The sequence below is a fragment of the Halichoerus grypus genome, chromosome 9 (genome assembly GCF_964656455.1).
Source record: "Halichoerus grypus chromosome 9, mHalGry1.hap1.1, whole genome shotgun sequence".
In the NCBI taxonomy this organism is placed as follows: domain Eukaryota; kingdom Metazoa; phylum Chordata; class Mammalia; order Carnivora; family Phocidae; genus Halichoerus; species Halichoerus grypus.
This window is the reverse complement of record NC_135720.1, coordinates 98,914,117-98,986,052: the sequence shown is the minus strand read 5'-3', so window position 1 is coordinate 98,986,052 and position 71,936 is coordinate 98,914,117. Positions and strand designations below refer to the sequence as shown.

The 71,936-nt window shown below is 42.1% G+C and overlaps 1 protein-coding gene across 9 annotated transcripts; it reads left to right on the top strand.

The window, feature by feature from the left end:
* Positions 1–16,205: 16,205 nt before the first annotated feature.
* Positions 16,206–44,297, top strand: TFAP2B (transcription factor AP-2 beta). 9 transcript variants are annotated; one of them, XM_078055251.1, is made up of 10 exons: positions 16,206–16,221; positions 16,440–16,576; positions 19,745–19,771; positions 21,006–21,464; positions 26,270–26,330; positions 33,836–34,055; positions 35,702–35,820; positions 37,992–38,133; positions 41,038–41,297; positions 42,347–44,297. In XM_078055251.1, exons 2-10 carry the CDS (start codon positions 16,496–16,498, stop codon positions 42,406–42,408), a joined length of 1,431 nt encoding a protein of 476 aa, XP_077911377.1. In that variant the 5' UTR covers positions 16,206–16,221; positions 16,440–16,495; the 3' UTR covers positions 42,409–44,297. The 9 variants fall into 9 exon arrangements, with proteins under 9 accessions (XP_077911377.1, XP_077911376.1, XP_077911375.1 ...); XM_078055250.1 differs by having other exon boundaries at positions 16,207–16,239; XM_078055249.1 differs by lacking the exon at positions 16,206–16,221 and having other exon boundaries at positions 16,246–16,576; positions 42,347–42,409; positions 43,605–44,297.
* The last annotated feature ends 27,639 nt before the right edge of the window (positions 44,298–71,936 follow it).

The window sequence follows — 71,936 nt, the reverse complement described above, 5'->3', positions numbered from 1 at the left end:
CTCCTCATAAGGGAAAAAGAGTGACTTACAGCGGGGACACCCAGCAGACACCATTAGAGACAAATGATCAACATTAATATCACCAGCCATAGCACAGATTGACATCATTTGCTTTCTGATATGATGCAATAAGAACACATAATTTCTGTGCTATTCCTGCCAAAAATGCATAAACTGAATCTAATGTCATTCTTTTATTTCTTGTAATATGCCAAAACCATTCAAGCACAATGACTTCTTTTCCATGCTTCCCTTGTCTCTCTGTTGTAATTGCATGATGAGCCATGTGAAATTATATCATGAGTACTGAGTTCAACTACCTTATTTGCTTTAAGATCTAGATCATTTGCAAGAGAGGGGTGAGTGCTACAAAAAGAATGCCAAGTATGTTTTCTTGCTCATGGTCACGTATGGGTTTCTGAGTTTCCATAATGTGCTCCACCCTTTGTGTCCAACCAATTACGTTCTCACTATTTCTTTGTATATAAATATGTAGACCCAGAATCCGGGCAGTTGAAGGGAAAATTTAGTTCCCATCCAATGTTTCAGAATTAGAAAGACACAATATTGTTCATTGTCTGATTTTTGAACCAATTCCGAAATTAGTTTAGGCTTCTCACTCAGATCAAAATATTTTAAGAAAATCTTTAAGTATTTGTTAAAATGAAATTTCTGTCTCTTTTTCCCATGAATGCCCAAGTATACTATTGCTATTTTTTGCATAGAGAATGAAAGCTATATTTTTTCCCATTGTCTAATGGCAAAGTATGCCAAAATTCAAATTTTCAGAGCCATATGAAGTTTCATTCCTCATGAAACCCAAGCTACATGGAAATGAAAAGAAACATGTTTTCTTTATCAGCATTTGTTATTTATCTTCCTTCACCATATTTCATTCATTTTATTCCTTCCATTTTGTATGAGGGATTAATCTGGAATGTCTGATTTTAATTATAAATCCCTTTTATACAGAACTTTTTAAATATGATTTTTCATATAATTTATTCCTCACTTCAAATCCTGTGGACAGGGAATGTCAACAGCTTCTAATAACTTCCTTTTAAAGATTACATGAGTAATGATCTAGGGAATGGGGCAAATGAGAACCACTAGAAAAAAAATCAAAGAAGGTAAAAGCAAACACTAAATCAATTAGTAAAAATAGAGCCAGATTTGCTTTCAAAACAGAATGGTCTCCCTAATGACACAAGTGATGCTTCTCGCTCACTGCATGGGCCCAGGATTGTCCCTTAACTTTGCCATTCTTCGTGTTTTCCCTACAGAATAAGATGATAACCAGACCTCTCTTGTATTAGGTCAACTTTAGGTAGCCCTCCCCCCACAATTATTATGGTAAATTAGTAGAATGTAGTTTTTAACATATTTCTAATGAACCACATAATGAAATTTCATACCTAGGCTTTAGTATTTTGTTACAATTTCTCTAGAATATTGTTTTAAACTAATTAAGTAGGGTTATTAAAACAAAGATGGTGTTGTTGCTGCTCTTTTTTTTTTTTTTTTATCAATTCACTATACATAATATTTGAGTTACTCTGCAGACCAAAAATATTTGACTACATCATTGAGCCAATTATGCCTTCATCCTATGCACATTTCTGGTCACCAAGAAAATGGAATTGTGGGTTTGTTTGTTTGTTTGTTTTTCTCCCACTGAGTGAGATGGTTGGCTAGATGAAGAAACAGATGATTAAATGCACTTTGGAGGTGTGGACTATCTCCATAGCACAATCCTGTTAAGAAGATTCCATCATTTCTTTGGATGCCTGGGTGGCTCAGTCAGTTAAGCGTCTGCCTTCGGCTCAGGTCATGATCCCAAGGTCCTGGGATCGAGCCCCACATCGGGCTCCTTGCTCAGGAGGGAGCCTCCTTCTCCCTCTCCTTCTTCCTGTTGCTCCCCCTGCTTGTGCTCCTTCTCTGTCAAATAAATAAATAAATAAAATTAAAAAAAAAAAATTCCATCATTTCCACATCCCTGAGGATCTCAGTCTCTCTGCTCAGAACCCCTCCTAGCTCTGGCCAGCTTCCCTCTGGCCTTGCACACAAAGGCTTCAGGACCCAAGTTCGGGTTGGGGGGTGTCTAGTGGAATCCAATTCACCTTGAGTCACTTCATTAGCTTTAGAACTCCACCTTCAACTACAACCATAAAAAATATCAGTCCATCAAATGCACATTGCAATATCACTAGCATGGTTTCTCGCCTGCCGTTTGGAGGGTTGTTTTTTGTTTGTTTGCTAATTTTCACAATGACTGGCACCCGTTCCTCCTGTGTCTCTGTGTTTTTCCTTCTCCCCTGCTTCCCTCAGGTTTTAGCTGTACATCCACCTTTTCATAGCAATTCTCTCTGCTTAAAATCGTGTCCTGACTAGTACCAGCTTTCCCTCCTGTCCATTTTCCTTTTAGACTGGGTCCAGCATTTGACGTCAGTGCACAGTTCATTCATGTATTTGATTTTAATTTTTGAGCTCCATTCTCCCACAGTTAAGTTACACTCATGAACAAGTTGTACGCATTTGAAAAGTTCATTAAATGAAGAGCAGGAAGGAATTAGTAGTGTTTTCATCAGTTATTCACAAACTACCGGGGCACCTGGGTGGCTCAGTTGGTTAAGCGTCCGACTTTGGCTCAGGGCATGATCTCTGGGTGGTGAGACTGAGCCCTGCATTGGGCTCCCCGTTCAGCAGGGAGTCTGTGTCCCCTGTCCCTCTGCCTCTTGCCTCTCACCCCCCTACTCGTGCACGCTCTCTCTCTCTCTCTGAAATAAATAAATAAATCTTTCCCCAAAAATTTCACAAACAACCATCATCGCAAAACCATAACCTGGTTCAATCAAAAACAGTCCAGTACTTCATCATTATTACATTTCTCAGAGGAAAGAGCAAATATTTTATCAACCATCACAAAACTTTCAAGAGAGTCTATAAATGTTCATGTGTGTGTTAGAGATGTGCTTGTGTCCTTGTGTGCTTTTTTTTTTTAATTTTATTATGTTATGTTAGTCACCATACAATACATCATTAGTTTTTGATGTGGTGATCCATGATCCATTGTTTTTGTATAACACCCAGTGCTCCATGCAGTATGTGCCTTCCTTAATACCCATCACCGGGCTAACCAATTCCCCCCTCCCCCCTCCCCTCTAAAACCCTGTTTGTTTTGCAGAGTCACAGATGAATGGATAAAGAAGATGTGGTCCATATATACAATGGAATATTACTCAGCCATCATAAAGGATGAATACCCAACTTTTACATCAACATGGATGGGACTGGAGGAGATTATGCTAAGTGAAATAAGTCCTTGTGTGCTTTTAACTAACAGACCTGAGGAATCATAAGGACAGACACTTAAGTGTTTCCAGGGTACGTGTTAGTAATGAATTGCAGGAGAAAATTTGCTGGAGGGGAAGAACTAAGAATCGGAAGGTAGAAGAACTGGAGATTCACCCCAGCCCAGCCACTTATGACCTTAGGCAAGTGATTCACCTTTCTGAGCCCTAACTTCCTCCTCTGTAAAATGATGGGCATGGCATAATGGTTTCTTATGTTCCTCCCAGTTCTAACACCAGGCTTTAAAGTCTCCATGCAGAACAGTTAGAACATTGTTCAGTCCAGTTCTGCTTCCTTAGAGTTGACTGCATTTAGTTGAATTGCAACTTCTATTAAAAAACATTATATAGGATGCCTGGGTGGCTCAGTTAGTTAAACAACTGTCTTCGGCTCAGGTCGTGATCCCGGGATTCCGGGATCGAGCCCCGCATCAGGCTCCCTTGCTCAGTGGGGAGTCTGCTTCTCCCTCTGACCCTCCCCCTCTCATGCTCTCTCTCTCAAATAAATAAAATCTTTAAAAAAACATTATATAGATTCAATTTATAGTAAGGATATAAAATGTATCACTCCAAAGCTACATTATAGAATTTTTTTCTCTCTTAGACCTTCAGGGAAAGAAAGAAGTTAACAGTACTAAGGCTTCTCTCAGGTCTTTGTGTACCCCAGACTTGTTTGAGGATTATGATGTAAGATCTCTTAGAGAATTACAGTTATTCCAAAATGTCCCATCTTAATGGTTGGATCATCAAACCCTAGACCAGGGTTTCTCAACCTCAGCACTATTGACATTTTGCTAATTCTTTGTTCTGGAAGCTGTCGTATGTGTTGTGGGGTTTTTTAAAAATTTATTTATTTATTTATTTATTTATTTATTTATTTATTTATTTTAGAGTGAGAGAGAGAGTGCCAGTGAGCTCGGGGAGGGACAGAGGGAGGGAAAGGAAGGACTCCACACAGAGCGCTGAGGGCTGAGTGCAGAGCCCAACTCGGGGCTCCATCTCACCACCCTAAAATTGTGCCCTGAGTGGAAACCAAGAGTCCGACACTGAACCGACTGAGCCCCGCCAAGGCACCTGTCCTATGTGTTGTTTAATGTTTAGCAGCGTTCATGGTCTCTACCCACTAAAGCAGCAGCACCCCCACACCCCGAATTATGACAATTAGAACATATCTCCAGATGGGGGCACCTGGGTGGCTCAGTTGGCTAAGCATTCGACTCTTGGTTTTGGCTTAGGTCATGATCTTGGGGTCCTGGGATGGAGCCCTAACTTGGGCTCCTCGCTCAGCATGGAGTCTGCTTGGGATTCTCTCTCCCTCTCCCTCTGCCCCTCCTATACATGCTGTCTCTCTCTCTCAAATAAATAATAAATAAAATATAAAAAAAAGAAAAGAAAAGAAAATGTCTCCAGATGTTTCCAAATGTCTCCTGGGGGTGAAGGTCATCCCCACACTATGCTCACTGCCTGGACAGAAAGCCAACAGCCTACTACGCGTGTACCTGTTTTCTTTCCTTTCTGTTCATTTTCTCTCTTTTTCCATTCATCTTTCTTTCCTTTCCTCCATTTGACTCCTTTTTACTCCTCCTTTTATTCTTCTCCTTTTCTCTTTTCTGTCTCTAATACATGTGACCTAGTTTTGCCATCATCTACACCACTGGCCCTTGGAAGTCAGAGAAAAGCTTACTCTGGGCCTCAATGAACACCCATAGACCAGCTGTCAGGCTAAAGAGACAGTTCTGAAGTCAAAGTGGGACTCAAAGCCTACTTCTGTCATTTACCCATTTTATGACAGTTTGGGAAGGTTGCTAAATCTCTTTGGGCTTTGGTTTCCTCATCTGAAAACTGGAGTAATAATGCCTTTTTCATAGGGCTTGGTAAGAGTAAATTAAGTTAGCTCAAGTGCTTAGTGTGCTTAGCTCAAGGCAGGGGACACGGTGAGGTTTCAATCGGTGGCAGCTATTATTGAGTAATACTAGGTTACTAGAAGGAGGCTGTGCTTTGATCACAGTGAAGAAATTTAAGAGTGGAGAGGTCATAATAGAAATTGAAACATTATTATTGTCAGCCATCAAATACATAGAATCTAATCAGTCTAAAGAAAATAAATGTTAAGGGCAAAGTTAATGATGGTTATCCTTTGAGTCTTTCTGCCCAGTTAAATCCACAAATTGATAATTTAATTGAAGTGTCTGTAATGTGACCATTTCATAGAGGAAAAAGCTGCATTTATTCTCAAATGTAAGCTGGTGTTACTTGAATTTATTAATACTAATCCTTCCAAAAGCAATTGTTCTCTTCTTCTTTTGAAGAAAAAAATAAGCGTTGTCTGGGAACAATAGTTGAACTAACCAAATTATGTTCAGAGAAAATTTTTGAAACACCCAGATTCCAAAAGCCTAGAGCTAGTATGCTTCTACCCTTCAGATAGATCTAATATGGCTGGGAAGGCCTTAGACCTCTTGTGTCTGTAGCTGGTCAGTTTGTTCTTTGGAGTCGCTTGAGCAAAAGGCCACTTTGCATCATCACATTCTATAAAATTGTGTTTCTCATTTTCTGGTACTGTCCTCATAACTAGATCTGAAATGAAAGGTATTTGCAAAAATAACATCAAGCTCTCTGATTTAAAAAAAAAAAAAAAAGAGCCATTGCCCCATGATACCACATTAAGAATAAACAATGGTCAGACTCGTATTACAGTTGTGAAAATCAGAAGGGTGACTGCCAGGTAAAGCTGTAAGTCCTGAGACAGATCCTTTTTAGCATTTCCACGTATCTGACTAGTTGCTGCCTCATCCGGCTGGTTCCAGGAGCTGTCATTCAACCTGCCATCACACTCACAGAATCTCACTCCAAGATGCTGAGACCCGGGGAGGGAAGAAGACCAACCAAAGCCAGAGGATACATTGGTGTCCAGACCAAGACTTGCCCCCTCATCGGTACACAATCCAATGCTTTTTGTTTTCCAAGGGTCAAGGGCTAAAAGCTATGAAGGTAATAGAGATGTGGCCCTAAAGATAGGCTTCCTCAGGTGAGTGCATTAATCAAGACCTGGAGACACTCAGGATGAAGCTTTATGGGACAAAGTCACCCCCTGGTAGAATACGGAAGTTGCTCCTATTAAGAAATGGAAAAGGGGCACTTGTGTGGCTCAGTCGGTAAAGCGTCTGCTTTCCGCTCGGATCAAGATCCCGGGGTCCTGGGATGGAGCCCCGCATCGAGCTCCCGGCTCAGTGGGAAACCTGCTTCTCCCTCTCCCTCTGCTGCTCCCCCTGCTTATGCTCTCTCTCTCTCGCTCGCTGTCAAATAAATAAATAAATAAAATCTTTAAAAAAAAAAAGATATGGAAGAGTTTGGGATCTTAGCACCTGATAGGGAACAAATAGACACTCCCCCACACACATACACACACATGCATTTCATTTACTAATCACTAATCATGATTTTTGTTTAAAATTAAACAAAACTCTTAAGCAAAAAAGTAAAATTTGTCAAAAATAGGGCACCTAAATACTAGATAGAATGTGATAAGTTTGGGGTGCCTGGGTGGCTCAGTTGGTTAAATGTCTGCCTTCAGCTCAGGTCATGATCCCAGGGTCCTGGGATCAAGCCCCATGTTGGGCTTCCTGCTTTGCGGGAGTCTGCTTCTCCCTCCCCCTGCCACTCCCCCTGCTCATGCTCTCTCTCTCCGTGTCAAATAAATAAATAAAATCTTTTAAAAAAAAAAAAAAAAGAATGTGATAAGTTACTTAGAAACTTTAACTTAGAAACAAAATACCACTAAATACATGTAGTTTCATAGTCAAGATCACAAACTCCTCATCCCATAATATTTCGTTTTCTTTACTAAGACAGAAAACGTTCTAAGCTATTTCCTTCTTTGATGTATGTTCATATCTACTTAATGCATTGCAAAGAAAATAGGCCCTGAATACATATTTTTTGAAAGGATGAGCCCTAGAAAGTCATCAAATGGCTTCAGAAGCTGCAAATATGACCTCACTAGAGTCCCCATTTCAATTCCCTGGAAGATTTCAGGTAGTTTTCATGATGAAAAGTCCATATTTCACATTTTGACCAAAATTCTGAAGGAAATCAGAGAAAGAGGACTAAAACCTGCCCGTTCTTGGGGCGCCTGGGTGGCCCAGTCAGTTAAGCACCTGCCTTCGCTCAGGTCATGATCTCAGGGTCCTGGGATCAAGCCCCACCTCAGGCTCACCAATCCATGGGGAATCTACTTCTCCCTCTCCTCTGACCCTCCCCTCCCAATGCTCTCTCTCTCTTCTCTCAAATAAATAAATAAAGTTAAATAAACAAATAAATAAATAAAATAGAAACTGCCCATTCTTAATTAGGTCTTAAAACATTTTTTTTATTCTTTGTTTAGTTCATAATGCTGGAGTTAATAAAAATATTTTACAATACAGCAGGAAAAGAACATGCTTCATAATTTCTTCATAAGTAATAGTGAAAGTTTTATTAAGAATCTTCACATTCCCAAAAAAAAAAAAAAAAAAAAAGAATCTTCACATTCCTCTACAGTTAAGGAAAGTCTTGGAAAGGATTGCTTTTCTATTTGTTGTGTGCTTATTAAATCACCTAAAGATTTTTTGTTTTTATTGTTGTTTTTAAATTATTTACTCTTTTAATATACCTTTCTGTGAATTAAGATGACACAGTGTTCCTGTTATACGGAGAGCAAAAAGATTTGCTTATACAAAAAAACCCAGAAATAAAAGTTACTGTACATTGTTTAGAACAACAAACCTATAATACCTTAAAGATTTTTGAAAATTGCTCAAAGGAAGTCTGGCTTGGAGTGTGATCATTGGATAAATCTTCTGCAAAGGATTTATTTCTTTTAGGGATCAAATAAATGTTCGCAAAAATGATTGCAAACAAATGCCTAAAAGGCCCTTTATCCATACTCCAAATAAATAAATTTCTTTTTTTTCATTCTATAAAACTACCCACAGAAATTCTATTAAATATGGGGGAAAAGTGATAATGACAGAAGCAAAACAATCAGAGACTGACAGACCAATAAGGCTATTGAGTATAATTACTGTGATGTTATTCCTACTAATAGAAATCAGATAACATATGCAGTACATGGAAACATGGGCTCAGTAAATGTGTCCAATTCCCCAATCAGATAATACTTATATAGATGCAGAAACAATGAGATCTTCCACATATACATCTCAATGCTAGTCCTTTACAATTATTAATCTGCTAAACTCAAAATTCAGCATCCAGCTGAGCACGTGGAGTAGAATCACAATATGGTGGCCTTGTAAAGGACCTCCCGCCCAGACTTAAGCAGGCAGACCTCCTGCCCAGCGCTACCGCATCCCTGACAGAGGTCATCCGGCCTCTGTTCAAATTCTGTAGGGATTGGCAGTTCAAAACAATCAAAGCTGTTTTGTCCAGTACATCCAATTTTTAGAAAAATGTTTTTTTCTCACACTGAGGTAAATCAACCTCCTGGGGTAACATCCCTCTACTGATCTTTGTTCTGTATCTTTAGAGGAAGAGAATTATTTCACCTAAAATGTGTTGAGCACGTTAGGGCCAGCCACTTTGCTATATGCTGGCTACAGGGCGATGAACAAAACAAATACCAACTTTTTTCTCCATCCACTCCTTCTTCCCCAAGACCAACCCCAGATATTGGAAGACAGAGTTCACATCCCTACATTTTCTCTGGTCTAGGATGACTATCCCAGTTTTCTCAACTCTTTGTCCTTTGACATGGCTTCCGAGACTTTTAAAAATCTGATTGCTTTCTTTTAGAGAGCTTTCGGTTTATCAATGACAATCTCAAGGCAGGCCACTTGAGCTGAACACAGTGCCTAAAAATGCAGTTTGTCCAGTATATAGGACTATGGGATTGCAACTTCTCCAGAACTGAACACAGGAACTTTATTAACATAACCTGGGAGGTCACTCACTATCCACGTTCACCAGTCTCAATACATTGTTGGATAGAATCCTGAAGTGATTATTGTGTTCCAGATACCATAAAGACCCTGAGCAGTGGAAAACTATAGGTGTTTTCCTTTTCCTTCCATTCTTTCTTCTTTCTTTCTTTCGTCTTTCTTTCTTTCTTCTTTCTTCTTTCTTCCTTCCTTTCTTTGTATTTTGTTGTTGTTGTTGTTGTTGTTGTTGTTGTTTCGAGGTTGGGAAGGAGCAGGGAAAAAGGAAGAGAGAGAGTCTCAAGCAGCCTCCATGCCCAACGGCCTGTGTGGAGTCTGATGCAGGACTCAATTTCACAACCCTGAAACCATGACCTGAGCTGGGATCAAGAGTCGGACACTTAACCGACTGAGCCACCCAGGTGCCCCAACTGTAGGTATTTTATTATCTTCCTCTGTCAGTCTCTGATTCTCCCCTTCACACTTACATATTTGGTACTTTTGTGTTTGTTAAAATTATAGATTTGGGGATTTGTTCCAGAGTATTATCTTGTTGAAATGTTTTAATTCCTTATCCCATAATCCAGTGTATTGACTGTTCTCCCCAATGTTTAATACCTGAAAAATAAAGAACACATCTTCTGTTTCATCTTCTGATTCACCAATTTAAAAAAAATATATTAGAATAAGACTAAGGACAAAGTCCCACAGAAACTATTGAAACTACTGCCTCAATTTGGTTTCCATCAATCAATCAATCACTTTGGGAGAGAATTATTCAAATAGCTGTAAATCTATGATGATAACAGTAGATAGAACATACCAAGTGGTTTCCTTAAGCTGGAGGCCATGATACATATTTTATACGTATTATCTCATTTAATCATCATGACAACCTCATACATTGGTTATTGCTATGTACAAGTTTCACATAATTATAAGTCTCCTAATTGTAAATATGTTTCAAATGTTTCATATAAGGAAATTGAGGCTGAGGGAGGTTAAGTAATTTTCCTACTATCCAAGAAAGTAAGTGGCAGATCTGGAATTCACACACATCTGTCCCACTCCAAAAGCTCATGTCTGTAGTCAAAAGACAGAACTGCTTCCAAATACCATGTCATCACTCAACTCAGATGTGGGAGCCAATGAGAAATTCTTGACATGTCTCTGTGAGCTCCAGATACATTATGTTCCTGATATTTATATAACAAAAGGCAATGGGACAATCTGTTCTTCCTGAATCTATGTTGATTCCTAGGGATTTCCTCTTTCCCTTCCAGAGTATGTGACTAACCACTCTGAGAGCCTAAACTATCATTTTTCTGGCTAAACAATAGCACGAGTCCCTACCTGTGGTTTTCTCTCTTTCTGAAAAATGAAGTGTTTTCCAGCCTCTGCTATTAGCCATTGCTTCCCTTTTGCATATTTTATCAAATGTTACTGGCCATAATTTCAAGATCAAAACCACAAACTCTTTTAGTACATTAGGATGTAATTCTTCTACACTTAGATGCTTGACCTCTTTCAAAGTGCCAATTAGGTACTATTAAAATTACATCCTCTTCCTAGAGCTGTATTCTTATCCTTTCTTTGTCTGCTTTCTTCTCAGATGATATTCCTAAAAACTGTGTGTGTGTGTGTGTGTGTGTGTGTGTGTGTGTGTGTGTGATTAGTATTTATCAAAAGATCGGGGTCAATTCTCTTAAACTTTCCCCTAGAGAGTCCCAGAGAGTTGAGATTTTGCTGTAACATGTTCAAAAAGGAACACTTTCATTTTAAACTTTTCTTTAATTACTATTTGATGTTTTCATAAATCTCATAAAGTCCATTCCTAAGGAAGAAAATTGGGTTATCACCCAGTAAATCTGCTTCTTTTATAGATAAGAAAACTGAGATCTGGAAAGGTCAAAGGACATGCCCATGGTGGCATATCTGATAAGTGGAAGAAACATCTTATGTTAAGGGAGTAAAAAGTCATAAAATGAATATCATTTTTTATTTTTATCAAAATGCATAAATGTGAATTTTAGCCAGTAGTTCCATGGTAATGTTAATTTCTCCCAAATGTCCCTTGTACTTAAGAGACATTTCAGTCCTGATGTTATACATTGTATGTGTTTATTCATGCTTTAAAGGTTATATTTCTGCTCTACATCTTCCCACGTCTTTATTTGCAAATTTTTACTTACAGATATGTATTGGTCTATTGGTTGCATTTTGAAACCAAATTGTTTAGTGTTCTCACCCTTTGAGATTGTTCCTTCTTAAAGCAATAATATGGAAAATGTCCACAATGATGGAAATACCTGTCCTCCCGCATTAGTCACGCCAGGGAAAGCGCACACCTCTCACATTTTGTATATGAAATATCCCTTAGTCTTGGGAACAACTGTGCTGTGGCTGTTTGCATCATTTACTCCAACTCCGCATCTTCCATTTCTTAACCTCTTTATCTCCAGGAGATAGAAATTTGAAAATTGTCCCGTTGGCAACTTCATACCCCCGTAATTAAACAGAAAAGCCTAAGGACTTCAGAGCATCTAAAATATGTGATAAAATTACTACTGCTCCTCAAAAGTCCAAAAGAAAGTAGGAATTTCTACAGTCACAGTGATTTTCATTCTTACAAGTGATTTCAACTAAATATCACTTTACAAATTCACAAGTGCACAACAGTTTTAATATTGCAGTTAAAATAATAAATGCTATTTCCTTTCCAATGTTTGCCTCACTCTATATAATCACGAAGAGTCAATAGTCACTTTGTATAGTCACGAAGAGATAATATTGTCTTCGTTTAATTTTTTTAAATGCTCCTGTGGAAGAACTAGCTCCTCCTATTTTGCTTCCTCAAACCTAGACCACTGCAACCTATGTGGTAGCAAAGCCTTGTATATCCAAGGACAGGTGCTTGAACTGTGTTTTCACACATTTGACAGTAATTTTTCCAAATTGATGTTAAAAATATATGATCAAGGGGCACCTGGGTGGCTCAGTCGGTTAAGCGTCTGCCTTTGGCTCAGGTCATGATCCCAGGGTCCTGGGATGGAGCCCCACATTGGGCTCCTTGCTCAGCAGGGGTCTGCTTCTCCCTCTCCCTCTGCTGCTCCCCCTGCTTGTGCTCTCTCTCTCTGTCAAATAAATAAAATATTTAATATATATATATATATATACATAGGTGATCAAGATTCTCAAAAAAATATGATCATGAGAAAGCTTCAAGATAGAAACGTGTTAGAAAAATAGAGTCAGGCTGTCACCAATAAAAACTGCAGCTGTCATGTCTTATTAACCAACTTGGTGGAGAATTAATGGTTCTGATGGGTGAGAGGTGAGAGTGGAATCTGCGCATGTCAGAGTAAGTCAGTGCTCCTTTTCTCTCCTCCTTTGCCTGTTTGTAAATCCAGGACAACAACAACTCTGGAAAAACTTAATCCAAAAATACTATCATCTTAATTTCAGAAGGAAGGGAGGAACGAAGGAAGACAGCCTCATGGTGCTGTGAGGAAAGTGCTCAGTACATAGAGGACGTAAATTGGTATTTCCACCCCCAATTTCCAACCGGGACCTTACCCGAGGCCCTGGCACCTAGACTGAGAAGGGTCAGGGTCTTGACTTGGCACAATAATCCTAAGTCTTGGCTTTTTCCATTTTATTATTCTTGTGTTAGTGGATGATTAAAAAAAAAAAAGGAAACCCAGGTGGTCCATGTAATGTGTAAAAGAAAAGGTAGTCCATCAGGCAGTTAGCTTCAAAGCGAGATAGTTTATAAACCTGAAATCCTAGGTGCTAAGGTGAAGAATAGGAGAAAGAAGGAAGTCTGAGAAAATTAGTTAATTCATAATTAGATTTTTAGAAAAAAGGAGACATGAGAGTGCTAGTAGTTGATCTTGAATTAATATAATGTTATTTTTCAGTAACACTTTTTATGAGACATTATAAACCTACTCGAAAACCACCAGCAGAGGGCTCTATCCTAGGTGCATTAGCTTTCAATTACTGCCGCCTACGTTTACCAGAAAATACTCCCTCCATTTGAGACTGAGAAAAGGAGGGCATTATTAAATCTCCTCTCCGCTCTTATAAACTGAACTAAATATAAGTGAAAGGGGGAAATACGAATATAACTATCTTGAATGTCTCCAGCAAGCTTTTTACCTAGGCGACTGGGTGCGTGCCCTGAAATAGAAATATAGGCACAAGGCAGGACGAAACGAAAAGTGAAATGGTGAAAATGCATATTTTACTCGTTTATCTTCCTTTTCAAACCAAAGTTTGTTTAGCCTTTACGTTTGCTTTGTTTTGCATTTATTAAGTGCTCCCGGGGATCTTTTCCTACATCATGTGATTGGAGGTTAAAGCGAAATGCCTAAGAGCAAAGCAAAGCAGGCTCAAGTAAGGAAAATTTTCTCAGTAGAGATTGAGTTTTTATTTGTACATTTTTGAGACTTTTGAACCTTTTAGATCTTGAAATAATCGCTTCAAAAATTAGTAGATATAATAAGAATTGAACTTTTAAAACGCTTTTAGCGATAACAGGTTTTCAAGAGTGGAAAGAAATCGCTAAAAAATAAATAGAGCGGCCGTGCAGGATTTGCTTGCATAAAATCCCGACAGAGGGCGCTGTTGCCCGTTCGATGACTGAGCGTAGGCCTCCCAAGGAAAGATTTCCCTTGCAATTTCTAGGATTTTTTTGAATAATGCCCATGTTGAAAAACTGACGCGGGTTTTAATTATCGTTATGTACTTCTTTGCATATCTCTTTATATATGTGTATATATTTTTAAATTTATACTTCGTTCTTAATAAAACCAGATTGTTTTTTTCAGTTTTCCTAAATAATTTATATAAATTTTAACCAAATATTTCAACATGTTTCTAATCTTAAAAATACCTGATATTAGAAAAAAATTCAATTACATATGCAAATTTTTAAATTATACATATACAATGCTATAAAATAGCTATGCTAATAATATATTTTAAATAGTTTTACATATAAAAGTATCTTCATGGGTTTTTTTTCTTGCTTTAAGCTTTAGAGTTTATTTATTTTAGACTAATCAATGATATACCAGAACGATTTAAAAGATTTTAGAGGAAAAAAATTTTTTCAAATGCTTTTTATTTGGGTTGGAGTGATCTTTAGATTTAAAAAGATAATGGAGTTATTGACTTGAAAGGAAGAAGACAATTATTCTCATTAATAAATTTGTGTCTAGAGCATCTGAATTTCCAAGCCTATAATATCTGCCACTGATTTTAATTCTGGAAAGGGTGGGAAGGAATGGTAAAACCGGTACCAAGTCCTACCACACAATGAAATTAGAAAGAATGCCTTCCTATGTCCAAACAAGCTCTGGGGGCAAAGAAGAAATCTTTGCTCACGCTCCCAGTGGGAAATCTGTATAGATTTTGTATGGTTTAAGATGTTAATATTTAAAGTAGAGGAAAAGAAGGAAGGAGGGATAACAGGATGGAAGGAAGAAAAGAAGGAGGGAGAGAGGAAGGGCAGCAGGGAGGGAGAAAAGGAAAGGTGAAACATGAAAATTACAAATGGAAATGAAGAAAAAAGGGTTTATTCCTGAAGTTCTTTCTGAAGCACCTTTGCACCTTTTTTTGTATTCCTTTTATTGGACTTATCGTTAAGAAATCAAATCAAAAGCCTGCAGAATTTTTCGGTCTGCATTATATGAAGCTTCTCCTTGGTTTTTATCGAGTCCACCGCGGTTGTCCGGAGCCCTCTCCTGGAAGAGCGTCCGTCGCGGCGCGCACAAGGCAGCGCTCAGCAGTCGTGAGATTCACAGACAATCGCCCTTTGCAGATTCACTCTTATCAGGTTTAATAACTTCCACCCCAAATTGCCCCGGTCACTCCTCATTCCCTCCTGTCATTTATTTTCTGCCCCAGGGGCAGAGATCCTCCACTGGATTTCCCTTCTGGCTGTGGGAATCCTCCCGTACCCTGAAAGGGAGTAGAAAAATAGAGGGGGTGGGAAAAAGAGGAATGAGGTTGAGTATTCACTTTGTGATGAAATTCAGAAACCCTGTGCCTTAAAGGGCGCCCATTTTCAAGGTTTGGTTAACTTTGTTATTGTTGTTGTTTATGTGTTCCTTTTTGGAAAAAAAAAAAACCTACACAATTCACCTCCCTAAGGAAAAAAAAAATACACTAAAAACAAAAAAAAATCCGTACATACTAAAATATTTTTCACTATCTCTTTGAAGAACATTTTGCTTAAATCTTCCAAAGGTTCAGGTGAACATTTCTTGACTGTCCATGATTAAAACCACTTAAAAGTTATAGACAACAGATGCAAATATAATGTCCTATGCCTCTGCAAAGAATTAACAGTGTGCGAATGTGTGCTCCCAACATCTGAAAAAAAAAAAAAACCACTTCATAATATGGAGCCTCTAGCCAAGGCACAAGGAATTCGTTGAAAATGCACACAAACAACCCTTAAAACGACAAACAAGACAGACTGAGGTGCTCATACAGTATTTAAGTTTCCAAATGTGTAGGGCAAAATGACCAAAAAATATTAGAAATGGTCACTGTGGTGAGCTGGCTTTTGTTGTTGTTGTTCTACACTGATAGAGGTACAGTTAAAAAAAAAAAAAAAGTTTGTAGACACTGATACAGAGAGATTGCCCTAAAAAATCCCCAAATCCGGCTTTCAAAATACCCTCCTGCTGAACACACATGAATAGAAGCTTTTGTGTATAAAAATCTCAGTAATGGTCCCCCTTTTAAAATCTACATAGAAAATGGGGGACTGTTGGCCCCCTGGTTTCTCATTATGAATTGTGAAGACTTTAGTCAGTGGCTACAATGATTCATCATTTTCCATACAGAGGTTTTTAAATGTGTATATTTATATTAATCACACTGAACAACTATCTCTCCTTTAAATGGATGTTTAGAGCCTGTAGACTCTGCGTGACCCAGGGGTGCTTATATAACTCAATGTGGGTGTCTGGGTGTAAATACGTGTTTATGATTTTTATAATATATATGTCTGTGGGTTGCATCTAACTCCTGTGTGTGTAATAATGTTTTTCTCTCTGCTGAGGCTTACTTCTCCAGCCTATTGTTTGAGACAACAGATATAAGTTGCGATGGGAGAGGAGCGTCGGATTTGGTGTGTATCCCCCATTTCCAATTATAGATGGATCATTACAGACAGCGGAGTCCTGAGAAGCCAGACATCTGCTCCTCACATGAATGCACTCACCTCCTAGAGACCAGGCTGCCATCATGCTCTGGAAGCTCGTGGAGAATGTCAAGTACGAAGATATCTATGAGGTGAGCCGACACCCCCAGATGCATCTTAGAGCTTTGCAGATAGAGAATTTGAGCTTCTTGACACCCCAACTGATATATATTTTTCAGCTATTTAGTCGTAGATTTCAGGCCGGTTTTCTCAGCTTTCTCTAACTTTTAGAAAAGCTGGCTGGGGGGAGACGTCGCGATTCGGAAAAAGAACTTTAAGGTTGAAATCTGGCTACTTTAAGTTAGGAGATTTTTTCTCTCTCTCTTTCTCTCTTTTTCTTTTATTTTTCTTTCTCTCTTCCTCGCCCCCACCCCCCCTTAAGGTTCTGATGGGAAATGTGGTGCTACTGAATGTGGGCAGAGAAAATAGAGACTGATAAAGGCAGAGGCTCTCCTCGTTTTGAGTATGGGAGAGAATTAGATTTTCAAGCCTCATTCGTAACAGACTCAGGCTTTTAATTTTTATTTTCAATAATATTTCTGAAATCAATAACAAACGGATCCAAGTAGAGGACGGAAAATTAGGAGGAGGGAAGTAGATAGAGGGCTAGATTGGTGTAGATAGAGCACAAGCCAAGGAGCCCTAGCAGATCTCTTTTTTTCTTTTTTCTTCTTTTTTCTTGTGTTTTGCTTTTTTGAGAGTCAGTGCGTCCAACCACCCCATGTTTGGGCATTTTTAACTCAATGTTCTGCCCTTGTTCAGTGCGCACTGCTCTCCAACGCTGGGGTTAGCGCAACTCTTCCTCGGGCTGGAGAAGTTGCCCGCCGCCCAGCGGGGCCGTAGCCCCGCTCGCCGCTGCCCTCCGCGGTCTGGGGCGCCGACTGATGCGGCGGCGGGGCGGCTCCGGGGCTCGCGGGCGAGGCGGGCGTCCGGGCGGGACACGCGGCGGGACGGGGAGGGGACGGCGGCGGAGGCCCGCGGAACTTCGCTCGGAGCGGAATGGCCTCGCAGACCCGGACTTAGGTGCCAGGGGAAGAGGGAATAGAAGGCTGGAGGAGACGTCGAGGGAGGGAGGACAGAAAGAAAAGCTTCGAGGAAAGGCGCGGCAGAATTATGGCGGGGGGAAGGTCGAAGCTGGCGAGCCGGGCGACGGAGACTGGAAAGCGGAAAAGTTGGAGAGAGGAGGGAGGACGGGAAGCAAAGTCCCGGGCGAGGAGCGCGAGTAGCGCTCTATCGGTCGTACCAAACGGTCGCGGTGGGACGCCCAGAGGCTCCCCCAAACCAGTGGGGGGAGAATATGCGACCCCTCCGCTCCGGGACGACTCCGGAAAGCCCGGCAGGGAGCCGCCTTGAGGATGATGGGCCGCGCACTGAAGCGGTCGGTAAGCCCCGACTGACGCCGCGGGCCCAGGCTTACCGGGCGGACCGGGGCTCCGAGGCCCCGCCGCAGCCGGGCCGCCGCGTCCCGCAGGCAGCTCACTGACCCCAGCTCCCGCCAGCCCGGAACACTAGTTTTAGTGTGTGTGTGTGTGTGTGTGTGTGTGTGTGTGTGTAAGAGAGAGACAGAGGCACAGAGACGGAGAGAGAAAGAGAGATTGAGGAGATTCGTCTTTCTGCGGAATGATGATTAAGGTTTTCCTTTCCTCTTTGTGGCTGTGTATTGACTGTAACGAAGAGCCGCGCCTCCGCCTGGTGCGTTTTGTTTCGGTTCGGCCTCCTTTTCTTTCTTTAACACGCGGGATAATGGTAAAGTCGAAGTCGCTAGAACTATCCTAAAGAATGTGAGCGCCCGAAGTGGGCATGAGAACGGGTGAAGACGGGGGCACGGTGTGTAAATAGATCGGAATATACATAGAGGGATTTTAGTGGGTTCCCAAAAGTAAGCAGGATAAAACTTGTTCTTTGCTTATGAAAAGTAAACTGGCTAAATGGGAAAGGAGGGAGGGAGAGCAGAAAGGACGGAGGGAGAGAGGAAGAGGGAGGGGTGAAGTGGAAGAGGGGCAGAGAGAGGAGAAAAAATAGGAGGGAGGGGGAAGAGAGGGAGAGAAGACAGGGGAGAGGGGGAGGGTGGAGAGGAGGGAGAGGAGAGAGAATATTGCAGGTATCCCTATTTGCCTAAAATTTCTGCTCAAAAATATAGGAGAACCCGCAACCCTGTGGAAGGAACCTTTTTAAGTCGGGAAGAAGGTTGAACTTTAACAGAAATGGCAGTCAGGCCAGTTGAACGGGTTCCTGAAACATCCAAAAAGGTTTTCTGTTGCCCCTGGCTTTGCCTTTCGAAAAGGATAAGTTTAGTGTACTTGAAGATTGATTGCATATATTTTAAATTGAGGTAAAAATCACGGATTGTATGAGCAGTATAAGGAGGGAAAGGCTACACAAGGGATGAAAAGCCCCCATCTTGCCCCTGTCCTTTAATAAGTAAGCATAATTTCCAGTATTCAGTGCAAGTCTCTAAACGTCACTGTAAACAACCAGGCCCACCGGTTTACTTTTCTCTCCCCTCCAAATGATGAGGCAACGCCTTTTTATTTTGTGTTTTAATCTGCACACAAAGCACCTAGGGCAATCAGTTCTTCCCATTAGGAAAGTCCCTCTCCAGGAACAAGGACACCCACGTTCTGTACAAGCCCCCAGCGACGCTCTCCCTCACTGCCTTGTCCAAAGGAGCAGGGGCTGCTTTACGCCTGTCCCCGGCTCAGTTAATTGAAGTTCTGCCTCTTTCCTGCTAAACTTTTTCCCCAGTCTGCCTTTGCCAGCCCCCTCGTCTGATTACATCTAGTAATTCTCCACTGAATGAACGTCATTTACAATAGTAGGGGAGCTCTGCGCTCGCTGCTGCTTCACGCTCCATTTGTCCTCCATTCTCCCTTTAAAGTACTCGTGTAATATTAATAGTCATGAATATCAATTATTATGAGGCGGTGTAGGCAAGCGGAGGGAGGAAGGGGCGCCCGAGCAGTCTGAGCCCAGCTTCGGGTGGAAGAGGACTGCATCTGGAGCCCCGAAGAGCGGCAGAAGAAAAGAGGCCAAAAAGACAGCAAGAGACCGATGAACAGCTCTGTCTGTGTGTGACAGGCATCGCCAATCTTGTTTGGGGGTGGGGGGGGATTTTTTTTTTTTTTTTTTTTTTGATGGCTTGTCCTGGAAACCCCTCAAGCTCGGCTCCTGTGTCCAGCTCGTTTCTCTGCTGGACTCCTTGATTTTTTTTTTTTTAATCATTGTTTGATTTTGAGCAGTAACCAGGCTTTTTTTTCCAGATGTTAGTCCACACCTATTCATCCATGGTGAGTTTGGATTCACGTTGTACCAGAATTGCATGCTCCCTCCTCTCACTGTCTCTCTGTCTCTCCGTCTCTGTGCGTGTGCCTCACTCTCTCTGTCTCTGTCTTCCTTTGAGCGCCTTTGGCTTGGTAATTTAGCACCGTAATTGGACGAGGCTGCAGCTGCTTCTCTCTGCATTGTGTGCTCTCCGTCTGAGCTCCATGAGTCAGCTGGGGAGGGGGGAGGCCGCAGAGAAAAACTTTTTATTTGCCATTGCAGTTTGGAAATTTAGGTGACTATTTCTCCAAAAAGAACCAGAGGGACTTTACCAAGGCATTTCCACAGAGGAGAGGGAGAAACTTAAACACTCCTCTCACACACACACCTCCCCCTTCTCCTTCCACTTAGTTTGCTACTCCAGATAGAACCAACAGTAAGTTGTCTGGGCTTTTTCTTGTTTTACCCTCCCAACCCCAGGTCCTTCATTTTCACACCCTGGAGTATAATAGCATTAGATACAGAAAAGCAACCTTAGAAATAACTCCTCAGAACCACAATTCAACTTAATTTAACGTGGGGTCAGGGTATGATTTCAAATGAGATCCATTTCAATCAAACACTATTTAAATTATTTAATTCCTCTTGGGGAGGGAGGGGTGACTGGGAACTCAGATCAGGCAGATTCCTCAGAGCTCCTGGAATTACCAGGTTTGTGTGGGGAGCTCTTGGTCAGCTGGCTGGGTTGCCACTGAAGGCCAAAGTTGGTTTTGAACAGGAGCAGCACAGCAAAAAGTATGATGTTTAATTTGTTACGCTTTGGACCTCTGAAAGATTAGGAAAAATAGTTTAAAATACCCAGAAGAGGAAATACTCTGTGTAAGCCTCCTATATTTTTAACCAAGGAATTTAGAATCTCTTCCCATACATAGTTACTTTACCCTCACCCCTTTTGCCCGCTTTGCACTCCCAACACAAGGCTCAGATGTTGGTTAAGTGGGTGGTGATTCTCCCCATTTTTCCCCCAAAGCCTGGCGTTTGGAATTGCTGAAATCATGTGCCCTCTGAGTCAACTTGGGAGTATAAGTTTCAGACTCTTGCTTCCCCTGTCCTGGGAAGAATATACGGAAGCCGGGCTTCTCCATTAGTCGCTTGTATTTTTTTTTTTTTCTTTCTCTCTCTCTCTCTCGCTCTCGCTCTCGCTCTCTCTCTGTCTCTGTCACTCTGTTCCTCTCTCTCTCTCCTTCTTTCTGCTCCCAGGACCGGCACGATGGCGTCCCGAGCCACAGCTCCAGGCTCTCCCAGCTGGGCTCGGTATCCCAGGGACCTTACTCCAGCGCCCCGCCGCTGTCCCACACCCCGTCGTCAGACTTCCAGCCGCCCTACTTCCCGCCTCCCTACCAGCCGCTCCCCTACCATCAGAGCCAGGATCCCTACTCCCACGTCAACGACCCCTACTCCCTGAATCCACTGCACCAGCCCCAGCAGCATCCCTGGGGGCAACGGCAGCGGCAAGAAGTGGGTTCGGAAGCCGGCTCTCTCCTGCCCCAGCCACGGGCAGCCTTGCCCCAGCTCTCCGGCCTCGACCCCCGGAGGGACTACCACTCGGTCCGCCGGCCAGACGTGCTGCTGCATTCGGCGCACCACGGCCTGGACGCGGGCATGGGTGACAGCCTCTCGCTGCACGGCCTCGGCCATCCCGGAATGGAAGACGTCCAGGTAACCACAAACAAACAAATGAAAAGGACAATAAATAAATAAATAGTGGATGCCCTGGGAGATGGTAGGGGTGGGGGAGGGGCGGCTCTGTATCCTTTGGGGGAGGTAGTTTCCATCTTTAGAACAGGAATAGCTGGACACCACATATATAACTGTTTCTGTGTTATACATGTATGGCTCTGTAGTGGTGATTTCTGGAGGTCCATTTATGAAAGCTGGAACCACTAGAAATGAAATCATGAAGGAGAAAAATATATGCGTGTGTTGATAGTTTAGCATCACCAGAATTAAGGCTAGATGTTTTTTGTCTTGCCTTAGCTACTTCCTATTCTCCTGCACTTTGTGCTAGCAAGCTGGGTACCCTTCCCAACCCACTCCCCATGAGTGTCCCATAGTGGGCCTGGCCTCCTGACAAGGCAGGTGAAAGACTGGGGCTGCCTAGAGTCTGGAGCTTCAGCAGAGAGGCACAAGGTCCTCTTGGGCTCCAGAGGTTCCTGCTGGATGTTAAGCATGACAATGCACATGGGAAGAAAAACATGTGCTATGATTGTCCAAACCAGGTCCTACTTTGAATGTCTCATAAGCTGCTGAGCCCTTTTTCAAGATAAGTGAGTTCCAGAGTCATCTCCTGAGAAATGGAATAATTGTGGGGAGAGACCCAGAAAGCCATAATTCTGCTTGGGAGTCCAAGAGCACACATACCATTTTGGAGATTGTTTTCACCTTTTGATCCATTAAATGACTGTGGAACAATATTCTCCACATCCCTCCCCAGCCCTCCCCCTCCGTTAATACTCTCCTCTCCCCAAAGCCACTATCCCAGTTAAAGAGGCATCACGTGTTTGTTTCTTAAAACAAAAGGCTCAACACACTCCCCCCACCCACTCCCTAACCCATCTGCAACCTACACAATGGAGCCTGATTTGGTTGAGAATACTTGGTTAAACTAAACAAAGAAACATCAAAGAAACGATTTCTAAAAACTGTCTGGGTGATTCTGAGCAGGTCTCCTTTTGCTCCCTAATTTAAATAGTCTGCAGAAAAGATAAATATGGTTGAAAGGTATTTGACACTTCGGTCTCATTGGCATAGTTGTGTATATTATGCATCATTTTAGACATACCTCTAAAGCAAAGAAAAATGAAATGGGGAAGAAAAAAAAAAGTACTTGAGTCCTTCTTTTTTACCTTACTTGAAAAAAAAAAAGTATTTTGAACAGTTAAAATGTGGTGACAGCATCACATGCTGCCTGTGTGTAGTCTATGATGGCTTATTGTTTTAAAGGAAATTCAGTTATTTATTATGTCCAAAAATGATGGAATCACCTGATTTGTGGCTGGATTTACCTGTAGTAATAAGAATGATCGTTTTGTTGGTTTAATCAAGCTTGATTATCCCTGTCTGGAGGGATTGCTCGTTTCGGAATACCATACAAGAAGGAAATATTTAAGAGCTTTTTAAAAAAATGTACTGGGGTAATGTGTGTGTTGGGGGGGGCGTAAGTTCTGAAATTAACCTTTCTGAGTACGCTCAAAGTGCTAGATAATGAAAGTGGATCAACTCATCACCACTGCTGTTGGCAATGCCAACACACTGGCGGCGTCATCATCACCCTGCAGGCCGAGTGACTCAGTCAACTGAACCCAGGAATTCTCTCAAAAGAGGGAATAGATTTCTTTGGTTTCAGTTTAGTTTAGGTTTAGTTTAGTTTTTAAAGATATAATTGTGAGGGATTTTGAGTGTTTGGCCAAATGCAAAGGACGAGAGAACAGGACCAGTTCAGTGTGTATTGGGGAGAACAGCCTCGTCAAAGCGTCGCTCGGCTGGCTGAGTTGTTGCGTCGGAACGCGGACCGCGAGGCGCAAAGAGCCCAGAGGAGAGAAGGTGCAGGCCCCGGCCCACGCATGCTCCCCACCCACACACCTCTGCCCTGTTCCTCCCCCAGAAGCTTCGCAGCCGCTCCTCTGGCGACGTGGGGTGGCTCGCGGGACTTTATCTGGACGACCCTCAGTGCAGGGGGTTGGGGGGAGACACCCCCCCTCCCGCCTGTCCCAGGCAGCGGGGACGATCTCGGTTTCCGTGGCGATGACAGGCGTCCCAGGCCTGGGTGTGCTTGCCGCGACACGGGGCAGGTGACAAAGAAAGACCGGGGAGGAGATGTACCTAGGACCAGAGCCCCGAATGCAGAGGCTGTGCCTCATCAGCTCCATCCCGGAGGATCCACTTCCGAATTAGGGATCTGGAGCGCAAGAGGCGAGGTGAGAGGGGGGAGCTGAAGTTACGAGCCTGTCGGGATCTCGCCGTTACTTGCAGCTACGGATTGGGTTAGCTGCGCCCGAACAGTCTTTGAGAAGGGACCAGAGAGTGCCTCGGCCTGGACCTCAGTCACTTGTTCGATCTCAAGAACCTATTATGTGTTCCGGATTCCTCCCCCCTCCTTCCAGCCGCGGACCAGACAGATCCCCAGGGCGCTGCTGGGCGGGTGGGCCTCTTAGCTAGGGGTATCACCTGGCCGAGGGTTGGTATGGGGCTATGTTGGGTGACCCAGACACACAGGCGGAGGGCCACCGCCCCGACCGTGAGAGAAGAGGAGGAGAGGAGCTAATTAACCAAATGCTTCTAATATTTTTTTAAATGAAACTATAAAAGCCTGTCAATTTCTATTTCAATTTACTCACAGGGGCTATTAAACTAGCAAATCGCTGTTTGGGTTCTGGGTATGCTACATTTCACCCATTGTGTGTATGTGTGTTGGGGGGATGCAGTGTTAAAAACTCAGAAAAACAGCATCAGAATGGAGTGAGATGACACCTAGTTTGGAGTTTAGTTGTCATGAACACCTCTTCTTCCAATCTTTGCTCTCTAACCTCTCTCACCTCTACTACCCCTGAGTATAAACGTATCAGGATGTTGTCAAATCCACCACACACGCACACACACACACACACACGCGCGCACACACACACACACTCAAACACATCCTAGTGTCTTAAAGCAACCCCTGGTATCACTTTTAACTAAAGAAGTCTAGTAATTACGAGTCTGAGTTGTTTTTCTGCGCTTCCGCATGCAGTCCTAATTAAATCTTTACGATCCTCCCTGTGACGATTAAGCGCCAGCATGCTGCGTGAATATCCTGTACAAAAACCCAGCAGGCGGCCGTAATTAGATAGAAAATCAGACAAGAGCCTTCTCATTAACTACCACAACTACCCCCACGTCGCTGATGAGGCGTATATACATATTTACGTATCGACGTGAGGGTGAGGTGTGGGGGCGCCCGGGTCCTGGCCCCTGAGATCCCGGGCCTGCCCGCCCACAGACACAGGCGATTACTTTTGTCTTGAGTGGACACCTCGCATTGTAGACACGTGAGCATAGCAAGGCGTGAATCTTTGTGTGTGTGTGTGTGTGTGTGTGCGCGCGCGCGCGCGTGTGCGTGGTGGGGTCTCCTGAGGAGTTTTGAACAAGTTATATGAAGTCTTTTTTAAAGAAGCTTTTACTATTTCTTAATATGTACATGGCATGTTGCAACATGGAAAACGGTTCTTACGGAGAATAACAATTTTCCTCACCTTTCCGACAACTGAAGAGTGACTATTAAAAACGAAAAGAAACAAATTAACATGCTCCCTTCGTGATTAGATCATCTCATTTCTAATGCTGCTTGTTTGGGGTAGACAGTCTTTCCTTGTGATGAACACACGCCCTGTCTGGGGATGCATTGTGAGTGGGTGGAAGGTGCTGTGAAAACACAGCCTCACTCTCAAGCCCTTGCTCTTTACTTCTCTGTAGAGTGGGTGACAAATTGGTCCAAACTTGGGTTTCTAAGAATCAGGGAAAGCAGCAGGACATTTCAGAAAGACCTAGCATTTATTTTTCATTGGGGGGTGGAGGAAGGAATACAATGCTTTTGGACGCTCTGGGATGCACAGCCAAAACTCTGTTCTTGTGCATCCTGACAGTAAGAAACTCATCCCAACAGCTCTTTTCCCTCAGAAGTGCTGCCAACACCCAGGGTTGAAACTTTCCTTCTTTAGGATAAGACTGTGGCACAGAAGATGAATGCTCTTTGCCATTACCTAGGTGCTGACTGGGAGGATCTGAGCCTCTGTATCCGTGTGTCTGTAGTTATTACTGCCATCCTAACAGGTGCGCTTCTTGCTGGGAAGTAGCAGCAGCAGGATTGGAGGGGGGGGCGAACTGTGCAGGTTCCTCTCAGGGATTATCACACAGCAAGAAATTCATAGCACACAAGGACATGTATGGACTGCATGGGCGTGCGGTCCTGCCAGCTTGCAAACGTGTTCCTATGTGTTGCTGTTTGCATTCCATTCCAAATTGCTCAGACTTTAATTAAAATCCCATAATGTAAACTATTATGTATTTGTAAAATGACTCTAGGGTTAAGATGCTCTGGGATAAAATTGAAAACAGAAATTATTCTTTCTAATATTGGTGAAAATCTTTCAGCTATTGCCAAATTTTCACAATTCATAAGAGCAAATAATATAAAACTTTATATGTCTGTGTAACATCTATGTTTAATATAATAACTAAACCAATACTGCATCCCAGATGTCTCTCACAGTTTCCTTTTTCCTCTGCTTCCATTGGAAGAATTTATAATTTGGGTGAATTTCATTTCTATGTTGATTTGGAGGTAATAATGATAATAATAAAACCTCCCTTTGTGAATTAATATAAATGGAAATAACAGAAACTCCAGTTTGGAATGACATGATTTATGTGTGCAATTCTTTAATATCCAGTCAATTTGAATAGTGATGTTTTTATATTCACAGTCAGTTGAAGATGCCAATAACAGCGGCATGAATCTATTGGACCAGTCTGTCATAAAAAAAGGTATGGATTATTCCTCCCAAAAGTAAGCAAAGTTTTCCTGTGCAGTCATGTCTTTATGAATTTTCACTTTGGGGGAATTAGTTATTTTATAAGACAGAAATGTTTGTTCACAATCATAGGACAGGGGCTGTCTAGATGAAAAAGGCATGTCGGGAAGAAGGAAATTTGGGGGTGGGGGTAACCAAAGGCAGAAACCCAGATAAGAGACAGAGGGACAGAGACTATTGACATTTTTCTCATGGTACATTTGGTAGCAATTCTAGATATATCTTAAATAATTGAACTACCATCATGTATGAAACTGACTAGGAAACACTGCTTTCAAAAATGTGCTATAATTATTTCATTGATAACTGGAGTTTGCTGAGCTAAACCCTATGTTGTTGAGATAGTTCCTCTTCTTGTTTTTGCATTTGATTTGTGTGTGTGTGTGTGGTAATTCTGTTTCCAGTTCTCTGTGTTTTATGAGTTGTTTCTTATTATTTTTTTAAAAATTGTGCCAAATGTGTTGCTAAATATGCACATCCTAAGAAGTTGAGACAGCCTATGCACATTTCTAAATCTTTCTACATATGCATTCATGATTTAGTGTGACTGTGGAATCACCCCATACTGTTAAAGGGCATGTGATATTAACAAATGTTTGCAGTCTCTTGTACAGCTGTAAGCAAAATAATTAACTAATTAAACTAATTAAATGTAATTACAATAACTCATTTCGGGCGTATTGCAGCTGCTTAATTTTTTCCCCCTCTCTTCTGACAGTCACTGAGAGAATGCCTAGCGATTAGTGTGGCTGCCGAAAGGCCCGAATGTCACTCACGTGCCACCAATTTAGGAGCTTGAATGTGTAAACAGTGCAATCTTTAATTATCGCAAGAACTGGTATTTGGAGATACAATTTTAACTACTGTAACCCTTTCTTATCGATTCTGGAAAAGGCCCGTCCTTATATTTGGTGTCAACAACCCCTAGCTTCAGTCATTTATGATTAATTTGAGCCACATGACACTCAAAAACAATTAAGGAAAAAGCACTTTGGAAAGTAACCCAAAGTCAAGCCATTACAGTAGGAGGGTCGTGAAATCAGAATTCCAAACAGGGTGAGGTATTCTAAATTATCTTCTTTTACAGAGACAGAAAAAGTGGCTTTAAGAGGTGGAGGATGGGAGGAGGGGAGCTGTACTTGGAATAATGCCATTTGGCTTTGGAATGTAATATCTTGAAGAAGAATAGTAAGATTTGGGGCAAAACTCTTTATTCTAAGTGTTGTTCCAAACATCCCTCCCTCTATTCTTTAGATAGTATCATTTCAGTTTTTAATGCCAGCTTTTGGGTTTGCTCGGACATCCAGGCTTGGTGCTTAGATTCGCAACTGTCCTGACAGCTCACTTTCACCATTTCCTCTGGGGTCTTCTCTTTTGGTTAATTGCTGGTTGATGGGGGTGAGTAGGGGAGGGTGGGGAGGCACTGCTCCATTGGCTTTTTTGTTTCAGCTCCCCCTCCCTTTTCAGGGAAGGCTAGAACCCCTTATCTCAGGGCTCTGTATCCTAGAAACAACATTTGGGCTGTCAGTGGGGCATACCCAACAGATGACCAATCAGAAATATTATTAATAGGTAGGCAAATAAAAATATTTGGAACTTAGCTTGCTTAACAAAGCAGAGCTGAAAATATTCTTAGATATGGGATGCTTTGGTTTCAGGGCTTGTATATGTTTGTCAGCAAAAGGTGATTATCTATGTAGAAGGGTATCTCCAGTAATAAGAAAAGGAGAATATGGACTAAAGTTGCTGGTTCTGTTTTGAAAACACGGAGTACTTTTTCTGGCTCTGAAAGCCTTTTTTTTAAATTGTGCAGCTTTAAATAACTAAGTGGCACCCCAGTCACTTTATTGATTTAGGGGATAAGGTATGAATATGAAGTTTTAGGTTAACTCCATTATTTAGTCTTTTAGGTATTTGCTTTATTACATGAAGAAAAGATCCTAATATATGTTTATCTTTAGAGAGTCATGGGCAAAATAGGAATAAGTGGTTGATTTACTGTTATAGATAACTATGAACCACTTAAGGCTATGGATTCACTTGCTCCTTCCTGGCCCTCTTTGTCCCCTCCCCTCCCCTTATAAGGGATATCTCCCAGAGATTAATTTCATAAAAAAGGAGGTGAGAAAGTTTCTGAACTAAATTTTCTAAATTTCAACAACTGGCAAGGAACTTGGTTGCTTAATTTATTTTCTAATGGGCTTTTAGAGAGATTTTTATAATTTTTATTTTTTGTAGAAAGATTTAAAAAGTCTACCTCATTAATAAAAAATTGTAGCCACTGATCCAGGTTCACATGTCTCTGCCATTACGTATACTGAAGCCAGAAGACTTGGGCATAAAAGATATATGTCTCTATGTCTCTCACTCTAATTATGGAAGGACTCTCTCCTAAAATTTAACCAGTCCAATTTTTCACCCGTGTTGATATCACCCCATAGATTATAGGCTAGCTCTCTTGTTATGTTTGCTATCTGGGCTTAGCTGACATTTCTGAAGTAATTTAGTTAAGAGGAAATGAGTTGTTCCCAGTAGAGAGAGCAAACGAGTGGAGTGAAGGTAGCCAGCGTGATAAATGGCTCTTTCATTTGAAGATCTCCAGAGCTCGTTTACGGCTAATTTTCTGTATTGGCCCCCTTTGAGCTATTAATGCAATCGGCAGGGACCGTGGCCCCTCTCCTCTTAGCTGCCCCATTAGAGCTCCCATTAAGATGCTGAGTCTCAACTCCAAGGCAGGAGTGGAGGGAGTAATGAAAGGTGCTTTTTAAACTCTCCTAATCTAAACCGGCAGAGGGTGGTTAATACGATTTGAAGGGGGCTGGTCAATGAGCAATCAATAAAGTAATAATGAGAAGGATTCGGTACATTAACAGTCTAAAAATCCAACGAGACATTAAAAAATCATTCTTAACTCTTGGTTCCATTAAGATTAGGAATCTGGGCTGGGGAGGGGGTGGGTTGGTGCCCAACTAATATAAATGATCACTGCTAACATCCTATAGCCTAACTAAAAGAAGGCTCACCTAGGCTTTAAGAAAAAGTTTTTGGTGCAATCAGAAGCTAATATGCAATGGGTCTGACACCTTAGAGAGCAGAAAATATGCTGGGATTTCTTGGAAAGGCTAGCGTGGCTGGAGTCCAAGGTTCAAATGTGACTGTGGGGCATTTTCATTGGTCTTAGGGATATCCTGTTTGGTTAGTTTCAGTTCAACCTCAGTTCTCTCCCACTTTTTTTCCCGTTAGTTCTGGCCCCTTCCCCATATAAACACTTTGATTAGTGTGGATTTTCTTTGGGGCAGGGGGGCTATGAAGAAATTGCCAATTTCAATTACAATGTTGGGATTCTTCCTTCTGACCTAGAAGGTAAAAAGCACCAAGAGTATGTCAGAGCCTCTGAAAGGGTATGAGTTTTCCCTCAAAAGAAGAGGTTCACATTTCCAGGGCTGACTTGGATCCCAACAGGTATTTATTCAACTCAAGACTCTGAGATACATTCCAGCCACCCAGGGAGTAATCAGAGTTCACAGAATTTCAAAGTTGAAAAGGTTAGACACTCTTCTCCAACTCCCACCCCCACTCCCAGTGAAAAAATTGAGACAGAGAGAAGATAAATGACTTGCTCAAGGTCCTACACACAGAGTAAGTGATGGGACCCAATTCAGTTTCCAGACTCTTAGACTTTGCCCCTAAAGGATACTAACCCTGGATGTTTGTAGTTCTTTATATTCCAGATTTCTTTGTGAGAATCCTTTTATTTTTCTTTCCAGGATTTTGGTGCTCACATTTATAGATGTGCTATATATCCATGGGAAATAATATTTAGCCCTCAGGTAGATGAGAAACAATGCAAGTATAAAGGAAGGGGGTGCTCTGCTGGTGAGAAGTAGTTATTTCAAGCACTGTTCAACCTCTTGGTGGCTTCCTGGTGTAGGTTACATATTTAAGTCTGAGTATCTTTCAGAGGGACTTACCCTTGAATCTATTAAATGGGTTCATTTCTTCCCTTCTTCCCCACCAGCAGATCAGAGCCACAGAGGGTCTGTTTGCAGTCAAACACAAAGATAGCAAGGCTCCAATTTTATACTTAAGTTTAAAGAATACAGATTAAGAGCTAGTCTATTAACACATTGGCTCTCTGTAGTCCACTAATGAATATTTTCCCTAATCAGTCTTTCTTCCTCTCTCTTAAATAAAACTCCAGTCACTCTAATGAAATATTATCGGTTTTAACCCTTTTTTTCTTCTCCCCGATATAATGCAAGAAAAAAAAGAGGGGAGCAAGGTTTGTGGATGTTACATCCAGAAGTTGGTCATGATATGCAACTGAGAACCGAATAGGAAAAAAAAAAAAAAAAAACGGTTTTAATGTATGCACAGAAAATTGTAAACATGTAAAGAACTGAAAGCTTCACGCTGAGTTTTGCTATGCTCCATTTCCTTACCATTTCCTGCTGTCGCTTTAAACCTATCTTAGTCATCTCTGGGTTCCATGAGCAGGAACAGTGTGCTCATAATTACTAACAAATCAACCGGGCCCTGTTGCTCTCTGGGTTTATTGATAAGCTGGAGGAAAGCAGAAGGGAAAAGACAAAGAGAATAAAATATGGGGTTAATCAGCTGAGCTAAGCAGGTGTGAGAGTGGAGGGGAAGGTAGATAACAGTGCGAGGGATTTTAAGGAAAGTTAGGACAAGAAATGGGTAGGGTCTAGTCTAAGATACCAGGTCTAAGGCCAGAGTAGGAGAGGGTTAGAACCTGAAGATGAGAGAGTAGATGGTAGGAATACGATTTATACTTAAATTAAGAAAATGGAAATATAACCTGAAGCATGTCTGCTCAAATAGTTTGCATCTTTGTGGGGAAAACAACAACAACAAAAGAAGACAGCAGTGTGCTGACAGAAGCTAACTGGATTGGTGATATTTAGGTGATAATGCATTTGCGGAAAGGTACAGCCCAGGGAGGGAACAATATACATTCCCCATAGGAAATGGCTCTTGTCAGGTAAATCAAGCAATTAACAATAGTGAGATTAGAGGGCAGGTTATAAAGTGTCTCTAAAGGCCTGGCTTTTCAAGAGATTTGGCAACTGGGACTCTGAGAAGCAGATAAATTACAATCCTAAGGAGATATTTGGTTGTCCGATATGGGAAATAGGAACTGAACTTACTATTTTCAGCTTAGTGAGGATTTTTATTGTTAAAATATTCTTTCTCAAGAATATTTAATAGTATAAAATATAAAATATTAAATATAAAAACATTGCTGAGCGTTGAAGATGAGATTTTTGTGCAGTTTATTTCTATAGTTCTTCCCATGTTAAAATTACAAAAGGCCATCATCTATATTTTGGGGAAAAGTTTCTCCTGGGTTATCTGATGCTAATTCCCATGATCATAAATTATTTGCTTAGAGTTCTTGAATATGAATATGAATCTGAAATATGAAATATGAAAATATGAAAATTGAGAGTATTGCGAAGAATAAGATCAAAATAGATGTGGATGTTGTGTAAGAGAATTAAATGATTTGTTCCCACCCAAATCACTGTCTTTTAAATAACTTTAACTCCACATTTTACTCAAATTTAATTAATACTCACACTTGGACTTTTCATTGGTTCACTCTCAAATGGGAAGCAGCTTCACTGATAATATGATGAGGGGAATCAGAAAGAAGCCAGCACCTCTGTAGCCCCCCCCCCCACCACCACAGCAGTGCAGAAGATCCATTCTGTTACCCAACATCGTTCACCTGCCCTGAGACAAGGCTTTGCACTCTGTAGACAGATCCAGAAATACTAAAATGTCTACTAAGGAGTAGCAAAAGGGACTGTTCCAGGACCCCCATCCATTCTCCTAGGAAAATCCTTTTCCACAAGGTGTTTGTAAAGGGCCAAATGCAATTCCTAATAAGTAAGAAATTTGGGACCTACCTGGGTTTCAGCAGTCTCTAAACAATCATGGAGGTCTGAATGCCAGAATCCGTAGTGGAGGGAATAAGCTGTTAAAAAATACTCAGTGTAGATTGGTCTGTTCTATGCAAGAGAGGTTATGCAACTTGTCTGACATATAAGTGTTCTAGGCTCTAGACGGTGGAAAGAGCATATCTTTCCCCTACCAGGATTATAGGATGAGACATTGTTGTTTATTAAAGAACAGGAATGGAAACCTCCTTTTTCATGCCAGATGCATGTTTCAATAAATCCCCTGGACTGGTGATCAACAAATACCGTTTGAAGATTTGCGAGTTTCATATCCCACTGGAAGAAGCTAAGGTGTAAGGGAAGTCAGGAGAAGTCACCTGCCCTGTGGCTTCTAGAGCCTGCAGAAATTCAGCAGTGTAGAACTCCAAGGGAGTAAGACTGCCAGTGAATTGGGAGGTTGACCATTCATTGTTCCTCATTCCCAGCCTTCTGGTTCTACTGAGCCCCGCCTCTTCCTGAGGTGCAGATGACACTGAAACACAATTAAACAGAAATACAGGCTGGTGAGACTGAATGCGCCTGGGTAGCAGTGGCAACCAGCTGTCAGCTCTTATTAACTTCTGCATAAAACATACCTTGAGTGCGGTTTGTTATCAATTACTTGCCGAAATGAAACAACTGGGGCAAGGCAAGACCTCCGCTCACATGAATTAGAGTGATTGGTTGATTGATCAGGGCACCTGTTGTAAATCATAACTGCTCCAAACAATCACCAGCCGGTGCTTTAGTTAATTTGTAAACAAAATTCATGTCACCGTGGAATTGCTTTCACTGGAGAGGAGCATTTGGGTTCATTTCTAAATGAATGTGTTGTTACGATGTAGGAAAGAATGAGATCCACTTTAGAGAAATGAGCAGCTCTTTTGAGCCCAAGCTTAATGGTATTACTTGGCTGTTCTTGAGCACAGTGTCTCTGATAGGGCCCACTCTCCAGTGCTCTCCAGTGATGACCACAGATTTGGGTCCAATAGGAAAGGAGGGAGGGGTTCCCATAAAGAACACTGGTATTACCATTTTATATCATTGATAGTATAATCACTCTCAGGCTTCAGCACCAAACGTGATTATTACCTCAGGAGACGGATGAGGAATCTAAGATTCAGACAGGCTCCCTGAGAGGTCTCAGGTCACAACCTAGCACACGATGGAAGAGGATTTGCTGGGTTTCACAACACAATCCAAACTCTAGGCTGCGTGTTTTCTTGATTTGTATAGCGAGCGGGGCTGTGGCAAGCGACACTCATAGGTCTACACACATGGGGTAAGTTTCCAGAGGAGTGATGGCTTTTCCATTTGTTTGTACACAGCGCTCTGAACGCACCGCAGCCCCACTGGAACAAACACTTCCTCCTCCAGCTTTCCACTTGGCGCCTGTCCTGTGGCCTCGCCCCTGCGCACGCACCGACACATTCTATCAGCCGGTCACCAGGATCGAAACCCGGTCACCTTTATGGCATATTTTTTTTCTCTCTAGTTCCGGTTCCTCCCAAATCTGTGACTTCTCTGATGATGAATAAAGATGGCTTCCTGGGAGGCATGTCCGTCAACACCGGCGAGGTATTTTGCTCGGTCCCGGGCCGTTTGTCTCTGCTCAGTTCAACTTCAAAGTACAAAGTAACTGTGGGGGAAGTTCAGAGACGGCTTTCGCCCCCCGAATGCCTCAATGCGTCTCTCCTCGGCGGCGTCCTCAGAAGGTAAAACCCCCAAACCGGTTATTACGGGGTGAAGGAAGAGGGCTCTCCCGGAAACCTACAGATAGCCGGACGCAGTTGCCAAGCAACCGGGCGTCCAGCGCGCGGCCCCCGCGCTGCGCGTGCGGAGAGCCACGGCCGCCACGTGCTGGGGGCCGCGCGCGCAGGCGCCGCCGCCCTGGGACCCACGCGCCGCAAGCACGCGCCGCCTCGCTCTCCCGCCGTTGTCGGCGCTGGGAACCTCCCTCTCTCCCTGCCCTGTGCCTGGCGCCTGGCTCCCTCCTGTCCCCGGGACACTTCGAGGGCATTCTCTAGCCTGAGTGAAACTCAGAGCCTACACACACTTACCTAAAACAGACGTTTCATGGAGTAACCTGCTTTGTGCCAGTAACGTACTGTAACATTTCTCTGTTTTGTTTTAAAATATGCTTGGCGGACGACTAAATTGGTCACTACCTACCAAGGCATTGTGCCCTGCAGTTTGAAAAAATGCCGTGCTAGACTTGCGACCTCCTGTCTTCAGTAAGAACACCACCAATAATAGCAATGGAATAGTAATAGTTATTTTGGGGGGGCATTCAAGTGCTCCATAATATGGGGAGAAGACATTCCATAGACTTCCTTGTGGAAAATGGGGGAAGAGATGGCTTTTATCTTCAGATTTAAAGCCTTCACCCAGAATCTCTGCCAATGCCTGGACAAAGGACACTTTGGTAGTGTCTCTGATATGAAGGTGACACTGTAGGGGATGAATTTTTCAAGTTAGCCTCTTTGGGGAGTTGAAAGTCCCTTTCTTTCCTAAAAGTGGCTGTGTGAACAGTACAAGAGAGGTCAGAGTAACTGTTTTGTTTTTTCTTGTATTTTTGCCCAGCATTTAGCACATACAGGGAAAGTCTGGGGAGGAGGTAAGGGTGTGACTCATGGATTTTTCTCACTTCGAATCCTCTTGCTCTGCTCTCCTGAAGTGAGTCCTTTGAGCCCCGGAGTGTGGAAGTTTCTTTCAATCACCCCTGGGCATTGAGCGTGTGTGTATAAAACTTGCTATGAGATTAAGTGAGATAATCAATATACAGTGCTTATCGCATAACTAAACTCCCTAAAGTGTTAGTTTAACTGTTATTGCGATTACCATCATCATGCTGGTTTCATGTTTCAGTCTTCCTTCCCCTTTTAACCCAACTCCATTTTATAGTGACTCTTGACCCCTTCCTTCCTCGAAAACCCCACCTGTTTCAGCTAGTTAGTGCCTTCTCTCTGAACCACCCAGTTCTTTCCCTCTTTTCAGCAAGGTTGTGCTTGCCCAGTTTCTGTTCACCTAACTGGCTCCATTACAAGGAAAGAGCTTCTGTGTTGCATGTGCAACTTCTACCTTTTCTGGACCCACAACCTACACCCTAATTATTCCCATCTGGTATCATTTTTTTTCTCACGAGATTAAAAAAAAGACTCACTTTTTTTTAATGCTCTGTATTGCAGAAATTAAGCAAACCTCAGCAAACTATCAGCAAATAACCAAAAGGAAAGGGGGAAAATGTGCTAACCTCAAGTTAAAACCTCTTCAAGCTCCACTGGGCTTTAGATTGCTAAGTCTAAACTTTGTTTCAGGAACACTCTGAGGTTAATCAGAATGTTAATTCTTGCAATTTCAGAGCCAAATCGAAAAATGGGGGGAGATCTTTGCGAGAAAGGCTAGAAAAAATCGGTTTGAATTTACCCGCGGGCAGGCGCAAAGCTGCAAATGTCACGTTACTCACCTCCCTGGTGGAAGGTAAGCAAGACGTGTGGCTATTTCACGAAGTTTAACTGTTGGCTGAAGGCTGACATTTTACACGTTTCATGATTAACTGGAAATCACTGCGATTGTTGTGCCCTTATGAGTTGGATGTCAAGCGGCTGCCTGAGAGAAGTTCAAAGGTCCTTTTACTTAGAGGGAGCTGGCAATTGTAGAGAGGCCAAGGGACATGTGCGAAGGTCCCTAAGCTCTGAAGAGTGCTCAGGTCCAGACTCTAAGGCAGTGCAGGGGTCACTTCTGCCACCAGATACAGGACAGAGTGCATGAAACACCCTCTGTTTGAACTCTTGCAAGAGTAACCCTGGAAGCAGCAATCCATTCTATACCCCTCTCCTTCCCAGGTTCTACCTCTGTAGTAGAAAACACATTGTCAGTTTATGAAACTATTATTGCATTCATGACCCCTGTGGTTATTTTAAAACTCATGCCACTCCCAGGGTCCTATCTCCTGCTGGTTACCTGGGACTTATTATGAATGAAATATGGCTTAGTGAAGCCAATGAGGCCTAGGAGAAAATGGAGTCAAGGGTAGGGTGAGGAAACAAGGAGGGGAGTCACGTATGATCTTCAGTGTAGATCCATCAATTGTGAATTAAAGGCCCATAATTATAACAAGCACATTCTAATTTACTCATCATTTTGGGGTTGGGGGATGATATTTATGGTATGTAATAAACAGGATCTTCTACACAGTTGAGAACAAGAGGATCTGCAGTTAATTTGCAGGATGGGGAAGGGATAGGAAATACAGCCAGATGGTCCTAATGAAGGAAGTTGTAGAATTTTCTCTAGAGTCTAACATGTTGGTCTTGGTTTTTTCTTTTATTTTTATGGATGTGATATTATGACACTCCTGTGGGGAATTGGTTTTTGGAGGAGATCTTAGAATATGCAAGGAGCAACCAAAAAGTCATCACATTTATAGGCTTTGCACTTTGCCATCTTCAAGGCAAAGTTGCCTGGCCCAAACTTACCCTCCAGGGGCAGCAGTCACCAAATTTCCTGAGCACGCTTATTAGCAGTTGACTCTCAGCTGGGGTGGGGGTGGGTTACTTTTTGCCCGTCAGAGAATTGCTAATATCACCATCCTTATTTTGTAAAAGCAGGCAAGGTAATCTCTATCCAAGACGTGAAATTGGGTGGAGAAAGGACAAAACAGGGAAACTACTGAAATTCCAATATTCGTTTAGCAGTTTTCAGTTTTATGGATCTGGATCACTGTAAGCATCATGCCTGAAGTCTTTTGTTGTTACTATAATAATGATGATTAAAAGTAAGTCATGCTCCTTAAAAATAACGTAGCTATGGGACAATTCAACATGTCTCTTTTTCATGTTCGGTATCTTCCCTTGAACACCCAAGGCTGTGCATTAAAGGGTAATAATGCTTTATTTGAAAGGGGCTTCCACATAAGCTGAGGAATCTCTCAGATGTCCAGGTTTTCTATAGCTGCTGTGTCATCTTGTGCAGTAGAAAGTCCTTAAGTAGGAAGATGATGACAGGAACCTCTGAGGAGAAACCTGAAACCTATCAGGAACCGACAAAGAATAAATATTTCATTGCTGGACAGAAACACTCATTCCATATGTTATTACATATGTTCTTTAATATGTGTGGACATGTACACACATGGAATTATGTTTGTATATATTAGTTATTAATAAGAGGTTTTTTCCTAGTGCAGTTATAGGAAGATACAAAAGATAATACAAAAGATAGAAATACTTTTAAATTTTACTTAAAGCAGGTGTAACAGGTGCTTTTAAAAGGGGGAGGGAAATCTGGCTTGAATATCCAGCCAACTGTCTAGGTGCAATTGTAAGGTGGCTCCTGAACACATCTGCCCATCTTTCCCTTAAGAGAAAGCATGGGATGTAGGAGGCCTGAAGCTATTCAGAGGATGCCTAGCTAGGACTTGGCTAAAAGGATCATCAGGGAGAGGCTGGAAAGAGCAGCAGGGGCAAAATTTCTTCCATCAACTTTATGGCCTGAGAATCATTTTTTTTTTGGGCATCAGTCTCACCTTTGCTTTTGCCCCCAACAGCTGGCCTCTTCTGTAAATAACAACAGTTGACCAGGAAGGATCTCTTGTCCTGGGATGATTCGGGACTAGGTGCTGACTATTACCTCTGCTGCTGTCTTTTCAGGAGAAGCTGTTCACTTAGCTCGGGATTTTGGGTATATTTGTGAAACGGAGTTTCCTGCTAAAGCGGTTTCTGAGTATTTGAACCGGCAGCACACCGACCCCAGTGACCTGCACTCCCGAAAGAATATGCTGCTGGCTACCAAGTGAGTGTCCCAGACCCTCAGCCCTCCTCCCTGACTCCTACCTTGCTGTGTCACCTCATCACCTCGCTTGGGGAGGCGGTGTTGGGGAGCTGGGGAGCGGCAATGCAGACCTCATTTGTGGAGCAGGGAAGCAGCTCAGTGGTCAAAGTAGCTTTTGCAGCCTGTGGATTGCTGGCTAGGAGCCCTCCCGGCTCCACCCTGCTGCCCCTCTCTCTCTCACCCCCCTCCCCACCCAAGTTGATTATGGGCTATGGGTTTCTCTTGGTCTCCTCTATTACCAAGTTTCTGGGGGAGAATGGCTTTATTAATATGAATCCAGGCTTTTTACAGTTCTTATCGTCTTCTTCTGGGTTGGTCCTTGTTCCAGTTCTTCCCTGGGTCCCTAGGTGCACATTTCTGCCCGGTTTCACATCTCCCTGTCATATCCACGCTCGGGGTGTCTATATGTCACCCACGTGTACCCATCTCTACCCGCAGCTCTAATTATTCTCTTTCCTACGTTGCTGTTTGGCATCTTCCACTGATGTAAAATTTACTACAACTCCAGAGGGGAAAATAGTAAATCTCTGGCTAAATTTAGGTCTAGAGCTCATTTGAACTTTTACAGTAGGTTTTCTATTTATTTGATTTACTCCTGTCTTTGGCTTCGGTGTCATATTGTTGGTGGTTTATGGCCGGCTCAGGCCTGCAGTGGGCGGCGCTGCGTGCACCCGCACGTTTCTCTCGCAGGCTCGGCCCAAACAGCGGCGCTCATTTATTTAGTGCTGGAGGACGCGGTTTGTTCCGTTGACAGCGTAATTTAAAGAAATATATGGAAGGCTGAAAAATCATTTGCTCAAATTTGTCCAGATGTTTTTGAGACGTGATTGGAATTTGATTGCCCCTTTCCGCAGGGTCAAAAAATATTAATGTCCCAGAACTTTAATTGCTTACAGACCCTGCTTTGGGCTTTGAAGATTTAGAATGTTTGACTCTAAGCATTTGTTCTCCCCAGTTCAGAATTTCCTTTTTGGCACTTTGGTAATGAGTACAAACTTAAGAAAAGACTTTAACCATCTCTTCCAATGATCAAAACCTGGCACCCGTCCTGGTTATGGAAGGTTTCCTTCTGATCCACCAACTAGCAACATAATAGATCTATTGCCCTCCTGCCCCTTGCCTCACTGTCTGGTTGTGGCGGACCTGTCGGTGCTTTATAAAAGAGTAAATGTACTTTGGGGAAAAAATAAAACTAAAGTGCATAAATTAGGTAATAGGAGTCCACAAATGCTATCATTTCCCTAAGGAATGCTTGTAACTTCCCCCACCCCATCACCTCTTGAAACCCTGTGACTTCACTTAGGACACCACTTCTTAACCTGGGGTGAGTATCAGAATCATCTGGGGAGCTTTTCCAAGATATTTATTTGTGGACCTAGTCCCAAGCTCCCTGAATTGGAATCGTGGGGGCAGAGGCATGGATGTGTGCATTTGAGCCTCACAGGTGATTCCGAGGTACCCCTGGCCTAAGAACTGCCCTATTTAGATAGAACCGTTACCTGTTTCTTCCTAGTTGTAAGAATGCATGTGTGCATTTCGAGTGGAGAAACCAATAGAGGGGAGGGTAGAGAGAGGATACCTGTTAGGATTCTCTACCCACCAGCCTTAAAACCAAAACCCTTTCACCTGCTGCAGATGGGGGTGGGGGAGGTAATTCTCTGTCTTGTTCAGGCATTACTCTTCCTGAGAGTAATCCCCCTGGCAAAGGATGCCCCAGGGTCACTCATTTGGGCCTCTAGGTAACTGCCTTGTTTACCTGTTGTCCAGGCCCCACGTGTCGCCAAGTGTCAGGGCGGGGGGGGGGGGGTGCGGGTGCTGAGACTGGACTTCTGTAGTTTTTCTTTCTCACCACCCCCGCCCCCACCAGTGGAAGCAGTCTGCCAGTCTGTGAAAGGCTATGGCCTTTGGGATGCCATTCCTCTGACTGGTAGCCGAGCCAAGCCATTGGACCTTCCGGGCTAAACCCCTCCTATATTAACCCTCTTGTCCTCCTCCTATATTAAAAATTTCTCAAATAAGCTCAATTCGTAGTTAGGCGCATAGGATTTCTAAGGCTGAGAGATTCCTCTAAATTGTAGTTGCCTTGAGGAAATAAAAACCTTCAACAAATAAAAAATCTACCCTCCCCAGTGTCTTAACCATCTACCTGTAGGTTTTATTTAAACAATGTAGGAATCCTTTTATATTGACAACAATCCTGTGGTACAAAGATTTTCAGTAGCCTGTGCTTAAAAGAAAGGGGGAAAAGGGGAAAATATACCTTCCTTCCCAAATACTGCAGGTAAACAGATTTTTGCTTTAAATGGAATCAGCATTCTCTCCTGGAATAAACAGTTGCTTGCCCTGGGCCATGCAAGTCTCCCGCAATCTGCTTCTGTGCCAGGGACAGGCTTGTGGCTCAGGGGCCTAAATCTTTCAGGGCTTTTTGAGCCTGATCACCAAGAGGTTAGAGAGGCAGAGGAGAGAAGGGGGAAGGGGTTTTTACAAAAACTGCCAGGTAAGAGCGAAACATTACTGAATATTCAAAACCCAACGCTAAAGCCTAGCCGATTTCCCAAGCAGAGTTTAAGCGGCCCTGGAATGAAGGGGGGGTGGGGGGGGGGAAGACTGGATTTGAGAAAAAAGGCAAGGCTTTGGGATAGAAGGGGTGCCTAACTTCCCCACCCCCTGCTTTCCTTCTAGTCCCAGCTGCTCCAGAAGGGAGAGCTCTGGGAAGGGAATCAGAGCGGAATCGTCCACATTAGCCTTGCTCCCCGGCTCTATGGTGACCGGGCGCCTCTGGGCTTGTGTGAGCGTCTCCTTTCTAATGCCAGTGACAACGACACTGAGGGTGATTTTTTTTATTCCTCTCCCGCCTCTTTGCAGGCAACTCTGTAAAGAATTTACGGATCTGCTGGCGCAGGACCGGACGCCAATCGGGAACAGCAGGCCTAGCCCCATCCTGGAGCCGGGGATCCAGAGCTGCCTCACGCACTTCAGCCTCATCACGCACGGCTTCGGCGCCCCGGCCATTTGCGCTGCGCTCACGGCCCTGCAGAACTATCTCACCGAGGCACTCAAAGGCATGGACAAGATGTTCTTGAACAACACCACCACTAACAGGCACACGTCTGGGGAAGGCCCAGGTAGTAAAACTGGCGACAAGGAGGAGAAACACAGGAAATGAAAAAGTAAAAAAAAAAAAAGAAAGAAAGAAAAATGTTTTAAATACAAAAGGAAAACAGAAAAAATTTAATTTTAGCTTTAAAATGTTGGATTGGCTTTGGAAGAATTATATTAGGTAGAATACACATACAATCAAATTTAAAAAAAAAAGAGCTAAATAACTTTTAAAAAAACTGAGGCGTACAACGGAGCAACAATATCAGTTCTCAGTGTCTATTTCAAGATACACTTGGAGACAAACGTCCGGATTTTCCACTTCGGTTCTTTCGAGCTTAGTAATACTGATAATAAAAGAAAACCATGATTTTCCCCCTTTGGAAAATAAATGTAAGACTAAACATGAGAAAACGCTAACTTATTGGAAGAAAATCGGAGAAACATTGTTGGTGTCAGTGCTTTGAGAGTTGGTTGACTGAGACGCACGAACTTTTTAATTTTTAATATTTTTTTAGGAAACACTCTTGCAGTCCCCGCCCTTCCACCTCACCTCACCCCTCTCCCAGCCACCCTTTTCTACATTGCCCTCCCTCCCTCAAGCTGTCACAGGAATTTTCTGGGATGAAAATGAGTGTGGTTAGCCCCTTTGCGTTGTGTTTCAGTCCCCTGGGTACCCCCGCCCCCGCCCCGCACTGCGTTCTTAACTCACCAGCGCCCAGCTCCCAGGCCGTTGGCACCCTTGGGAGGGCGAGGGCGGGTGGGGAGGGAGGCCCGCGGTGGTGCTGGTGGGGGCTGCCGCTTGTGCCGGGCGGCTGAGCAGAGGCTCCTGCGGCTGAGGAAAATCCGGATCAATAAGTTGATTCAGACTCATCATCAGTTCCTTTCAGAAATGTTACTAATTCCCAGCCTTGCCGGCATCTGCATACAGAGAATCTTGCATTTGTTATATTTGTGTCATCTACCAATTTTAAGAACAATAGTAAAAAAAAAAAAGCACAATATGAATACGTTGATTAGTATGTAATTCCTTCGGAGGGGTATGTACCATTTCATTCTCTTCTGTTTTCCAAAGCTTTGCCCGCATGGTTTATGAGCTTCTTCAAAGAGGACTTGGGCTTCCTACACAATCTATAAGGTACAGAGAAAAAAAAAATCCGATCCCTTTTTAATCAAAGCCTGTGTGTCAGAATTCTGCAGGTGCACTTCTTTAAAGAAGCTCAAAGGGAATAATTTAGAAAGTGGCCAATAAGAGATTGAAGCAGCTTTGAGTCTAGTTGCTAACAGATACCTCAACATGGAATTCCACAGGAGGGGGAGCTGAAAAATGAATTTTAGGGGAGAAGAGTAAGGGTTCTTGGAGCCCAATATTTTAGCAATATTGACCTGCCTTTGAAATAGATTCCATTTCCTTGGGCTCTTTGGTGATTGCTGTTTTAGCCGGTGAAGAAGCAGCTTTTTGTGTGGTTGTGGGGAGGAGGGTGATCCAAGCTCCTGTGTTTTAGCAACAATTGCTTTCTTACAAGATGCTTTATGAATGAGACACTCCCCCCTCTCAGACGTGCACTTGTTGTGGCATATAATGGCAAAATAATGAATGCAAAGTGAAAGGAGATGTATTTCAGCTTTGAATTTTACCGTCTGTATACACTGGGACTATTCCCAGTGGATAAAGTTTCCTGCATTTAATGTCTCTCATTCTGGCAGCCCGGCTCCTTTCTTGGGCTTCATCTGAGCATTATCATGAAATAAGATCTGGAACTCATTGTCCCCACCCTCCCCAAAGCAGTGGGGAAATCCACCCCCAGTGGTCTCTAAAAGTGTTGATACACGCACCTCTTTATACCAACTAGACCTTAGGACCTTTGCAACAACCCTGAAAGATAAAGATCCTGTCTGTTCTGCAGGATTTACACTTAAGATCCACTGGGACTCTCAGTTCTGCTGCCCCCATGGGCTTTGGCTTTGGGGGTAGGTTGGAGGATTGGGGTTTAGGCACCTGCTGAGAGCTTTGCGCTGACACTTTTATGGGGGAGGGAGTTAGGGAGCTGGTTTCAGATCACCAGGAAGGTCCAAGCAACGGTTTTGGTCACATCCCAGCCCATCTACCGCTAGCTCCTTTGGGGACTTCTGGGTGTGCAGGGCTCAGCCCTAGACGAGGTGAAGTACAAAGGCTGGGAGCTAAACCTAATGGAGAGTGTAGACACTCCATCTCTCCCCAGCTCAGAAGCCTGCGCCTTTGTCGGAGGGCCTGGCCGCTTGCGTTATATGTATTCTGATTGCAAAAGGCCAGGAGAAACCACACTGAAAACCATCGTCTCCTTTCCTTGCAGGGCAACGCGCCCCACGCGTGTGACGTGCGAGAGACGCGATGGACGCGCCTTGCTCTTACTGTGCAGGTCCTGAGAGCGTGTGGGCCACTCGCGCCCAGTCGTGTTGAGGACATAGAATCAGCCGCTGGAGGGGCCTCGGGCCGCGCGGGCCCTTTTCGCTCTCGGTCTCACCCTAAGGGCTAAGGCGACCGAGAAAGCCCCATTCTCCAGTAGGTAATGGGGCGGCGCCACGCGGGCTGCAGGCGGGGAGGGGTCTCAGCGCTGCCCGTGCCCTTTGCTACCAGCGGCCGCTCCGGGCGCCTGCTCCCGGAGGGCAAGTGGCCTAGAAATGTCCGGGGAATCGGAAGCTTCCCCAGCTTTTGGCAGGATGAAAACTCTCCCGCCTCACGCTCCTAAAGGCGGGTGATGGGATACGAATTGTCCATTTTGGCTATGCAGGCTCTCTTCATCGCCCTTCGCCCTCATTCGAGTGTTCCTCCCGCGCCCCCGCTAAATAGAGCCCCTTGCGCGCCTCCCGCGCCCCACCCCCCGCGTGGAGAGAGCCCACTGCCTCCCCCGCTCCCTCACTTCTCCTTTTATGTACTACCCCCGCCCCCTTTGCTTTCGTTAGCCAGGCCCGCTACGTTTATCTGATAATTGAGTTATTAAAAGATTTGGTTTCCTTGGGCCCATAAATCAATAAACAGTAGGATTAACGCAAGAGTTTGCCTTTTAAGTCAAGGGAAACGTTTAAAACAAGCCCTTTTGAGCTTTGTTTTCAAACCAAACAGGTGAGTTGCAGCTTTTCCTCCACCCTGCACTCTTGAGACATTTTATCCTTGCCGCGTGCCCCCTCCCGAATGCTTAGTCCCAAACCAAAACAGTTAAAGATAGAAAAAAGGAGTCAGGATGTGGCAGCGCTGCCTTCACACTTTCCACTTTGCAAGTTCCTTTTGGAGGTTCCAAAGGTCTCCTGACCATTCTCTGTCCAACCCTGCCTCCTCTTACAGGTATCATGGGTCTCAGGGGAGCAAAAAAAAAAAAAAAAAAGGCGGAGGAGCTCTCTGAGAGAGGCTTCCACCATCAAAATGATCTTTAATTTCTCCCCCAAACTGGGAAAGTAACTTTCTCTCACCACCCCCACTCCCAAAATTATCTTGCATTTTCTTTCCTTCTCCCTGGCTCCACATCCTTAGCTTTCTCCACCCCCACATAAAGAACTGAAGAGGCTTTCAAAGATCTGGCTGTTTTATTTTCTTTGGCCAAGGAAGCCACTTTCTCTCAAGCAATTATTTCATATCCTATGAAAACTTTGGTTGAATGGAAAACCTGAAGCCCCCGGACTTATCTACACACTGTTCCTCTGGTACAAAGCCTTACTTAAAAGGGCAACTCCTTCCTACTTAGAGTGTTTATAGAGAATTTGTCATCACATCTGATATCCTGTATGCGTAATACATTATGTGGAAAGGAAATAATAATCTTAAACCATCTGATGTTGCCTCAAGAGCCCAAACAGTGTTTCCCCTCCTGTGCCAATATATGTTAAATTATCGGGGCTAAAAAGAGAAATAAAGAAAAAAAGAAAGAAAAGAAAAGAAAAAGAAAGAAGAGTAAGAAGAAATATCAAAATATCAAAATTCATTTTTGTTTTCTTTCAAAAAGTGGAATGAACACAATTCTTTAAATGCCAAAATTGACTCCACTGTTGAGTTGGTCTCTAATTCACTAACATTGTTTTTGCCACACAATCAAGAAATATCAATCTATTGACTCTTCGGAAGAAGAGTTCTGGAGGGTATCCATGTTAAGTTTGTATATATTTATTTATGCTTAATTTAATGGGAATGTGTAAATATGGCAAGTAGTTTGGGATTATTTATCTGTGAATCTATACCTCTGTGAATGGGTGGTTAAAAAAAAAAAAACAAGAAAAAAAAAAACGCTTGACCCTAGGTAGAATCCTATCTGAATTTTTCTGTTCTTTATAGACAAGCTGTTATGGTAATGGGTAGAAATTGGTTTATTGTCCAGTGTTGATCTGATTTACACAAATAAAAAGACTGTTGTGTTTTTGTTGTGTTTTCATCTTCAGTTTCTTGAATATGGACATTGTTTAATTCTACAAACAGAAAAAAAGTATAGCCAAGAATTCTTTTCCTTTTTGTCTCCTCTCACCAAAACACAGGCAATGTTTTCATTACAGCATAAATACAATAAATTTTGCTTCTTAGAAAAACAGATACTTTTGTTTTCACTAGGAGGTGTTTTTTATTTTCTTAATTCCAAGTTGACACTCTTCTCTCCTCTTTCTAACTAGATTTGCAATAAAAGCTCATGTTAACTGCATCTCTTGGTTTATTTTTGCCCTTTAAAAAAATGAGGTGTCAAATTTACTTCCCAGGTAACTGAAAGACTCTGTGTCCCAGTAACTAAAGGGCTCTGGGTCCAAGTCAAAGATGATGCTCCCCTCCCACTGCTAATGGGATAGCGTTCTGGCATGGTGTTCCTTGGAGAAAATGGTGCAGGAGATGCCCACAGGGCCAGGTATGGGCTCCTGCACCCCACACCTGGGGATCTGGAGGAGTTAACTGGCTTATTTCAGGAATGAACCCAACCCTGACCTCACCAGCTATGCAAGGCCCTCCATAAACAAATGAGGAACAGCTCCTTTGACCCAGAGGAGGAAAAAGACATAGTTGTCTTAGGAGGTTGGTTCTTACCTTAGGCTCAGAGGCTGCCTAGAGAAGCCAGAGCTTTTCTCATTTGGGTTAATGGGCTGCAGCCCAGCCCTAATGGGCTGCAGTGATCAAACATCTTCTCAATCTGTATTTCATCCCAAGGCTTGGGCGTCTTCCCTGAGGCAAGGAAAGTAAAGTCATCCAAGATGTTACACAGTTTGGACAAGTCACTGTTTCTCTTTGGACCTCAAGGTCTTTATCTGTAAAATGTGGGCCTCCTAGGGTCCTTTCCAACATCCAAATATTGCCTGGTTTAATTATAAAAAGCAGAAACAGTAACATGTATATACATTTAAGGATAATCAACAAAGTCGAATCTTGATAACTCCAGATTATAAGAGTACTTAGCATGTAGTTGGTGCTCAGTTAATTAATAATATGCCTCCCATATCAATTTTCTGTTTTTCAGGTGCATCATTCCCAGTTGGAATTCCCTATAGGGAAAGACAGAAGGGACAATGGAATCTGCTTTATGTGAGATTTTCCACTTCTTGGCTTCCTTATTAACTAAAGAAAGGGGGGGGAGGGTATCATGGCTAGAACTCTAAGTGACTAAATCATAGAACCCCCCCCCCCCCCCAGAAAAGGAAGGGAAGTAGAAGGAAGGAAAGAATTGCAAGGGAAATGTGATTAAGAGGCCATGCAATCCATTTATCTATAATGAAAATAGTTATATGTATTTGTCTCTGACTCAACTGTATTACATTGAGTTCCCTTTCCATTTGCTTTTTGGAGAGTGAGGGCTTGGTTACCACTGGGATTCTACAAAAGAAGTGGTGAGTAACTTCCATCTCCTGTGGCAAATTCTCCTAAAGAAGTGTCAGCTCCAGCTCTGGTGAAACAGACCTGTCATCTATTATCCCATAGGTAAATTCCAGACCACCCCGCTTCCCACCACCATTTGACAAGGAGAGTATCTGAGACAATCATCTTTACTAGGTAAAACCCAGGATCCTGAGGGTCCCAAATGTGAGAAAGAGAACTAGAGGAAGACATGGAAGGAAGAACTAGAAAGAGAAGGAAAGGGGTAGGAAGCCTGAGACAGCCTTGCCTAACAAAATGGCCTCGTCACAGCTCCCCAGTCCCTTTGTTACTGCTTTACCAGTCTGCAAGAGGGAGTTAGAAAAGCCACAGTTGGAACCGCTAGGCAGAGGACCCTGACCACAAGCCCTGCACAGGCACCCTACGTAACCTTGGAGGAAGTGTCCCTGCCTCCCCTGCCTGCTAGGAGGCAGCCAGCCGGGTTGAGCGGCTTACAGTGCCCCCTTAAGCCCGCCTGCCCGCCGGTATTAGCGGCTTAAGGGCCCTGATTAAAAATAATGCTGGGAGGAAGACTCGATTATTTTTTTATGAGGCCACATTCTTTTCCTTCGTTTGCAAATAACAGCCCCAGGGGGTCCCTCCCCGAAGACCCCGGGGCAGCCAGAGCTTAGAGACCCTAGAGAGGTGCTGGCCCGAAGGGATGTGTCCCTTCCTGAGGGCGACCAGGACTCCCGGACGCAAGCTGCCTTCCATGCTTGGACTTCGAGGGAGGGCGGTTGTCTGTCACGTAGAAGCCTCAGAAATTAAACGCGTAGCTCACAAGTCCATTAATTTTAGCTTCCCATTAATCTATTTATAAGTGAGCCAGCGCTGGCTCTATAAATACAGTCCTATAAAATTGAACTCCTTCCCATAAATCTTCCAAGTTGTTTATTTACATGTATTCCCTCGCCCTCTAACGAGCCTCGTTTAAACTTGGGGAAGATTCCGGCAGACTGGACCCGGGACGGGGTGTGCTCACCCCTCGCTAACTTCCTGGTTGGAATCGTAAGCCTCCTGGGGAAGGAAGGAAATGCACGGAGGCAGAGGACGAGGGGGTGGGGTGGAAAAAGGGGGCGAAAACTCATTTTTCCTTCTTGACTTTGTTTCCTTGTTTCTAATCCCAAACTCACGCTCTCCATATTTCCCATCACAAGCTCCACGTTGATTTATATCGTCATAAACAGCATTCTTGAGACTATAGCTTCTCTCATAGCTTGGGGTGAGCTCCTTTTTCACTTCCCTAGCAGCCACTACTTTTAAATCAGGGCTCATAAATAACCACGTCGCTTCTTTAGGATGAGGTCAGTCAAACGCCTCCTGGGGTCCACTTTCTTGCTTGCATCCCTCCCTGCCCTGCCTCAGGTCACTAGTTGGCCACTCCCACCGCCTTTCCCGCACGTTTTCAGAACGCAGCCGCGGACAGCAACGTTGAGCCTGGGCACCAGAGCGGTGACACTCACACCCAGGCAAGGTGTCCGCGTGCGCACGCACGTACTACGCGTGCGCCGCCCCTGCCTCCACCGAGCCCACGCATACCGCGCCGCTGCCCGAGTCTAGGCACGCTCTCCGGGTTGCGGGGCAGGGTGTCAAGAATCGCGCACGCGCGGACACGCGCGCCGCGGCGCTCCGGGGCGCAGCTCCAACCCCGGCTATTGCCCAGGGCGCGGCACGGGTTTGCAAGGATTTTTGCTGTGCGCCTTCGGGATGGAGGCGCCGAGTTTGCAAAAAACGGCTGCAGTGTGTGTGTGTGTTCGTTCAGATTGAGGGAGCAGTTTTGTCACACAAGTTCAATACGTTCCACGCAGGTCACAAGCTAGCAAGGTCAGGCGGTGATTTTTTGCCCACTTGTTCGAAACCTTGCTGGTTCTGCCCACCCTGCTTCTTTTCGCCTTTTCTCTTCTCTCTGAAGGTCTGCTGCCTTCTGGAACTGACTCAGGCGACAGGCGTCCAGACCCAAGTAGGGGTCACACCTGCTGCCGGGAGTGGCCTCTGCATAAAAATGCTTTTTAAAAACTTCAAAAAGCAGTACAATAGCCAATGGACTTAGCAAAGCGTGACTTGCCCAGACCGCAAGGAGGGCAACTCTGGCAGTCATCTGTAACTCGCCCACCAGTTAACGTCCCGGACGTGCCTGTTAGTGGAGATATTAGACAACGTTTCTAGGATGTGGCTGTCGAATGTCATTAGCCAACACACTTAACTGAAAGGCGGGCATGGGCAGGGCATCTATGCGAATATTTTGGGGAGGTCAGAGTCCGCCCTCTGTAACAGTCAAATGTCTCTTCCTGTACGGACATTGTTCAAATGACCAGAGAAGAGAAGCTGGCACAAGAACAGTGGTGTATAGAGACGTGGGAAGGGGAGCTTCTTTGGGACTGAGACTGGGCGAGCGAGTCTTTTCTGGCGTGGAAACTTGACCTAGGTCAGAGCTGTACTACGGGAGACGGAAGTGAAGGAGGATCGAGTCAACCCAATAAGTTCTAGCACTCACCGTGTGAACCATTGGGTCCTGAGCCACTAGAACCTGGCATCCGGATGAGCAATTAGAGGCTGGGCAGCTTGGGAACACCTGATTACGGAAGGGCCCCGTGGCTGTTCAAGTGGGAAGTGAGTGCGACCATAATCCGAGTTTCTGAGGAAGTAGGATTTTAGATAGCTTCTACACAGCGGTGGTTTTTACTGTTGAAATGTCAACCGTTCTAGGTTTGGAAAGGGGCCGGAAGGGGTTGTACAAAATGGCTGGGAAAATCACAGTCAAGACAAAGAAAACAATATCAAACCAAACCAAACCTCAGTGTTCCATCAGCCCTCGCAAAAAAAGGGGGGGGCAGCACTAACTTTGAGGTCAAGGTATTAATCGTGGACCAGAATGAATTTTGTGTATATGTTATCTTCCTTTATAAATTATTCTACAAGGAAACTAGGTGAGAGACCTTTTTTGTGGGGGGGGGGGTGTTGTAGCTATTTACACACACACATACACAGTTCACAATATGGGAAGTCCCCAAAACCTGGACTAAACAGAAAACAGCCACAGTGAAACACTTACCAGTGGAAATTTTCTTTGCCATGAGAGTCCTATGTGTTGGAAAGATTTTTTTTTTTTTTTCCACATCCTATGTTTTAGGGCTCTTGTTTTCAAGACCAAATTCTTTTGGCCAGAGATTCCTAAAGATAGAAAACTTCTAAGAGATGAAGCAGAAGCACACTTTACTCTTTTTAATGTGTTGTTTCACACACTTTCCCTTTTGCTGTCTTTAGGAAGCAGGGCACAGGCATGAGCCCTACCAACAAAATGGGCCCCCTGAGTGATTCATTCACTTTTATGTTCAATCTAAATATTCTTTTCTTTTTCAAAAAAATAAGGGCCATTCAAGACAATGGGGCCAAATAATCCAAAGAAGGATCTAGCTGATCTGGGTCCCTGTGACCTTTTACCCTTCCTTTAATTCTCAATAGTGAACATCTGTGTTTGGTGGACAATGTCTGAAAGTAATAAAGACAATTAGAGCATTTTATTTTTTCTTGGGGGAGAGGGGTTTGGTTGCCAGTGTGGAGAGGTAAAAACTTGTCTATGACACTGTTTTGCAGGATGAAACTAGGGGAATACCAGCCACTTGACCTTGCTGCTTGATAGGACCTGAGGAATTGAGCATAGTAATGATGTACACTGAAGTTATAGGTAATTCATATTGCTCCTTTGTTTATTAGCCTGTGTAAAATTTTTAAAAACAATCCTATCGTTTGTCAACTCTACCACAAAAAGAAAATAATGTCCACCTCTCTCCAGCCTTGTTCTGAGTTTCCTTCCAATTGTGAAGACTATTAAATTAGGTTACTGAATACGTGCTCCCTCTCCCACCACTTTTGTGAAGGCTTTTCTCTCTCTTCCACCTAAGAACAAACTATCATCAAGCCAAAGCCAAACAACTTGACATGTTAATTGATTGAAAAGTATTTTAGCTTTTGGTGTGTAAAATTGTGAAATCCACCAATCTTGAGGACATTTGAAAGGGTCAAAGTTCTGAAAGAATAAGATATTTTAGGGATAATCAATTAGAGAAATATATCTCCCAAACAGATGTCAGGGGTGAAAGAACATGTTTTCTTAGTATGTGTTGTCCTCTTGGCACTCTTCTGTGGGTTTCTGATGATGCAAAGGTGGGTTCTTGTAAAGGACATATGAATGTCCTCATATGAATGAGCAAACCTGTTATACATCCATGCATGAAACTACATAACTATTTTTTTAAAAGATTTATGTATTTATTTTGAGAGAGAGAGAGGAAGTGTGAGTGGGGCCGGGGAGGGGGTGGGGAGAGGGGGCAAAGCGGTAGAGGGGCCAGAGGGAGAGAATCTTTCAAGCAGACTACCTGCTGAGTGAGGAGCCCAATGTGGGACTCGACCCCACAACCCATGAGATCATGACCTGAGGTGAAAACAAGAGTCAGATGCTCAACCCACTGAGCCATCCAGGTGCCCTACTACATAACAATTTAAAACTCTTCAGTGAAGTTAAAGTTGAAAACTGACTATATTATAGACTATATTATTTATGGACTATTACATATTGCATGTAATATATATATCTCCTGGAATCTCAGTTGCATTGTAACTTTTTTTTTTTAAGATTTTATTTATTTATTTGAGAGAGGGAGCAGAGCCAGAGAGAGAGCAGGAGTGGGGGCGGGGAAGGGCAGAGGGAGAGGAAGAAGCAGGCTCCCCACTGAGCAAGGAGCCTGATGCGGGGCTCGATCCCAGGACCCCGGGATCATGACCTGAGCCGAAAGCAGACGATTAACCGACTGAGCCACCCAGGTACCGCTGCAGTGAAACTTTTTTAAATGGAGCTGTTTTGGAAACATTTTTAATGTTCTAAAATTTGTAGAAGGGTGTGTGTTTAAGAACCAGAGCATGAAACTAAAATGAGGCTAGTGTTTTCCTGTCCACTGGACACTGGATGGCTTCTGTGCATGTCATCACTCTAATGTGCACACAGAAACATGAGTTTGTAGTTGAATTGTTCTACATTTAATCACATATGTGCATAAGCACACACAGAAGACTGTTTTCATTCACCATTTCTCCTTGATGTTAAACACATGTTGGGAATTTTGGAACTCTGACTTCTCCAGATCATATTTGTGACTTTGTTCTTACACATGCAGTTTAGAAACCTACAAGGTGATAACTAGGTTATTCTTCCTCTCTCTCTCTCTCTCTTTTTTTTTTTTTTGCTGTTAATAACTCTGTCCTTCTTCCTTTTCTCTCCCCCACTGGTTTTACCCCTCCCCAGCATTCTGTCAAGCAATAGGCTGTAAAATAGTTATCCAGACCAGCAGCCAGGCAAGTGCCGGTTGAGAGTAATTTCTGCCCCAAGCATTTAGCCCAGGGCAAAGCAAGCGTGCTCTCTAACTGATCAACCTGGATATTTCATTATTCATTAATTTACTGTTTAACCAAATCCCACTCATTATCAGAGGCAACGCTTGGCAGAGCCCAGCGAACAGTAGCAGTTGGTGTCAGGCGTGGAGAATTGGCCCATTTGATCCTGGGCTGTTTTATTATTCAACACCACTGACTGAGAAAAAGGTCCATGAATAATAAAGAGCCAAAGCGTGTTTGAACTGAGAAGCATGACACAGCCTTACAAAACAGCAGTTAGAAAATTAAAGGCAAGGTGGCCCAGACTTTGCATTTTTTATCTTGGCTGTGGGCGCAGACATTTATATCCCTACATTGTTTTCAGTGATTTTTTTTTTTTTTTTAAGTCCTTAAGACAGACGCATTTGTTTCAGTCAGTCTCACTCTTTCAAAACAGACCATTGAAGAACTCAGGAGCAAACTTACACAGCAAGAAACAAACATGCCTCCAGATGGGAACTTGAAAATGTCATTTCTAACCTTATAATCAGTAAGGTCCTTTGTGGTCCTTCCCAGCTATGGGGAAGATTTGGGTGATTTTAATTCTCCTTTGGACCTGCCATGATTCATACCCTGGGTTAGTTTAATAATATAATTCATGATGCTGATCAAACACATGTTAAATTCCTTTTCTGTCCAACTGGTTCCTTGATAAGCCTTTGGGTCCATGAGCCCCTGGCCACAAAGGTCACATAGCAAGCACTTTAGGGATCCTGTAGGTTATATCTAAAATCTCATTAACATGAGAGAAGGGCCTATGAAATATATAGGGATGAAGGGAGGAGTTTATGCTCCCTGAGAAGCACCTTTTTTGAGTTTGCAGAGGCAGTGGTGGTCATGAATTCTTTGAGGCTCTGTTAAGTCTGTAAATGCACAATTGAGATGAACGCACTTGTTGGATCCATTGGTGGTGAGCTTGGAAGTACGGCTGCCTTTCGGACCACCTGTCCTGTCATTCCACTCATGTATCCTTTTTATTCATTGACTTATAGTCTTTGAATAAGCATGATGAGACTTAAAACAGTAATGATAACAGCACCTTTTGTATGTTGCCTTTTACTGCCTAGCAGCCCCTTCACTTTATCTACACACAGCCATACTTACGTGGAAAAATGAGGCACAGGGGCTGTGGATCTTCCATTTAGATGAGTAATAGCTGTTTAGGAAAAAGTTTCTTGCAACCAATAAAGTCCATCTGGGCTGCCTATACTCATCAAAAGTAATATATATATATATATATAATATATATACTTATATATATTATTTATATTATACATATATGTATAAAATCTTCCAAGATTCTTCATAACCTGGTCAGGGTAGAACTGCGTTGGTGCTAAGATACTTAGAGTAACACATAAAAGACTCATCCAAAGATGTTGATGGTGGGTCAAACTGTGAGTGATTTTTTTTTATGTTCAAATCAGTAAACAAAGTTTGATAACACTAGAGGGAGGATTGGCTTTTTCTTTCCTCAGGATATTCTCTTGCCAGCCTTGGATGTATTTGGGATTTGTTGTTAATATGTTAAATTTAAAGTAGGACAGGATGGTTACATGGAAAAAATTCTAACATCATCAACCTCAACACTTCATTTTACAGATGCTTAGGGAATGGCTCATCCAACCTTATGCGTGTAGCTCCTGGTAGAACCACAATTAGTTCCAAAGTGCTTTTTCCTCTATAGAAGGTCTTAGGGCTTTGGTTTTTATTCTAGATAAGATTGTGGGATTTTTTTCTACATATATTTTAGTAGTTTTGAAGAAGAGGCTTTAAAAAAATTCTGATCCCATATGACTGAAGTACAGTATTTTGAAAAACAGCTCTCTTATAATGGATGTTCTTTTGGCATTGCAATTTTTGGCATTAATTATAAGAAGAGGGTGAAAATTGTTCCTCCGACTTAATTGGGATTGGAGGGTCAGGATAATAAGATAAAAAACTCCATTGTTTTCCTTCCTAATATGGTGGACCAGGCTGTTCACTTTTAAATAAAAGCAAGTGTAAGTTAACATTAAGTGTGAAGATGATTGAAACTTATGACAAAGTTAATACCTTGACTTCTCAGATCATACCAGCCCTCATTAAATCATAAAACCACACACCCTTGAGTATGACCACATATAAAGAACTCCCAAAGTGAAGAAATTAGGCAACATCAGGCAATTCATCCACTTGAGAGTCACAAGTTCCCTGCCTCCCTTTTCTTTCAGCCCTGTTGCAGATTGAGATGTTGAATCTTACTCCCTAGTGAATTCTATTTAGAACTCTTAAGACCCTCTGTTGCCCCATTAGGTCCTTGGGATTTACAACTTCACAGGGTCTGGAAGAGCAGTGTATGGAAGGAGCTGGCCTTCGTAGTCCCTGGAGAGGAGACACTGCTGGAAATTTGGAAGCAGAAGAAATCTTAGCATTTTTCTGGGCTTGATGGATCATAGGGACAAACAGGCCTGGTATAAATATCACCTCATCTGAGAAAAATTTCTTTCCTGACTCTTTTACCTCCTGTTATACTCTTTAACTTCTCTTCCCATGGTTCTCAAACCTGGCTGCACATTAAAGTCACCCAGAGACGGTTTTTAAAAATACTGATGTCCAAGCTCCACCCTCTCATATATTTGATCTGGACACTGGTATGGCTTCAAAAGATCCCCAGGTGATTCTAATGTACAACTAGGATAACAAATCAATGCTTTATGTTCTCAGAGCACTTTCTTCAAAATATGGCACTTACCCCATTGTCTCATTATAAAAATCTCTCTCTGGCTGCCTTATATTATAAATTTTAAGTGTAAAGACCATGTCTTAATCAACTTACATAAAATATGGCATATAGGGGAGACAAACCATGAGAGATTATGGACTCTGAGAAACAAACTGAGGGTTCTAGAGGGGAGGGGGGGTGGGAAGATGGGTTAGCCTGATGATGGGTATTAAAGAGGGCACGTAATGAATGGAGTACTGGGTGTTATACGCAAACAATGGATCATGGAACACTACATCAAAAACTAATGATGTAATGTATGGTGATTAACATAACAATAAAAAATAGAGAAAAAAAATGCCCTTAAAAAAATATGGCATATAGTAGTTGCTAATTCATCAAATAGATTCTTATTAAGCAGTTACTAAGTTGTAGGGTTTGGGGATACATCAGTAATAAGATAGATCTGGTCTTTTACCTTGTAAAATTTACAGTCTTTTGTCCTTAAAGGCAAGTATGTTGATCCTGCATTTGTGAATCTCTCTAGGATTAACTGATAGCTGGCCAAAAGACATCGTTGTACACCAGCTTATTGTTGAGTGCCTCCTATGTGCTAGACATTGTGATAGGTCTTGGTTAGATGAACCGGGCTGCAAAGGCTCTTGGTTGGGGCGTACTGTTTTATCTGCTCTTTGGATTGGCCCATCCTGTGTGTCCCAAACTCTGTCCACTTGTGAGATTTTCACTTACCTACATAAGGAATCTCAGATTTTTAAAATCTAAAAGATTTCTACAAATTGCTAAAATACCTATGGTTTCAATCCCTTATGCCGCACTGTAGGTGGTAAATAGAATGAGTAGGTGTTTGCTTCAATTTCCTTTACTACAGTTTCGCCCCAAGCCAGGACATAGTATATTTTTCAGGTAATAATGAATTTGAAATTTATATCTGGATATTTTAATATGGTATGCCTCATCAACATTTCCTTCTAAATCAAAGATATGTATCCATTATATAGATAAAATGATTATATTTGCATTTCACTTTATGAAGTATTTTCATTAATTTAAGTAACAACATTTAATTTGATCCTTGCAACAAGTTTGAGATGTAAGATAGGTACTAAAGCACCTCTCTTGGTTTTACAGGTAGGAAACCTAGGCTCAGATCGGGAAACCAAGCTCACCTTGCAGGAAAGTGGTAGAGCACATAAGTTTGATGCTCTTTCTATCATTCCATACTGCCATACTTAATGCAAGTATGTATCCATATATGCCACAGAAATGCACACATACTTTTTTATAGTACTTAAAATGCAAAAACAATAAAGCTAGCATATGAATGTATAATAGCATGATATATATTTTAAAAGTTTACTAATTTACATCAACTGGACAAAGATGTGCATACATTTGTGAGAAGTTTGAACCATAAAATATTTTAAAAGGATGCAGTATTACCTCTTTCGAGTATATAGAAGTGGACCTGCAATAATTAAATCTTCCTTTTAGAAGTCCTTAGAGTACTAACTTTGATTAATACATAAGATTGCCTTGTAATTATACTCTCAATTATTTGTATGTAAATGGGTGCTCCCCAAGTGCTGGAGGATACTGAAAACAGTGTATTCTCTTAAACAGTTTATATACTCTCCCTGTAATCTTTATTTACACTAGTAATTTGTTCAGCAAGTCTTTTCTTCATTGATATGGTAAAGCAAACTTCGCTCAGTCAGATCTTTGTTACATCAGAAATTCTGATCTAAGTGACTCTGAATTAATGAGGTTTTATTTTATTTGCAATGTAATAGGTTTCCCACCACATGTCTGCCTTTACATACAAATATAACCTTATTAATATATGTTTTTATACATTTAAAAATATTCTGCAGAGCCAATGACTTGATTTATCAATGAACCTGAGAGGTTTCAAATTATTTTATAGCTTCTTAGTAGAGATTTGCCTTAGTCCATCTGTAGCAGTGAAGGAAAAATTCTGTTTCCTTAAGTCCTTTTATGAGGGTGCCAAAAGGTATAAAAATATGAAGCCATTTAATAGCCAGGCTCTTTGAAAGTACCAAGCACACACAGTGTGCATGCTAAGTTTAATCACACTGATGGATTTCCATGTAATGTCTCAATTCCAGACTCCCTCATTAGTGCAGTCAATCTTGAAGTTCTCCCCGGTGAGTGAAGGGTGAAGGTGACTTGGAAACCCGTGAGGGGGTGGCAGGAGATTGCCAACACCCAGAAAAAGACAGTGGGAAAAAGCTCTACCATATGAGGCTATAATCCTAGCTGTGGTCAATGTGTTGAAAGCTTTATATTTCCTGACCACAGGATCTTTCTATAAAATGAACAGGGAGGAGGGATATTCCCAGGATTAGCCAGCTGGCTATTTCTATATGCTTATTAAAATTTCTGGAAGAAATAGTGGGGCCTTTTAACCCTTTTAAAATATATCTGCTTGGGAAATCATAAGCTTCAGCCTCATCCAAACTATTTAGTACAAGAGGGCTGGATAACCTATTTTCAAACTTAAATTTTGACAATTGCAGTGAAAAAAAAAAAAGGGAATATAGAAAATGGTGGTAAAAACAGCAGCAGTAGCAGAAGCAGGGAGAGAATCCAGATGTCACCTTCGTAGGAAATCTTTTCCTCCTCGAAGGACCCGCAGGTCAGGCTTTTTAATTTTGGACGAAACACAGTTTCATTCTATCCCATGCAGGGTACAGGGACAGTCTCCTCTTTTAGAGGCTGCATTTGGAACCTGCTGCCTCTTTGTATTCAATATCCACATGCTATTCCCCTAGCTTGCTGAGCGAATCCCTGCACAATAGTGGCATTAAGGAAAGCAAAGCACGGGCAATGCATTTGGCTCTTTCTTTAGGGAAGAAAAACAAGCAACTTAACGCTTAACATTCATCAAAAGACACTGGGTCATCATGTATACTATTGAAGTAGTGGTAGAGTTGAGTCCATTATGTGAGAAGTCCTCAGAGTTTTTAGTCAGAACTATGTGACAGAGGGTTATTCTTACAGTTCTTATTCTTTCTCTTTCTCCTCTTTTCTCCCTCTCCTCCTCCTCCTTCTTCTTCTTTGAAAGAGATTTAGTAAATAAAGCCAAGATGCTCTCTCTCTCCCTTTCTCTCCCTTCCTCTCTCCCTTCTTCTATATATATATATATATATATAGAGAGAGAGAGAGAGAGAGAGATAAATGAAGATAAACATACAGATATATAAATTGCTCTTCTCCATTTCCTTCTTCCTCTTCTCCTCCTTTAAATAGAGTCACTGAGCCAATCAAATCTTCATTTTCGGTTGTAGGGCTCCCAGGATATACACAGAGGAAATCCAGTGTCCTTTTAGTATCTTGAAATTTTATCATTCCAATTGAGACATCTTTTTTCTTTTAATTAATATCTTCAGAACCAGTGTATAAGCATGGGTATTAGATTGGGGCTTTAAGCAAACTTGAAGAAAAATCTTTTGTTGAAAGGATCATGAAAACGATAGTTTATGTTTGTTTAGTTTTTTACATTTTATAGTGTGCCTTCACAAATTCTGTTTCATTCGATCTCTCCCAAGTTCCCTGGAATATTATGGACCTCATAGGGTTGGTCAAATAAAGCAGGTTTGAAAATTAATAGGCTTGCCCAGTAACAAGGAATGAAGAGATTCTCAGCTGATTCTCTGGAAGTCTTCTAGCGGGCAACAGACATCCTACTATGCTAGAGTCCTCTAAATTGTAACAGAAAATACACACTTATCAATTTGACTATAAAAATTTAGGTGAATAGTGAAATAATGAATTAAATGACTTGTAAGTGTGTGTGTGTGTGTCCAATTATCCAGTTCCTAAGGAGGGGTTGTATGTCAGGTCAAGGGTAGAAGTAGAGGAGAAATAGAGGGCACTGATTTTTGAGAAATATCTCTGCTTTTTGGCATCTAACCATTAGGAGTTTGGAGCACAGGAAGACAAAGAATAGGTTGAATGATTATCCAAGGAAGGAATGAATGATAGAAATACAGGGATAGAAAGGAAAGTAAGATAGACAGAAAGAAGAAATAAAGACTGAATTAAGGAATGAGCAAATGAAATGGCTACTAATGCCATTTTTCTTTCTCACCAAAAGCCTGATATTTAGGACCCTAAAGTATTATGTTTACATTAGAGTTAGGCAGACATTTAATAAGACTGAGGCAAGAGAAGGCGTCCTTCCTCCTAAATATCTCTTCTACTTGCTTTATCATGCCAGAAATTTTCTTCACACCAAAGTTCTTCAATTCTCTATTGGAAATTTAAGATTTTATTTTATTATTTTTTAAGATTTTATTTATTTATTTGACAGAGAGAGACAGCGAGAGAGGGAACACAAGCAGGGGGAGTGGGAGAGGGAGAAGCAGGCTTCCCGCGGAGCAGGGAGCCCGATGCAGGGCTCGATCCCAGGATCCTAGGATCATGACCTGAGCCGAAGGCAGACACTTAATGACTGAGCCACCCAGGCGTCCTGTAAATTTAAGATTTTAAAACAAATACAGAGGTAAAACAGTACATAGCATGAATGATTTTTAATCAAAGTATAAAGGATGATATCAACTTATTTTCTGTTTGGATATAGGAGAAATATTTCTACCGACGTTTTCTTTGCACCTTGGAGAATGGGATGGAGTTGTTATTGAACTGAAAATGAATGGGGAAAGTCAGGGGAGACTCTTAACATATCATTGGAGAAACCTGGTTAGCACCATCTTAACCAGTGTTTTGTGCCTTCTGATGTGATACATGGAGAAGAAAATGTCACTTAGGTTGTCACTATGTACTTTGACTTCTTGCAAAAAAAAAGGAGAGGGGCATAATCTGAATTCGATCACAAGGACACATCCTATAAATCCAAATATAGGGGCCATATACATAACAAGTGGTATGTGCTCTTCAAAAGTATCAGTGTCGTGAAAGATGAAGAATGGCCAAGGAACTCTTTCAGATTGGATAAGACTAAAGAGACATGCAACCAAATGCAAATTATGATCCTATGTTAGGAACTGGATCAAAGAAAAAATTGCTATAAGGATTTATTGAGGAAACTGATGAAATTTAAATATGATTGCCATGTTAGAAAGTAGTATTGCATCAATGTCAAGTTTTGCCATTTTGTAATTGTACTGTGATATAGGGATGCGGTATGTGCAACTCCTTGTCAAATAGTTCAGGAGAGAAAGAGCGAAGGAGAGAGGGAGAAAGGTAACAAATGTGGTAGAAATGAATCTAGGTGAATACAGAAGTTCTTGGTTCTATTTTTGTAATACTTGCGTGAGTTTGATAATATTTCTACATAAAAAGTTTTTAAAAAGTAGAGAAAACATTTTCTTTTCAGAGAAAATTTCCTTCTGTTGGAGAGGAAATTGAATTATGCATTTGGGCTGTGTTTCCACAACTGGTAATTAGCAGCTCTCACTGGTGAGTAAGAGCAACAGGCTTAGATAATGTCATATTTCTGTAAGTTCAGACAGTCAGTTTTGAAGATTCCCGTTGGTCAGACAACATAGCTCATCCATTTGTAATATGTTAAATAATAGCATGTCCTCCACGTAAAGGTATAATATAAGATATATTCACACAGGGCTAGACCTAGAACAGACATCATTTTGTTTAACATGCTTCCCTGGATATAAAGGTCTTGATTGAAAACCTAATTTGGGACATTTTAGTAGAGTTTCCTCTCTTTAAAAATGATCAAATGGAGTTATTTAAAGTATTTATAAAGATTCTTTAGAAAGATTACAATAATGAAGGACAATTAAATGCTCATAATAGAATGAATTAGATGTGCTTACTAAATCATGAATGTAAGCACAGCTAGAGATGAAACAAACTCTAAGTTATATTTGGAAATAATGATATTATAGTTTTATGTTATCTCTCAGTTTCTTCTCACCAAATCCATGAGAAGCAGCAGATAGGGCTAGGGAAACATCTCTGCCCAGGGTCAGGTCCAGCCATTAGTTTTGTGTGTGTGTGTGTGTGTGTGTGTGTGTGTGTGTGTGTTTAATCACCTGATGTCCCATTGATCCACGCATGCCCCATGTTGATGCATTCCCTTTTACAGTGGCCAATATAGGCACAATATACTTGTGTCAGGGCTGATATACGAATGGTGGAGAATTCTTAGTCTCTCAATCTGCCACAACAAAGTTTTGTATTAGTATTTGTTTTAGTATTTGAAATGCAAACTCCTTATGTACTGATTTTCATGGCTGTAGCTATTTACTTCCTATCTTTTGCTATATGGATTCATGTTAATGCTGGAAATGTGATTAGCTCCCCAATCAGTAATTGTATAGTTCTTCCATAGCTGCCTAGATAAAAATATCTTTCCTTTGTAGTAGCGATGAAGAGGTTTTGAAGTCTCTATTGGCTTTTAGGGGTGGGAAATAGAACAAACTTCAGGCTGAGCACTAGTTAAAAAATTGTTTCCCCCACCACTCAGAAGTCATTTACTTTATTGCTGTTTCCTGTGTTTTGCTATCAAGGACCCCCCCTGCCCCCAACCCCATGACATCAACAGCCTTTGGTTAAAAGCTGTTCTCTGGCTGCCTTGACAGGCTTTTGCTGTTTAACTGTTTATGGACACTTAAATATGTCATATATACATGCTTCCCAGCGATTTCAGTGGGTTTTCCCGTGACGTAGGTCCTAGATTCAGATTACAATCTATAAAAGCATAGCTCTTTTTAAAAAACTAGCAGCCTGGTGATGGGTATTAAAGAGGTCATGTATTGAATGGAGCACTGGGTGTTATACACAAACAATGAATCATGGAACACTACATCAAAAACTAATGATGTAATAAATGGGGATTAACATAACATAATAAAATAAAATTAAAAAAAATAAAGTAGTGAGAAATCCAAAAAAAACCAAAAAAAAAAAAAAAAACTAGCAGGTTTTGAGTGGAACTAGAGGGGGAAAAAAGTGGCAAATGCACAGAATCTGTGGGTCTCCCACAGTAAATTCTTTACTGTCAAATTTCCATCATAGCATAGGACACAGTATAGTACAATGCCAGTGGGAATTTGGGGGTTGGGAAGGGGAAAGTGGGGTGTTTCTGCTTCTGTATAACCACCCTGATCCCTGCCTTGTTCCTGGAGAATTAAAGGTTGTACAACTATCCAAGCCTCTACCCAAGAGTGATTTCTGTTGAGTCTGAGTTAGCTCTATACCAGCATCCGTCAGAATACAGCCATTAGCAGAAGCTAATGTGGGGGCAGTAACAGGCGAAGATTCTCCCTTCAGCACTGGCAGTTCCTTGGGGTCTCAATAAACATAACCTCCTATCAGGCTGGCTTACAGATTGCCATAGTGTTTACAGATTGTCCTGAAAATGAGATGTCATGTGAGGGGATCCCGGGGTGCAGCTCTTGAAATGAATTCAATATGAAAAATTAAAGTGATGTGGGATCTTAGTACGAGTCAAAAAACCTATGCAGAATTGTAGATGAAAGGAAGTTAGTACTGTAAATTATGTTATCATGGATGGGGAACATTTATATCAATCATCAGTGCTGGAGGATGAATTTATATAGGGGTAATTGATGAGTCACATTAAAAAAAAGCTAATGTAGGTAATAAGTGAGTAGAGAATAATACCCCTGGTGTTTGGGCCTGAAGCTGTCCTCTGGGTCACAGTAGCTAACAGTCAAGAAATTATTTTTAACTATATGTATAAGAAAATGCTGAGTACCTTTTCCTTTAGACATCCCTGAACATCCTAAGTCATCACAGGTGCTAAAGCCATGTAAGAATTTTAAAGCACTACTCTCAGATTCCACAAGAGGAGTCCTGTGTGGTCTGTTTTACTGCAAGCACAGTAAAAATTAGGGGGCCCTATTTATTCATTACTAATCTGGTGGCAGAGATGTATCTTAATTCCTCATGTGCTTTAAGTGCTGCTGTTATTATTTGTTGGGAAAATTTCCCTTTTTTTCCCCTATTAAATCTTCATTCCAGGAGTTGTGTTTATTTGGCACTAAGTTAAAAGGAGAGGATGTTGTTAAAGGAAGGGACCACTTTACTGTTCCTATTAACACAGCATCTCACTCCCTACTGCTACTAAAATCCAATTGATTCAGTCTCTGAAGTCTGTCATCAAAGGGTAATTTGGAAACTATTAGAATTCACAGATATCATTTTTTAATTTAAATACAGAACATGGTAAAATGGTTGAAATTTGGTACAACATATTTCCTTTTTTTAGGTTTTGGTAATATGATATTAGTCATATCATATCTTAATTTTATTATTTTTTCTATGGTAGTCATAGAATACTTTAGAGTTTCTGTCCTAGAGGTGCAAATGCATTAAAAAAAGAGAGAAAGAAAAACTTTTATTGATAGAGTTCTGTCTACACTGACAAGCACAAGTGAGAGCATTTCAAATTGGAGCAGATAATGGGCAACATCTGAAGTCTTACCAGATTAAAGTGGCTAATAAAGATGTATCTGGCCATGTTTTAAAACTGAAGTAAACAGCATGGACAGAAATGTAATGAAATCCAAAGAAATACTAAATGGTATATTTTCTTCCCAAAGAGTAATAATTTATTTCCTGAGATTTCCCTTTTGCCCAAAGAACTCAAGTGACTAAGAAGGTTAAGTTCATTTGAAGTACTTTAAACTTCATATTACATTGGCATAATTGAGTGAACACTCCCCCTATGTTGAAACACAACCCCCCTCCCTATATGATATTATCAGGACGTGGAGTGTTTGGGAGATAATTAGGATTCAAGGAGGTCACAAGAGTGGAGCCCTTATGGACAGGGGGATTAACGCCCTCATAAGAGTCATTGTTTCCCCTTTCTGCTCTTGGCCGTGGGAGAATATAAGGAGAGGTGAGCAGTCTGTATCCTGGAAGAATCTCACCAGAACCTGACCCATGCTGGCATCATGATCTTAGACTTCCAGGCTTCAGGACTCCGAGAAATGAATTTCTGTTGTTTATAAGCCACACAGTCCTAGCTATTTTTGTTATAGCAGGCTGAGCTAAGATACTCCCTGAGATAATCCCCTTTACTTTTTAAAAAAGATTTTATTTAATCATTTATTTTAGAGAGAGAGAGCCCACACGAGCGGGGTACTGGGGGAGGAGGGGAGGGGGTAAAGAATCTTGAGCAGACTCCGTGCCAAGTGTAGAGCCCCACACGGGGCCCGACCCCATGACCCCCCAACCCAAGACCACTACCGGACTGAAACCAAGAGTTGGACGCTCAACCATCTGAGATGCCCAGGTGTCCCAACCCCCTTTACTTTTAAACCTGGAGACCAAATTGATGTTTCCTTCTAGTATGAGCAAATTGATTGATTGATTCATTCATTTATTTAGAGGTTTTTTTTAAGATTTTATTTTTAAGTAATTTCTATACCCAACATGGGGCTCGAACTTACACCCCTGAGATCAAGAGTTGCATGCTCCACCAACTGAGCCACCTCTGGTAGTGGCCTATTTTGATCCCAACCTGAGTTTCAGATGTTCTAGGAATATTGGAATTTAAAGCTGGTACTATTTTGGAGGGTACTTGACAGAGTCAGGAGAGTACTGTGGTTGGTTGGCTTTTCCCTCTTGTCACAGGCTCTCTGGAGGTAGGGAGCAGTGGCCACTCGACGTGCCCTGGGCAACTCTGAGTAGGGAACCTATCTGGGGTAAAAGGTTATTTTTGGCTTACGTTGGGGTGCATCATACATTGATTTGCCTGTCAGCCCTTTCCTTTTCCTTGCAAAGGCTTTCAATGGTAGTGCAAAACACTATAACTTGTCTCAATTAGTAGTTTTTCTTTCATTGAGCCATCTTCATTTTGTTTTTTTCCCTGGTTCCTCTGAAATGGGCTCCCCAAATTGGGCTGCTGTGAGGCCTGATGAACTCTCAGGGAGTCTCCAAAGACGTTCATGGCACCGTGTCTGCCCCTTCCTATCTATTCTAATGCTCGTACATTCAAGAGACGTTCGAACATTCTTGAATATGAGTCTTTATTTTTTGTTGCTCAGCAAGGAAGTCTTGTATAAGAATCAACTTGTTTTAATAGGAAAAGCATGCCTGTTACAGGTCAAGGATAATGCACAAAAACGAAGACATGATAAAAGAGGAAACATGCTGCTTCCATGAGATCATGAAAGAGCAGTACGAAGCAATGAAAACTAGTGCTGTTATGGTCCAACATGTCATTTCATTTCCTTAATGGGCGAATTTGGGAGAGAGTACAGAGTACGCCTTATGATTGTGATGTCAGCAGTTCCTCCTCAAGAAAATGGGACCCCTCTCTTTTCGGCAGCGATGACCTCCCCAAGAGAACATCCCTCTCACAGAGGATCTCCTACACCTCCCATCCCTCCAGAACAGGAGAAGAGGAAACACGAGAAGAAGGACCTAGTGCAGTACACAAATTCCTACTTGGCGCATGTGAAACACCCACAATGCTATAAAACCACCCCTCTCAGGAGCCATGCCCATTAGCAGTTCTGTGTGTTGGCTGCAGAAGGAAAACCAAGGCTTAGAGGAGGGCATGCCTTCACACAGAAGCAGCACTAAAAGCCCCCTGTATCAAGATGAGTGGGAAACCATCCGATAAACACATTTTAGATAAAAAAGAAAAAAAAGGAAATGGGGCCACGACATTTCTATTTTAGTGACATTACAGTTGTTTCAGTGAATATCTGAAAGAACAATGATATGTGATCAACAGGCATAACTTAGCCCTTGAGAAAAAACAATTCAACTATGTTAAATCTATAAACTATGAAAATAATGGAATAGCATATTAGAGATTACTTTTATCAGTGTGAGAAGAACCCTAGATCGGTGGTCAAGCTATTTGAGCCCTAGTGCTGGCTCTGTCACTATGTAGCCACGTGAACTTGAACACCTATCCTAAGTTCCTCAGGCCTTAGTTTCTTCACCTGTAAAAGGAGAGAGCGAAGGTAGACCAATTGGACTTCATAGGCCCTTTTAGCTCAGTGACACCATGCCTCACAAAGGCATTTTAAGAAATAATAATCATTTGGCTTTCTTTCCCTCTTTATTTTATTTTATTTTATTTTTTTAATTCTCCTGTTAGGGTATGTGCCCAGGTGACAGCTGGGGCTCTGTTCAGTCAACTTATTAATGAAAATATTACTGAGTTTGTTCAGGAGATCTACAGATATGCTAATTGGTAGCCGCTCCATTCTTCTCAGGGAGCCATTCCAAGGGAAATATTTGGAATTGGGTTTGAAATACTTCTTCCTTATTCCTGCCTGGGGCATTTATGTAAAAGAATAAAAAATTCACCCTAAGTCAGAAGATTCTCTGGTCTGATCCACCTTTTCTAGGACTTTATGAGCAGGAGGGAAGGTTATGGCCGTTTTTCATTTTCTATGAGAATGTCAGAGCTTGGAACAATAATGGAGTCTGGAATTGCTCTTCATAAAAGTGTATGAAATTATCAGCAGAATGGAAGGGAAATGCAGCAGGTGAGATCAGAGATATAAAAATAATTTTCCTATTACAAAGTAGTTTTCTTTCTTTAAATGGCATGCAGGACTAATCCACCCTGATATCCATGCTGGATATTTATCTGGTAATATATTTCTTTGCAAATAACTTCATACTATATTATTATTGTGATAAATTCTCCTCTATCTGGAGTTTTCCCAAGTGGCATAACATCCAAAGCAAAGTTGCTTCTGTCAGTGATGCACGTGACTTTGTAACCCTAGAACTCCAGAGCAGGGATGAGGTACTCTGTGAAACATAACTTCCAAGAGGTTAATAAAAATCATGAACTTTAAAAGTCTCGACTAAGTTTGCAAGAGGAATGGGGGTAAAGCAACTCAAGTATCCCAGGACAAGCCAACCACAATGCCTGAGAGGAACTGGCATTCATGTAACCCTAAGAATGTAAATTGAATAATAATTTGTAGACTTTAAAGCCACGGAAGATGCCTGGAGTCAATATTAAATGCAGAAAAAAAGATTCTGTGCTTAAAATTCTGTTAGAGAAACTTGAAGACTTTGTCAGATTTTCAAGGCTTTCTCTATACAGAAAAAACATATTCTGTTGAGCACATGCATGATACATTATACATGCAGACATTCTAGGGGTTTCTGGGTGGTGGTAGAGGGAGTAATTACCGACTACTGTTCAGAGAAAAGGAAAGAGGAAAGGCAGAATTGCATTTTAATGTCACAAATATTTCAAAGACAAGCTGAGACATTTTTAGAAAGGGAAGAAGCTGAGCAGGAAGATGCAGAGCTGTCTCCAAAGAGATTTGCTCGGAGTAGAGAGCCCTCTAGATCATTCTCTGGAGAGTGGTCTTACAGTTAGAAAGAATCACTGAAGACCTTGAGCTTAAATTTAATTCCCTGCTCAGTCTCTGTCTGGAAATGGTGCCTTTCTTTTTGTGTTTGTTTTTTCTTTTTTTAAGGAAACATATCAGTCCTGCCTATTATATCCTCTTCAAAGAATTTCTTTAATTTATAAAATCAAAAGTTTTAATTCTTTAATTCCAAATTCTTTATATTCAAAAATTGGTAAGTCAGGCCTATTCCAGTCAATTTCTATGTAATTCAGTTCAATTCAGAAACACAGCTACATTTCTAAATGTACGTGTCAATATTGGAACATATAATTGTTCTTGCTACTTAGCTAGGAGCTACATATAACACTTCTAGCATTCTTGTAGAGAAAACATTTTACTTCACCATGGATGAAAATTGTGATGCATTTGAGAAGTTTGGCAATAAATTTGCCCTGATGCAAACAAAAAGAAAGATGAGCAGCCTTGTGTAGTGAAAAAGAACAGTAACCCTGGAGTTAGACAGGCCTGTCTGACTCTACCTGTAACTAATTGTTTGGTCTTGGTGAAAGTTGCTTAAGACCTAAGCTTTAGCTTTCTCATCTGCAAAATGGGTTTATAATATTTATAGCAATATTCTGAATGGTTAGATGATTAGGGAGTATATAAATGACTTAGCACAATACTTGGCAAATTACATAATTCAAATCAATATTAGTTTAGCAAATCCCCCCCCCCCCCCCCCCCCCCGCCAATCCCTCCCAATAAAAATTGCACTCACATTAAAGGAATGTGTTCTAGGAGTTATGTCATTCAGCAATGGTTGAATCAAGTAGTGTATTAGCAGTAGAGCTGTATTGGGCTCCAAATTGTATTGTATTTCCATCTTGGTGGGCAGAACTTTGAACATCTTCCACATTTTTTTTTTTTTTTAAGATTTATTTGTTTATTAGAGAGAGGGAGAGAGTGTGAGCACGAGTGGGAAGGTCAGAGGGAGAGGGAAAGAGAATCTCAAGCAGACCCCATGCTCAATCTGGAGCCCAACACAGGGCTCGGACTCACCACCCTGAGATCACAGCCTGAGCTGAAACCAAGAGTTGGTCGCTTAACTGACTGCACCCTCCAAGTGCCCCTCCCCCAGCTTTTTGTTTCTTATTAGCACCTGCTCCTTCTAGTTTTCTCCCAAAGGACCACAGATCTCTGTCCTGAGGAGTGTAAACTAATTCAACTCCTGTTGGTTATGGCTTATAAATAAACATGGACTACTTTTTCGGAGAGGCTTTCAATTAGTGGTTCAGAGGTAACATAGAACCTACTACCTGCTAAACCATATCCTTTTTTGTACTTTTTCTCTATTTTAATTTCAACATTAAATTGTTGAACTGTTGTCTAACTCATTTGATTAAAGATTTTATTATGCTTATATCATTTTGATATTAATTATAACTGTACGAAAACTACAAAATCTATAGAATCATATTGATATCAATTTTTTTTTCAGTTATGTATCTTGTTTACTCCATTTAAACATGGGTCTCTGGGTAGGGATTTGATTTGATAATAGATGGGAAGGATGACATCTCACTGAGGCTGGGGATCATCCAAAATAATGCCACTTATGATGAGACTTTGCACTTTGGTCCACAGATTGCTGGAGGCCTTCAGTATAAATCTGGCATATGTAACTCGATTATAAAATGAAACCGTTTGAGTATGGCACCAATGCTGTGCTTGAAATGTTAATTGTGATTTTTGCTATATGTGGCATTTTACTATATATTTTTAAATAATTGTGACATTTGATGGGCCTGGCCATTTTAGAGCTCCATCCAGTTGTCTAACAGGCCAACCCTCTGGGACAGTCAGAGGCCACGATCTTCTCCCGGGGTGTGTTTGTTGTAGTCTAATCTACTGACAGGCATTTTCTTTGCCTAGATCCCCCTTAAAGAGGCTGAGAAAAGAGCTTGGTATGGGTCATATATCTTGGGAAGCGAACCCAAGAGAATAGAGGGAGCGACTGGGTGGTGCAAAACCAGGAAAGAGGGAAGGCCAATCAGGAGGTGCGTTACAGAATCGGTCACTAAGTACGCACAATTGAGAGATGAGAGAAGTGCGCATTCTCCTGCTCCCTCCCGACCCCGTGGGTCCTGAGTTACGGTGGAGCGTCTATCGCCTTGTCCCTCCAGGTGTGCGCATGCGTCAGCGTGGCTGCGTGCTTCTGGGGCGCCCCGGACGGCGCTGGCGCGGAAAGGGGATGGAGCACGTGCTGCTGGTCACCGGGGGCACACTGAGAGGACACAAAATGTCCCAGACGGTATGAGAAGTATCAAAGCCAGAAGTGCTCTTTCCCTTCCAGTCTGTTGAAGAAGGACCTTGTTTCCTTGGGGACCTGTCTGCTTTGGTAAGAAACCGAAAACTTTTTACTTCACTCTGTAATTAGGGTCCACAGGCTTCAGCTACTTTAGGGCACTGTCTTCGATGGGGTCTCCTGAGAGAAGAGCCTGTGACAGTTCGGATGGAGGTGGTTTGAGGTTTTCATCTCAGTGAGCTGGAATTCAGGAGAGGCGAACGGGATACAGGGAACGGGAGAGCCAATTCAAAGATGCAATAAGAGGCAGTATTGTTTGGTCACGTGGGGGGAGGGGGGAGCGACTGGGGCTTGATCCTGCCAGGACTTGTGAGGGGCTTCTGAAATGTGTGAAATGTGTCTGCCTCATCGTTCCCTAGGCTTAGGGAAGTTAAGTACATCTCCTTAGATAACAGGGCTAAATAAATGGCAAAAGATGGATTTTAAAGCAGGTCTGTGTGATTCCCAAGACCTTCCACTTAACTACCAGGCCATAATGCTTGCTTGATTTGTATAGTTGCCTCGTGATAATATCGTGCCTATTGAGAACTACCAATCTGGAAGATAGAAGAAGGTATGTGAAAGCAAAGTTATCACACGTTCTTGGTTATCAGACATAGGTTTGATCTCCAGTGGAACTTCTTGTAAAGATTGTCATATCACTGTCTCTTCAGTTCTAGCCATCATTAGACTGTTAACAGAATTTAAAATGATAAGAAATGGATTATCCTGCCACTGGTCATTCCCAGATTGGTAGACATCAGATTTAACAGTGAAGGTCTCTTGAAAGAAAGCATTACTTGTTATGCACATTGTCATTGTTTTTGTTTGTTTGTTTACTTTTGAAAACAACTAGGGAATCTAATGCTTAGGGATATATGTGTCACTATAATAATTTGAGAGTGTATGAGATATTACACACCTTTTTGGTTTTTTGGTAATGAGAATGAATACACTTGTCAAAATAATATTTTGATTAATCATAACATTGCTGATATTTTTGAGCTTCCCCGAATGTGTTTGTGGCTTCGTTGTTTATGTTGTAGGCAAACTTAATCATCTGTGGATGGTATTTTTTGATGTTAGTGGGGAAGTTGTTTATCTGTCTCTACAACTGTTTAGGACCCGCCTAACCAAAATTATAAAGGAGCAGTGTTTGTCCTTAATGTCTTTTGCTTCTTTTTGGGTACTGGTTTTTCTTTTCTCCACACTCTGAGATGCCAAGTTCATCTATCCTATCAAGAAAGGCTTTCTTGGGGCACCTGGGTGGCTCAGTTGGTTGGGCAGCTGCCTTCGGCTCGGGTCATGATCCCAGGGTCCTGGGATCGAGCCCTGCATCGGGCTCCCTGCTCAGCAGAGAGCCTGCTTCTCCCTTTCCCTCTGCCTGACACTCTGCCTACTTGTGCTCTCTATCTCTCTGTCAAATAAATAAATAAATAAATCTTTAAAAAAAAAAAGAAAAAAGAAAAAAAAGAAAGGCTTTCTTATCCATCATATGTATAGTTCGGGATTGATGCTACTCTTCATCGCTTTTGTCTCCTTATTCTCCAACAACCCTGAGTTATCTATAGTAGCCTAAATACAGCATGCTGGCTCTGCTTTTTGCTTTACTCACAAGGCCTCCTTTGTAAGGCTGTCCTCCCTCCTCTTTGCTTGGTTGTCTTCTGCTCATCCTTTGAGACTCAGCTCAGAGGGGTGCCTGGGTGGCACAGTTGGTTGACTGGCTCTTGATTTTGGCTCAGGTCATGATCTCAGGGTCCTGGGATCAAGCCCTGTGTTGGGCTGCGCACTCAGGGGGGAGTTTGCTTGGGATTCTCACTCCCCTCTCCCCCGCCCCTAATAAATAAATAAATCTTAAAAAAAAAGAAAAAGAGACTTAGCTCAGGAATAACCATTTTAGGAAATCACCGCTGACACTCCTGTCCTTTCCAGAAGCTTAGGAAACCCTCTTTTCTGGTCGTATAATGTTCTGTATAGAACTCTATTACTGTACTTATCACA

Excerpts from the sequence above, each read along its gene's own strand:
- TFAP2B (XM_078055251.1), top strand. The coding sequence starts at position 16,496 with ATGCACTCACCTCCTAGAGACCAGGCTGCCATCATGCTCTGGAAGCTC. Across the intron at positions 19,772-21,005 it reads TCCACACCTATTCATCCATG|GACCGGCACGATGGCGTCCC; the intron begins GTGAGTTTGGAT and ends TTCTGCTCCCAG. Across the intron at positions 21,465-26,269 it reads CCGGAATGGAAGACGTCCAG|TCAGTTGAAGATGCCAATAA; the intron begins GTAACCACAAAC and ends TTATATTCACAG.